Consider the following 72,089-nt stretch of genomic DNA (forward strand, 5'->3'; position numbering starts at 1 on the left):
TCAATATCCTGTTCCTGCCTTATCTCCCTAACCCTTGATTCCACTATCTTTAAGAGCTCTATCCAACTCTTTCTTAAATGAATCCAGAGACTAGGCCTCCACTGCCCTCTGGGGCAGAGCATTCCACACAGTCACCACTCTCTGGGTGAAGAAGTTTCTCTTCATCTCTGTCTTAAATGGTCTACCCCGTATTTTTAAGCTGTATCTTCTTGTTCGGGACTCTCCCATCAGCGGAAATATGTTTCCTGCTGCCAGCGTGTCCAATCCTTTCATAATCTTATGTGTCTCAATCAGATCCCCTCTCAGTCTTCTGAACTCAAGGGTATACAAGCCCAGTCGCTTCAGTCTTTCAGTGTAAGGTAATCCCGCCATTCCAGGAATTGACCTCGTGAACCTACGCTGCACTCCCTCAATAGCCAGAATGTCTTTCCTCAAATTTGGAGACCAGAACTGCACATAGTACTCCAGGTGTGGTCTCACCAGAGCCCTGTACAGCTGCAGAAGCTCCTCTTTGTTTCTCTACTCAATTCCTCTTGTTATAAAGGCCAGCATGCTATTAGCCTTCCTCACTACCTGCTGTACCTGCATGCTTGCCTTCATTGACTGGTGTAGAAGAATACCCAGATCTCTCTGTAATGCCCCTTTACCTAAATTGATTCCATTGAGGTAGTCATCTGCCTTCCTGTTCTTGCCACCAAAATGGATAACCATGCATTTATTCGCATTAAACTGCATCGACCATGCATCTGCCCACTCACCTAACTTGTCCAGGACACCCTGTAATCTCCTAACATCCTCATCACAGTTTACCATGCCACCCAGCTGAGTATCATCAGCAAATTTGCTAATGTTATTGCTGATACCATCTTCTATATCATTAACATATATTGTGAAAAGCTCCGGTCCCAGCACGGATCCCTGCGGTATCCCACTGGTCACTGCCTGCCATTCCGAAATGGAGCCATTTATCACTACCCTTTGTTTCCTATCAGCCAACCAAATTTCAATCCAGTCTAGTACTTTGCCCCCAATACCATGCGCCCTAATTTTACTCACTAACCTCCTGTGTGGGACCTTATCAAAAGCTTTCTGAAAGTCCAGATACATTGCATCTACTGGATCTCCCTCGTCCATCTTCAGAGTTACATCCTCAAAAAATTCAAGAAGATTAGTCAAGCATGATTTCCCCTTCATAAACCCATGCTGACTTTGTCCTATCCTGTTACTACTATCCAGTTGTGCCGTAATTTCATCCTTTATAATAGACTCCAGCATATTTGCCACCACTGAGTTCAGACTAACTGGTCTATAATTTCCTGCTTTCTCTCACCCACCTTTCTTAAAAAGTGATATAACATTAGCCACCCTCCAATCCTCAGGAACTGACCCCGAATCTCTCGAACTCTGGAAAATAATCACCAATGCATCCACGATTTCCGGAGCCACCTCCTTCAGTACCCTGGGATGCAGACCATCAGGCCCCGGAGACTTATCAACCTTCAGAAGTAACAGTCTCTTCCACACCAAATCCTGTCAAATATAAATTCCTTTAAGTTCAGGTCCTTCAGCCACTGTTACCTAAGGGAGATTGCTTGTGTCTTCCCCAGTGAACACAGATCTGAAGTACCCATTTAATTCCTCTGCCATTTCTTTGTTCCCCGTAATATATTCCCTTGTTTCTGTCTTCAAGGGCCCAATTTTAGTCCTAACAAATTTTTTTGCCTTGCACATACCTAAAAAACCTTTTGCTATCCTCCTTTATATTATTTGCCAGTTTACCTTCGTACCTCATTTTTCCTCTGCGTATTTCCTTCTTCGTAATCCTCTGTTGCTCTTTAAAGGCTTCCCAGTCCTCAGTTTTCCCACTCATCTTTCCTATGTTATAATTTTTCTCTTTTGACTTTATTTGTTTCTTAACTTCCCTCGTCAGCCACGGGCGCCCATGCCTCCTCCTGGGATCTTTCTTCCTTTTTGAAATGAACTGATCCTGCAACTTCTGCATTATACACAGAAATGTCCGCCATTGTTCCTCCAAGGTCATCCCTGCTAAGGTATTTAGATCAGTACATGGATAAGACAACAGTTTGGATGGTGCTGTGAGCAGCTGCCCTCTCCCTCCCCATCTCTGAATGAATGTTTTTCACCTTCTGCCAATGCCTGTGCAGTGGCGTATGGAGGCCAGCAGAGGGTGGCATTGCATCACTTTAAGCACCACAGAAACTGCCAGACCTGCCCTACACAGAGACACACAGATACACCCACGGGAATGGTTAGGGAACGGCGTGAAGCTCATCTGGTAACTTAAATGAAACATAAAGAAATGCTCAATTCGCCTCGTAAACTGCTAAAATATGAGGGACAGATCTACCAAATTCCACTGTTTAAATGAAAACATTAATTTATTTTTTGACTCTGAAAGTGAACATTTTACATTAACTATTCACAATTCTGGGATCCTCTTTCTCTTAACTGCTTATTACCCGACACCAGCTCTACAGCACTATACTGTTTCTGGGTCTGCCCCCCTCTCATATCACAGGTGCTTGTAAGCTGTCAGTTCAGGACAGCATTCATCCTCTCTTAAAGGTACAGTACACACTTTCAACTTCATCACATTATACCATGATGAATATAGATAAGTGGAACCTATCCAGATTTCTCTTGCTCTGTGGTTTGTCAATATTTCATCTACTCCATCTCGTATGTGTCAGGATTTTTGTTGCTCCATTGACAGCATGTCATTATTCGACTCTGTCCGTGGGAATATAGCAGTATTTCACTTGCTCACAATTGTGTAAGCGGGGCAGGATTTCAGTTGTTTCATGGGGACTGTGGCGCTATGACAATCTCAATGTTTGTAGATGGCACCGAACCTGGAAGAATTGTAAAGTCTGTGGGGGACAGTGTGGAACTCTGACAGGACAATAACACTTGGGTGTAGTGTTCAGGTTTATGGCAGATGGGGATCACTTCACAGCTGTGTGATGTGATGCACTTTGGTAGGAAAGACAATGAAAGACAGTTTAAAACAGGCTGTGCCATTATAAAGGGGCTGCAGGAACAGAGGGCTCTGGTTGAATATGAGCACGATTGTTGAAACTGTCAGGACAAGTGGGGAGAGCAGTAACTATCACATATTAGTTTCAGTATCTGAGCTGTTTGCAGGGGGATGTGTAGGAGAGAGTATCGGTGGTGGTGACGATGTGTTGTGAGTCCACACTCCTGTCCACCGAGACCGTGGGGATTCCATTTGGACCAGCTCGACACAAAATGGAGATGGCATCAGGGCCAGGGCTAAAGTTGTGCCGGGGGGAAACGGAGCTGCCAGTGGGTTTAAAGTGAGAATTGCCCTTCACTGAACATTGCTCCTTACTCGGTCGGTGGGACGTGGATGTTTCAGAATCTCCACACGACGTGTCCCTGTCCTCTCCGGCTCCTACCAGGGTCCTCCAGGCATGGCGGGGGCAGGGGGTGAGGGAATGGATATCGGGCACTCCACCACCAGGCTTGGCCATTTCTGTCTTATTCCAGGCTGTTTCTCCTGGAATGGGAGAAGGGGAGGGAGTGAGTGTGGGTGGGAATGGTGGTCCTGCTGTTAGTGTTAGTGTAAGTGGGGAGGGGGTCATGGTGAGGGGTCCGGAGGGGGTCAGTCCACAGTGTTGTATCCGTGCAGTTTTATTAGTGTGGAGGTGAAGTGGAGGGAGGAGGGGGACAGAGAGGGAGAGAGAGAGAGAGAGAGAGAGAGAGACAGAGACAGAGAGAGAAGGTGCTGCATGCGGCAGTGAGAGTGGTGGACCATGAGCCTTGTTCGGGGGTCGGTGGAAAATCAGATATACAGTGAGTGTGAGGGAGCAGAGAGAATACAGTGAACCTTATCCTGACAGCACGGGGAAGATTATTGATGTTTGTCCTGTTTTGCTGGATATTTCTTCAGACCACAGATACTGCACTGATCTGGCTTGTGAGCTCAGACCAAGCTCGGGGGTTCTGGTGGTGTCGCCCCCTCTGGGAAGAGAATGGTCCCGCTCTGTACTAGCCCATCCACCAGGACCTCCGTGCGCCTGTCGGCAAATTGTGGTTTAATTGCCCCTTATCTGCCATGCTCGGGGTAAACTGTGCAGGGCAGCTCCTAACGGAGAAAGCTCAAACATGTGCCCATTGGCCTTTTAAAGATGGCAACAGGGATCAGGGAATATCCAGGGACACTCGGGCGATGGTGAATTACTCCAGTCAAGACGGGTGGGAGAATCGGGCTGGTATTGAATGAGGGGGACACCATGGGGTGGGGTGTGTAGTTAATAAGGTGATTCCGATACGATAGCACCAGGAAACTAGCTCAACCTCGTGAGGACAATCGCTCTGTCACACTCAAGGAAAATCCAACAAAGATAAATTATTGTTGGAATCTGCCCAATGAGACGTAGGTTCTGTTGAAACTAATTCCAGTTACAATGATGCAGAACAAATGATCATCTGACTTCACATCGATATTCCTTTTTCCCATCTTTCCTGGGAAGACAGGCTCATGTAACAGGATGTATTCGAAGTATCTATGTTTCAGCATTCTGAAACCTGGGAACACATCCTTTCATGACACGGTCTCTCAGTCTCCCCCTCTCTGTCTATATGCCTAACCCCTCCCATGTGGTGGTATTTAAACTGATTCCCGCGCTATCTCTCTCTGGCAGTGATGTTCCAGCACAATGGAGATATGGAGCTGTAAATGGGTGGGAGCTGCACATCCTGACACTTCCAGCATGTGCTGCAAGTTTCCCCACGCTGGGCAGGGATCTTACACAGTGTTACTGAGCAATGCACTGGGGTGGAGTACACAGTCCTGCATGCAGGGAGGATAACTGCTCCTGGTTTACAGATCAATGCACTGGGTTGGTGTCCCTGGAACGTTCTGACCCCGACATTCTATAACTAACATTCGCCAGAATGTTCTGTCCCCAACATCTATAACTGGCATTCCCCGGAACATTCTACCCCCAACATTCTATAACTGCCATTCTCCGGAACATTCTGTCTCTGACTTTCTATAACTGCCATTCCCCGGAACGTTCTGTCCCCGACATTCTATAACTGACATTCCCCGGAACGTTCTGTCCCCAACATTCTATAACTGACATTTCCCGGAATGATCTGTCCCTGACATTCTATAACTGCCATTCCCCGGAACGTTCTGTCCCCAACATTCTATAACTGACATTCCCCGGAACGTTCTGTCCCCAACATTCTATAACTGACATTTCCCAGAATGATCTGTCCCTGACATTCTATAACTGCCATTCCCCGGAACGTTCTGTCCCCAACATTCTATAACTGACATTCCCCGGAACGTTCTGTCCCCAACATTGTATAACTGCCATTCCCCGGAACGTTCTGTCCCCAACATTGTATAACTGACATTCCCCGGAACGTTCTGTCCCCAACATTCTATAACTGACATTCCCTGGAACATTCTGTCCCCGACATTGTATAACTGACACTCACCGGAATGTTCTGTTCCCAACATTCTATAACTGACATTCCCCGGAACGTTCTGTCCCCAACATTCTATAACTGACATTCCCCGGAACGTTCTGTCCCCAACATTCTATAACTGACATTCCCCGGAACGTTCTGTCCCCAACATTCTATAACTGACATTCCCTGGAACATTCTGTCCCCGACATTGTATAACTGACACTCACCGGAATGTTCTGTTCCCAACATTCTATAACTGACATTCCCCGGAACGTTCTCTCCCCAACATTCTATAATCAATATTCCCCGGTACATTCTATCCCCAATGTTCTATAACTGCCATTCCCCGGAACGTTCTGTCGCTGACATTGCCTGCGAACGGACGGACGTCAGTGAATTGAACAAACGATAAGATCCCGAGGGAAGAGATCCCGTTGCAGGGAGAAGGAGACTCTGTTCCGAAGGCTCCTCAGGCAGTTAAAGGGGTGAATACATTTTCCCTGTGTTTACATTTCTTCACGACACAGGATCGACCACAAGTTAGACCAAAGTACAGGAATTCCCAAACTCTGTTTGTCTTCAGGAAACTGGGAGAGATTCCTTCAGTACAGCAACGTTTCCACCCTCCGTATTAGGAACTGGGAAGGAGTGAATATTGACACATTTTTCTCAGTAATTCCGACCTTTCCATTTGTTATTCCAGCTCCAATTATTTTATTAAATCCCTGAATACAGGGACACATTTGAAAATCTCACTGGGTCCCCAATCAAACGGGGCCCTTTGCCTCCAGGCTGATGGATAATGGGTTTGTTTTCCTTCCTCACAGTTAACGTAGTGACCATCTACGTCCTGCTTTATAAAGATTGTGGATTGTCTCCATGTGTCAGACGTTACCTGGGGGCCATGGCAGCAGCGGATCTCCTGGTCATTATCCTCGACCTGATACTGAGGCACATTCCCATTGTTTTTCGGAGACAGTTTTTTTTCCTGAAGGACTCCGTCCACGTGTGTAATATCCACGCCGTCCTGCTTTATGCAGCCACTGACTGCTCTGTCTGGTTCACCGTCACTTTCACCTTTGATCGGTTTGTGGCCATTTGTTGCCAGAAGCTGAAAAGTAAATATTGCAATGAGAAAACGGCGGCTGTGGTTCTGGGAGCAGTGACTGTGCTGAGCTGTTTAAAGAACATTTCCTGGTATTTTATGCTCACGGCTCGGTATTGGCTGGTGAACCGCCCCTGGTTTTGTGATGTACCAGGCTCTGTTCGAACCTCCAGGATCTGGGGCACAATCGAGCTCCTCCACCACATTCTAAACCCGTGTGTCCCATTTCTCCTGATTATGCTGCTCAATGTTCTCACCGTCAGACACATTTTAGTGACCAGCAGAGCCCGCAGGAGACTCCGCGCTCACACCAATGGGGACGCTCAGTCTGACACTGAAATGAGAATCCGAAAAAAATCCATCATTTTCCTGTTTGTGATCTCGGCCAATTTCATCTTGTCATGGTCAACGTTAATGCTGTATTCTATATGGACCCGGATTTGGTATATTGGGTATCGGTCTGTGTATCTCGATTGGTTTGTGATGGAATTGGGCTTCATGCTGCAGCTCCTCAGTTGCTGCACCAACACCGCGATTTATGCCGTGACCCAGACTAAGTTCAGGCAGCAGCTGAAGAATGTGCTGAAATATCCCTTCACCCAAATGCATCCATCAATCATATTCCCTCATTAATCAATCAATCCGGGAATTTCTCATTTCAGTTCAGTGTTTCAGCGATGGAGCAGCCTGTCGCTATGGTAACGGGCTGAGTGTAGCGCTGCTTTGTCCATCCTTATCCCACAGGGGGGTTACAGGGAAACATTTAAATTTTTCTCACAACTCAGGGGCCAGTGAGAAAAGGCACCATCTCACTAACTGTATCCATCACTTCCATTTGTAGACAATAAAAATGTTCATTAAAGCGTGCCAAGCAGCAGAGTGACCGATGTTGTTGTGTGTCTTTTGTGTTGGAGAAGCTGAGCTGGAGAGAGACAGACTCAGCACCAAGTCCTGGTACTCAGGGACGGGGAGGGCACCGCGCCCTGAGCTCAAGAGCTGGGTTTAACTCCCTCTATCCGAACTTTCACCTCTGGGTCTCTCACTCCAACTTGGCTCTCAGCAGAATGCACCTTGCTCCCTTTGTCCCTCTCCCTCCGTATATCCCGATAACTCTCATATTGCGGCACTGTTCCTCTCCCCTTTTCCCATTTACACACTCAATTCCACTGTCCTTGCATTCCCCAATCTCATTAATTCTCTCTCCATCTTGCGATCATAACCTCCCAATGTCACTGTCATCCTCAAATCCTTCGGTGCTGGGGGAACAGAAGAGGGTTGTCGATCTTCAGACCGATGTTAGGGAACAGAGATTGGGACGACATGTCAGGCCATTGCCCGGGCAACTGTATGGAGCTTGGGCCAAACGCCATTGCTCGGGGACATAGTGTGAGAACAGCAGCCGTTACTCGGGTGTAACAGGTAGAGTGGCACCGTAGGCTGTGGCTGAGACAGGTACAAAAGGATATCACAAACAGAACACATTGTGTGGGACCCACTGTCTGTTACTCAGGGAATAGAATGGGGATGGGTTTCAAAGGCCATTTAGAGGGGATCAACTGGGCCGGTGTTCACAGGCAGGAGCTGAGTTTAAGATGTGTGAGGGCTGTGATGGTGGGAGACTGCGTGGGCGTGTGAGCGTGATGCTGGGGGTGTGTGCGAGGGAGAGAACGTGATGGTGGGGGAGAGTGTGGGTAAGTGTGTGCGATGGTGGGGGAGTGCGCAGGGTAGTGAGCCTGATGGTAGGGAAGTGTACGGGGAGAGAGAGTGACGAAGTGGGAGAGTGTGGGGAAGTGAGAGTGACGGTGGGGGCGTGTGCAGGGAAGTGAACGGGACAATGGGACCGGGCGGGAGAGTGAGCGTGATGGTAGTGGAGTGTGCGAGGGAGTGAGCCTGATGGTAGGGAAATGTATGGGAGAGAGAGTGACAGTGGGGGCGTGTACAGGGGAGTGAACGGGACAATGGAAGTGTGCGAGAGAGTGAGCATGATGGTGGGGAAGTGTGTGGGTGAATGTGTGGGATGGTAGGAGAGTGCAAGGGGTCTGAGAGTCAGGGTGGGGCTGTGTGTGGGGGAGTGAACGATACAGTGGGGGGAAAGTGTGTTTGAGTGAGTCCTATGGTGAGGCTTTGTGCAGGGTGAGTGAGCATGACAGCAGGGCATTGTGTGGTGGAGTGAGTTTGATTGTGGGCGACTATGCGGGAGAGTCACATGACGGTAGGGGAGAGTGTGGGAGAATGGTGGAGTGTGTGCGGGTGAGCGTGTCAGTGAGGGTGGTGTGGGGCATTGTGTGTAATGGTGGTGAAGTGTGTATGGGTGAGCGTGACGGTGGGGATGGTGTGGGGCAGTGTGTGTGAGGGTAGTGGAGAATGTGGGGGTGAACGTGACGGTGGGGGATGGTGTGGGGTAGTGTGTGTGATGGTGGTGGAGTGTATGTGGGTGAGCGTGATGGTGGGGGTGGTGTGGGGCAGTGTGTGTAATGGTGGTGGAGTGTGTGCGGGTGAGCGTGACGGTGGGGATGGTGTGGGGCAGTGTGTGTGAGGGTGGTGGAGAATGTGGGGGTGAACGTGACGGTGGGGGATGGTGTGGGGTAGTGTGTGTGATGGTGGTGGAGTCTGTGGGAGTGAGCATGATGGTGGGGATGGTGTGGGGCAGTGTGTGTGTGAACATAGAACATAGAACATAGAAAAATACAGCGCAGTACAAGCCCTTTGGCCCTGGATGTTGCGCCGATCCAAGCCCACCTAACCTACACGAGTCCAATATCTTCCATATGCCTATCCAATGCCCCTTAAATGCCCGTAACGAGGGAGAGTCCACCACTGCTACTGGCAGGGTTGCTGAGTAAAGAATCTACCCCTAACATCTGTCCTATACATACCACCCCTTAATTTAAAGCTATGCCGCCACGTAATAGCTGACTGCATTCGTGGAAAAAGGTTCTCATGGTCATGCTCTAAACCCCTAATCATCTTGTACACCTCTATCAAGTCACCCATAAACTTTCTTTTCTCCAATGAAAACAGCCCCAAAAGCCTCAGCCTTTCCTCATACGATCTTCCTACCATAACAGCCAACATCCTGGTAAACCTCCTCTGCAGCCGTTCCAGTGCCTCCACATCCTTCCTAAAGTATGGTGACCAAAACTGCACACAATACTCCAGATGTGAGGGTGGTAGAGTGTGTGGGGGTGAGCGTGACGATGGGGGTGTTGTGGGGGAGTGTGTGTGATGGTGGTGGAGTGTGTGGGGGTGAGCGTGACGGTGTGGGTGGTGTGGGGCAGTGTGTGTGATGGTGGTGGAGTGTGTGGGTGTGAGCGTGATGGGGAGGGTAGTGTCGGGGAGTGTGTGTGAGGGTGGTGGAGTGTGTGGGTGTGAGCGTGACAGTAGGGATGGTCTGGGGGAGTGTGTGTGATGGTGGTGGAGTGTGTGAGGATGAGCGTGACGGTGGAAATGTGTGGGGCAGTGTGTGTGATGGTGGTGAAGTGCGTGGGGGTGGGTGTGACGGTGAGGGTCGTGTGGGGCAGTGTGTGTGATGGTGGTGGAGTGTGTGGGTGTGAGCATGACGGTGAGGGTAATGTGGGGCACTGTGTGTGAGGGTGGGGGAGTGTGTGGGGGTGAGCGTGACAGTGAGGGTGGTGTGAGGCAGTTTGTATGATGGTGGTGGAGTGTTTGTGGGTGAGCGCGACGGTGAGTGTGGTGTGGGGTAGTGTGTGTGATGGTGCTGGAAGGTTTGTGTGTGAGCGTGACGGTGGGGGTGGTCTCGGGCAGTGTGTGTGATGATGGTGGAGTGGGTGGGGGTGAGTGTGACAGTGTGTTGGTTGTGTGGGGCAGTGTGTGTGAGGGTGTTGGAGTGTGTGGGTGTGAGCGTGACAGTGGGGTTGGTGAGGGGCAGTGTGTGTGAGGGTGGTGGAGTGTGTGGGGCTGAGTGTGACGGTGAGGGTGATGTGGGGCAGTGTGTGTGATGGAGGTGGAGTGTGTGGGGGTGTGGGTGACGGTGGGAGTGGTCTGGGGCAGTGTGTGTGAGGGTGGTGGAGTGTGTGGGGTGAGCGTGTCGGTGGGGGGTTGTCTGGGGCAGTGTGTGTGAGGGTGGTGGAGTGTGTGGGGGTGTGGGTGACGGTGGGAGTGGTCTGGGGCAGTGTGTGTGAGGGTGGTGGAGTGTGTGGGGATGAGCGTGATGGTGGGGGTGGTGTGGGGCAGTGTGTGTGAGGGTGGTGGAGTGTGTGGGGATGAGCGTGATGGTGGGGGTGGTGTGGGGCAGTGTGTGTGAAGGTGGTGGAATGTGTGGTATGGGGCAGTGTGTGTGATGGTGGTGGAATGTGTGGTGTGGGGCAGTGTGTGTGAGGGTGGTGGAGTGTGTGGGGATGAGCGTGATGGTGGGGGTGGTGTGGGGCAGTGTGTGTGAAGGTGGTGGAATGTGTGGTGTGGGGCAGTGTGTGTGATGGTGGTGGAATGTGTGGTGTGGGGCAGTGTGTGTGAGGGTGGTGGAGTGTGTGGGGATGAGCGTGACGGTGGGGGTGGTGTGGGGCAGTGCGTTTGAGCGTGATGGAGTATGTGGTGGTGAGTGTGATGGTGGGGATGGTGTGGGGCAGTGTTTGTGATAATGGTGGAGTGTGTGGCGGTGAGCGTGATGGTGACGGTGGTGTGGAGCAAAATGTGTGAGGTTGGTGGACTGTGTGGGGGTGAGCGTGATGGTGGGGGTGGTGTGGTGCAGTGTGTGTGATGGAGGTGGAGTGTGTGGGGGTGAGCGGGACAGTGGGGGTGGTGTTGGACAGTGTGTGTGATGGTGGTGGAGTGTGTGGGGGTGAGCGTTATAGTGGGGATTTTGTGGGGCAGTGTGTGTGAGGATGGTGGAGTGTGTGGGTGTGAGCGTCACAGTTGGGGTGGTGTGGGGGAGTGTGTGTGAGGGTGGTGGAGTGTGTGGTGGTGAGCGTGACGGTAGGGGTGATGTGGGGCAGTGTGTGTGATGGTGGTGGAGTGTGTGTGGGTGGGTGTGACGGAAGGGTAGAGTGGGGCACTGTGTGTGAGGGTGGGGGAGTGTGTGGTGTGAGCGTGATCGTGAGAGTGGGTGTGAGTGTGACTTTGGGGATGGTGAGGGGCAGTGTGTGTGAGGGTGGTGGAGTGTGTGGGTGTGAGCGTGATGGTGAGAGTAGTGTGGGGTGTGTGTGTGAGGGTGGTGGAGTGTGTGGAAGGTGAGCGTGATGGTGGGGGTGGTGTGGGGCAGTGTCTGTGATGGTGGAGGATTGTGTGGGGTGTGAGTGTGACGGTGAGGGTGATGTGGGGCAGTCTGTATGATGGTGTTGGATTGTATGGGGGTGAGCGTGACGGTGTGGGCTGGTGTGGGGCAGTCTGTGTGATGGTGGTGGAATGTGTGGGGTGTCTGGGGGTGAGAGTGGTGTGAGGCAGTCTGTGTGATGGTTGTGGATTGTGTGGGGGTGGGCATGACGGTGGGGTTAGTGTGGACCAGTCTGTGTGATGTTAGTGGAGTGTGAGGGTGTGCGCGTTACTGTGGGGATGGTATTGGGCAGTGTGTGTGAGGGTGGTGGAGTGTGTGGGGATGAGTGTGACGGTGAGGGTGGTGTTGGGCAGTGAGTGTGATGGTGATGGAGTGTGTGGGGATGAGCGTGATGGTGTGGGTGGTGTGGGGCAGTGTGTGTGATGGTGGTGCAGTTTGTGGGGTTGAGCGTGAAGGTGGAGGTGGAGTGGTGCAGTGTGTTTGAGGGTGGTGGAGTGTGTGGGGATGAGTGTGATGTTGGGGGTGGTGTCGGGCAGTGTTTGTGATGATGGTGGAGTGTGTGGGGTTGAGCATGACGGTGACGGTGGTGTGGGGCAGTGTGTGTGATGGTAATGGAGTGTGTGGGGGTGAGCGTGGCGATGGGGGTGATGTGGAGCAGTGTGTTTGATGGAGGTTTAGTGTGTGGGGGTGGGGTTGGGGGTGACGGTGGGAGTGGTATGGGGCAGTGTGTGTGATGGTGGTGGAGTATGAAGGGGTGAGCGTGGCGGTGGGGGTGATGTGGGGCAGTGTGTTTGAGGGTGGTGGAGTGTGTGGGGATGAGCGTGACGGTGGGGGTGGTGTGGGGCAGTGCGTGTGAGCGTGGTTGTGTATGTGGTGATGAGTGTGATGGTGGGGATGATGTGAGGCAGTGTTTGTGATAGTTGTGGAGTGTGTGGGCGTGAGCGTGATGGTGACGGTGGTGTGGGGCAATGTGTGTGAGGTTGGTGAACTGTGTGGGGGTGAGCGTGATGGTGGGGGTGGTGTGGTGCAGTGTGTGTGATGGAGGTGGAGTGCGTGGGGGTGAGCGGGACGGTGGGGGTGGTGTTGGGCAGTGTGTGGGATGTTGGTGGAGTGTGTGGGGGTGAGCGTGGTAGTGGGGATTTTTTGGGGCAGTGTGTGTGAGGATGGTCGAGTGTGTGGGGGTGAGTGTGACGGTGGGAGTGGTGTGGGGCGGTCTGTGTGATGGTGATGGTGTGAGCGTGAGAGGGTCAGGGTGAAAGTGACAGAGTGAGTGTGACGGGTTCAGGATGACTGTGATGGAGTGAGTGTGAGGGAATCAGGGTAACGGAAATGGAGTGAGTGTGAAGGGCCAGTGTGACGATGATGGAGTGAGTGAGGGGGGTCAGGGTAACGGAAATGGAGTGAGTGTGAGGGGCCAGTGTGACGGTGATGGAGTGAGTGTGAGGGGACAAGGTGACGGTGATGGAGTGAGTCTGAGGGGGTCAGGGTGACAGTGACTGAGGGGGTGTGAGAGGATCAGCGTGACGGTGATGGAATGAGTGTGAGTGAGCAAGCGTGACGGTGATGTAGTGAGTGTGAGGAGGTCAGGGTGACAGTGTTGGAGTGAATGTAAGGGGTCAGGGTGACCTGTGATGGAGTCAGTGTGAGGGGGTCAGGGTGACAGTCACGGAGGGAGTGTGAGAAGATGAATGTGACGGTGATGGAGTGAGTGTGGGGGGTTCAGGGTGACGGTGATGGAATGAGTGTAAGGGGGTAAGGATGACAGTGATGGAGTGAGTGTCATGGGGTCAGTGCGACGGAAATTGAGTGAGTCTGAGGGGATCAGTGTGACGTGATGGCGTGATGCTCAGCGTGTCAGGGCGACTGTGTTGGAGGGAGTGTGAGGGGGTCAGGGTGACACTGACCGAGAGAGTGTGAGGGGGTCAGTGTGATGGTGGTTGAGTGAGTGTGAGGGGTGTTAGGTGACGGGGATAGAGTGAATGTGAGGGGATCAGGATCACGGTGATGGAGTGAGTGTGAGGGGATCAGGGTGACAGTGATGTAGTGAGTGTGAGGGGGTCAGGGTGACAGTGATATCGTGAGTGTGAGGGGGTCAGGGTAACAGTGAGGGGATGAGGGTAATGTTGACAGTGTACATGTAAGGGGGTCCGGGTGACTGTGACGGAGTGAGTGTGAAAGGATCAGTGTGACCGTGAGGGAGTGAGTGTGAGGGGGTCACTGTGACAGTGATTTGTGAGTGTGAGGGGGTCAGGGTGACAGTGATGGAGTGAGTGTGAGGGTGTCTGGGTGACAGTGATGCATTGAGTGTGAGGGGGTCAGGGTGACAGTGATGGAGTGAGTGTGAGGGGATCAGGGTGACAGTGATGTAGTGAGTGTGAGGGGGTCAGGGTGACAGTGATATCGTGAGTGTGAGGGGGTCAGGGTAACAGTGATTTGTGAGTGTGAGGGTGTCAGGGTGACAGTGATGAAGTGAGTGTGAGGGGGTCCTTGTGACGGTGACAGGGTGAGTGTGATGGGATCAGTGTGCTGGTGCTGGCATGATTGTGAGGGTAGGAGAAAGTGAGGACTGCAGATGCTGGAGATCCGATGTGTTGCTGGAAAAACGCAGCAGGTCAGGAAGCATCCTAGGAGAAGGAGAATCGACGTTTCGGGCTTAAGCCCTTCTTCAGGAATGAATTCATTCTCCTTCTCCTTGGATGGTGATTGTGAGGGTGTCAGGGTTACGGTGATGGAGTGAGAGTGATGGGATCAGTGTGACGGTGATGGAGTGAGTGTGAGAGGATTGTTGTGACGGTGATGGAGTGAGTTTGAGAGGCTCGGGGTGAGGGTGATGGAGTGAGTGTGAGGGGGCCAGAGTGACAGTGATGGAGTGAGTGTGAGGGGTCAGGATGACGGTGATTGAGTGAGTGTGAGGGAGACAGGGTGAGGGTGATGGAGTGAGTGTGAGTTGGTCAAGGTGAGGGTGATGGAGTGAGTGTGACGGGGTCAGGGTGAGGGTGTTGGAGTGAGTGTGAGGGTGTCAGGGTTACAGTGATGGCGCAAGTGTGAGGGCGTCAGGGTGATAGAGATGGAATGAGTGTGGGGGGTTAGGATAAATGTGATGGAGTGAGTGTGAGGGGGTCGGAGTGACAGTGATGCAGTGAGTGTGAGGTGGTCAGGGTGACGATAATGTTGTGAGTGTGAGGTGGTCAGGATGATTGTGATGGAGTGAGTGTACGGGGGTCAGTGTGACGGTGATGGAGTGAGTGTGAGGGGGTCAGAGTGACATTGATGGAGTGAGTGTGAATGGGTCAGGGTGACGGTGTTGGAGTGAGAGTGAGGGTTTCAGGGTCACGGTGATGGCGTGAATGTGAGTGTGTCAGGGTGACGGTGATGGAATGAGTGTGATGGGGTGAGGGTGACGGTAATGTAGTGAGTGAGTGTGAGGGGGTCAGTGTGATGGTGATTGAGTAAGTGTGAGGGGGTTAGGGTGATGGTGATTGAGTGAGTGTGAGGGGGTCTGTGTGACATTGATGGTGTGAGTGTAAGGGGTCAGGGTGACAGGGATGTAGTGAGTGTGAGTGCGTCAGGGTGACGGTGATAGAGTGAGTATGATGGGATCAGTGTGACTGTGATGGCGTGAGTGTGAGGGGAATAGGGCGTCTTTGATAGAGCGAGTGTGAGGGGGTCAGTGTGACGGTGATGGAGTGAGTGTGAGGGGGTCAGGGTGACAGTGAAGTAGTGAGTGTGAGGGAGTCAGTGTGACGGTGATGGAGTGAGTGTGAGAGGATCAGGGTGAGTCTGATAGATTGAGAGTGAGGTGATCAGGGTGACTGTGATGGAATGAATGTGAGGGGGTCAGGGCTATTGTGATGGCGCGAGTGTGAGGGGTTCAATGTGACAGTGATGGAATAAGTGTTAGTTGGTCATGGTGACAATGATGGAGTGAGTGTGAGTGGTCTGGGTGACAGTGATGGAGTGAGTGTGAGGGAGTCAGGGTGAGAGTGATGGAATGAGTGTGAGGGGGTCAGGGTGACATGTTGGAATGAGTGTGAGGGGGACCTGGTGACGGTGACGGGGTGAGTGTGAGTGTTTCAGGGTGACGGTGATGGAGCGAGTGTGAGGGGGTCAGACAGCGTGTGATGGAGTGAGTGTGTTGGGGTTAGGGTGACTGTGACGGAATAAGTGTGAGCGGGTCATTGTGATGGTGATGGAATGAGTGTGCGGGGGTCAGGGTGAGGATGATGGAGTGATTGTGAATGTGTCAGGGTGACGGTGATGGAGTGAGAGAGAGAGGGTCAGGGTAACGGTGATGGTGTGAGTGTGAGTGGGTCATGGCGACGGTGATGGAGTGAGTGTGCGGGGGTTAAGGTGAGGGTGATGGAGTGAGTGTAAGGGTGTAAGGGAGACTGTGATGGATTGAGTTTGAGAGGGTCAGGGTGACGCTGATGGAGTGAGTGTGAGGGGGTCTGAGTGACATTGATGGTGTGAGTGTAAGGGGTCAGGGTGACGGTGATGTAGTGAGTGTGAGTGCGTCACGGTGACATTGATAGAGTGAGTGTGATGGGATCAGTGGGTGACTGTGATGTCATGAGTATGAGGGGAATAGGGCGTCTTTGATGGAGCGAGTGTGAGGGGATCAGTGTGATGGTGATGGAGTGAGTGTTAGGGGGCAGGGTGACTGTAATGGAGTGAGTGTGAGAGGGTCAGTGTGACGGTGATGGAGTGAGTGTGAGGGGGTCAGGGTGACAGTGATGGAGTGAGTGTGAGGGAGTCAGTGTGACGGTGAAGGAGTGAGTGTGAGGGGGTCAGGGCGACGGTGATGGCCCGTGTGTGAGGGGTTCAATGTGACAGTGATGGAATGAGTGTGAGGGGGTCAGGGATGCAGTGATGGAGTGAGTGTGGGGGTCAGGGTGACGGTGATGGAGTGAGTGTGAGGGGGTCGGGATGATTGTGATGGAGTGAGTGTGAGGGGGTCAGTGCGACGGTGATGGAGTGAGTGTGAGTTTGTCTGGTTGATGGTGATAGAGTGAGTGTGAGGGAGTCAGTGCGACGGTGATGGAGTGAGTTTGATAGGATCAATGTGACAGTGATGGCGTGAGGCTGAGGGCTTCAGGGCGATGGTGATGGAGTGAGTGTGAGGGGGTCAGTGCGACGGTGATGGAGTGAGTGTGAGTTTGTCTGGTTGATGGTGATAGAGTGAGTGTGAGGGAGTCAGTGCGACGGTGATGGAGTGAGTTTGATAGGATCAATGTGACAGTGATGGCGTGAGGCTGAGGGCTTCAGGGCGATGGTGATGGAGTGAGTGTGAGGGGGTCAGGGTGATAGTGACGGAGGGAGAGTGAGAGGATGAATGTGACGGTGATGGAGTGTGTGTGAGGGATCAGGATGACGATGATGGAGTGATTGTGAGGGGATGAGGGTAACGGTGAAGGTGCAAGTATGAGGGGGTCAGTCTGACAGTGACGGAGGGAGTGTGAGAGGATCAGTGTGACGGTGAGGGAGTGAGTGTGAGGGGGTCAGTGTGATAGTGATGGACTGAGTGAGAGGGAGTCAGGGTGAGGGTGATGGAGTGAGTGTTAGGGTTTCAGAGTGACTGTGATGGAGTGAGTGTAAGCGGTCAGGGTGACGGTGATGGAGTGAGTGTGAGGTTGTCCGGGTGACGGTGATGGAGTGTGTGTGATGGGATCAGTGTGACGGTGATGGAGTGAGTGTGAGGGGGTCAGGGTAACAGTGACGGAGAGAGTGTGAGGGGTCAGGTTGACGGTGATGGAGTGAGTGTGTGGTGGTCAGGACGATAGTAATGGAGGGAATGTGAGTGGATGAATGTGAGGTGATGGAGTGAGTGTGAGGGTGTCAGGGTGACAGTGATGCAGTGAGTGTAATGGGTTCAGTCTGACGGTGATGGCGTGAGTGTGAGTGTGTCAGGGTGACGATGATGGAGCGAGTGTGAGAGGGTCATGGTGGCGTTGGTGGAGTGATTGTGAGGGGGTCAGATTGAGGATGATGGATTGAGTGTGAGGGGGTCAGGGTGACGGTAATTTAGCGAGTGTGAGGGTGTCAGGGTGATCAAGGTGGAGTGAATGTGTGGGCGTCAGGTTGATGGTTATGGAGTGGGTGTGAGGGGTGTCAGGGTGAATGTGACGGAGTGCGTATGGAAGGGTCAGGGAGACAATGATGGAGTGAGTGTGAGGGGTCAGGGTGATGGTGATGGAGTGAGTGTGAGGAATTCAGGGTGATGGTGAAGGACTGATTGTGAGGGCTTCGGAGTGATGGTGATGGAGCGACTGTGGGGGGGTGTCTGTGTGATGGTGATTGGGTGATTGTGAGAGGATCAGGGTGACAGTGACGCAGTAAGTGTGAGGTGGTCTGTGTGAGGGTGATGGAGTGAGTGTGAGGAGTTCAGGGTGAGGGTGATGGAGTGATTGTGAGGGCATCGGAGTGATGGTGATGGAGCGACTGTGGGGGGGCCTGTGTGATGGTGATTGGGTGATTGTGAGAGGATCAGGGTGGCAGTGACGAGGTTAATGTGAGGGGGTCAGAGCGATAGTGACGTGGAAATTGTGAGGGGTCAGAGTGATAGTGCCACAGTGAGTGTGAGGGGTCCAAGGTGATCATGACGAGGTTAGTCTGAGGGTGTCAGAGAGAGAGTGACGTGGAAATTGTGAGGGGTCAGACTGAGAATGATGCAGTAAGTGTAAGGATGATCAGGGTGATAGTGACGCAGTCAGTGTGAGGGGGTCAGGGCGATAGTGACGCAGTAAGCGTGAGATGTCAGGGTGATAGTGACACAGTAAGTGTGAGGAGGTCAGGGTGATAGTGATGAGGATAGTGTGAGGGGGTCAGTGAAATAGTGATGTGGTAACTGTGAGGGGTCAGGGTGATAGTGATGAGGTTAGTGTGAGGGGGTCAGTGAGGTAGTGATGTGGTAACTGTGAGGGGTCAGGGCGATAGAGACGCAATAAGTGTGAGGGTGGTCAGGGTGATAGTGACGCAATCAACGTGAGGGGTCAGGATGATAGTGACACAGTAAGTGTGAGTGAGTCAGGGTGACAGTGACGCAGTAAGTGTGAGGAGGTCAGGGTGATAGTGATGAGGTTAGTGTGAGGGGGTCATTGAGATAGTGATGTTGTCAATTATGAGGGGTCAGGATGATAGTGACGCAGTAAGTGTGAGGGTGATCAGGGTGATAGTGACGCAGTCAGTGTGAGGGGGTCGGGGAGATAGCGACACAGTAAGTGTGAGGGGTTCAGGGTGACAGTGATGCAGTAAGTGTGAGGGGGTCAGGGTGATAGTGACGCAGTAAGTGTGAGGAGTTAGGATGACAAAGATGCATTAAGTGTGAGGGGGTCAGGGCGACAGTGACGCAGTAAGTGTGAGGGGGCCAGGGTGACAGTGACAGAGTAAGTGTGTGGGGTCAGGGTGGCAAGGATGCAGTAAGTGTGAGGGGGCAGGGCAATAGTGACGCAGTAAGTGTGAGGGGGTCAGAGTGACAGTGACGCAGTAAGTGTGTGGGGGTCAGGGCGATACAGAAGCAGTAAGTGTGAGGGGTCAGGGTGATAGTGATGCAGTAAGCGTGTGGGGTCAGGGTGGCAAGGATGCAGTAAGTGTGAGGGGGTCAGGGCGATAGTGACGCAGTAAGTGTGTGGGGATCAGGATGATAATGACACAGTCTGTGTAGGGGCGCACAGTGATAGTGACACAGTAAGTGTGAGGGGGTCATGGAGTCGGTCATGCAGTAAGTGTGAGGGTGTCAGTGTCATAGTGACGCAGTGAGTGTGAGGGTGTCAGGTTGATAATAACGCAGAAAGTGTGAGGGGGTCAGAGTGATAGTGATGCAGTAAGTGTGATGGGGTCAGAGAGATAGTGACGGAGTAAGTGTGAGGGGGTCAGTGTGATAGTGACGCAGCAAGAGTGAGGTGGTCAGAGACATAATGAGGTAATTGTGGGGGGTTAGGGTGAGAGTGAGACAGTAAGTGTGTGGGGGTCAGAATAGTAGTGACACAGTAAGCGTGTGCGGTCCCGCTGATAGTGATGCAGTCAGTGTGAGGTGTCAGGGTGACAGTGACACAGTAAGTGTGTCGGGGTCAGGATGATAGTGACACAGTCAGTGTGGGGGCGCACAGTGATAGTGACACAGTAAGTGTGACGGGGTCAGGGTGTCAATGACGCAGTAAGTGTGAGGGGGTCAGGGTGATAGTGACGCAGTGAGTGTGAGGGTGTCAAGGTGATAGTGAAGCATTAAATGTGAGGTGTCAGAGTGACTGTGACACAGTAATTGTGAGGGGGCTCAGGGTGATAGTGACGCAGTAAGTGTGATGGGGTCAGGGTGACAGTGACACATTAAGTGTGAGGGGGCTCAGCGTGATAGTGACGCAGGAAGTGGGAGGGTTCAGGCTGATAGTGACGCAGTAAGTGTGAGGGGTCAGGGTGACAGTGACACAGTAAGTTTGAGGGGGCTCAGGGTGAGAGTGACGCAGTCAGTGTGAGCGGGTCAGGGTGATAGTGACACAGTAAGTGTAAGAGGGTCAGAGTGATAGTTACACAGTAAACGTGTGGCGGTCAGCGTGATAGTGACACAGTGAGTGTAAGAGGGTCAGGGTGATAGTGACGCATTAAGTGTGAGGTGTCAGCGTGATAGTGGCACAGTAAGTGTGAGTGGGGTCAGTGTGACCGTGAAGCAGTAATTGTGAGGGTATCAGGCTGATAGTGACACAGTAGGTGTGAGGGTGGTCAGGCTGGTATTGACACAGTAAGTGTGAGGGGGTCAGGATGACAGTGATGCAGTAATTGTGAGGGGGCCAGGGTGATAGCAACGCATTAAGTGTCACTGGTCAGTCTGATAGTGACGCAGTAAGTGTGAGGCGATAAGATTGATCGTGATGCAGTGTGTTGGGGCAGTCTGATAGTGACGCAGTAAGTCTGATTGTTCAGTCTATAGTGATGCAGTAAGAGTGACGGTGTCAGGGTAACAGTGACACAGTAAGTCTAGAGAGAGAGGCTGGCAGTAATGCAGTACGTGTGAGGGGGTCTGGCTGATAGTAACACAGTCAGTGTGGTGGTGTTAAGGTGATAGTGTCGCAGTAAGTCTGAGGTGTCAGGGTGATAATGTGGCAGTAAGTGGGGGGTCAGGATCATAGTGTCGCAGTAATTGTGAGGGGGTCAGGCTGATAGTAACACAGTAAGTGTGAGGGGTCAGGGAGATAGTGACGCAGTAAGTGTGAGCGGGTCAGGGTGACAGTGACGCAGCAAGTGTGAGGGGTCAGGGTGACAATGATGCAGTAAGTGTGAGGGGGTCAGGGCGATAGTGATGCAGTAACTGTCAGGGGGTCAGGCTGATTGTGACACGTAAGAGTGAGGGTGTCAGGGTGACAGTGACGCAGTCAGTGTGAGGGGTTCAGGGTGATAGTGACACACTCAGACTGAGGGGGGTCAGAGAGATAGTGCCACGGTAATTGAGAGGGGACAGTGTGACAGTGAGACAGTAAGCGTGTGGGGGTCATAATAGTAGTGACGCAGTAAGTGTGAGGGGAACAGGGTGTTAGTGACACGATAAATATGAGGTGTCAAGGTGATAGTAACACAGTAAGTGTGTGGGTGTCAGGGTGATAGTGACGCAGTAAGTGTGAGGTGTCACGGTGACAGTGACACAGTAAGTGTGAGGGGGGTCAGAGAGATAGTGCCACGGTAATTGTGAGGTGTCAGTGTGAGAGTTACACAGTTAGTGCGAGGGGTTCAGGGTGATAGTGACGCAGTGTGTGGTGGTCAGGGTGATAGTGCCGCAGTAAGTGTGAGGGGGTCATGGTGATAATGATGCTGTCAGCGTGCGGGGGTCCGGGTGATAGTGATGCAGGAAGTATGAGGGACAGGGTATTAGTGACACAGTAAGTGTGATGGGGTCAGGGTGATAGTGATATAGTAAGCGTGTGGGGGTCTGGGTGATAGTGACGCAGTACGTGTGATGGGGTCAGGGTAACAGTGATGCTGTAGTTTGAGGGGTCAGGGTGACAATGACAGAGTAAGTGTGAGGGGGTCAGTGTGACAGTGACGCAGTCAGTGCGAGGGGTTCAGGGTAATAGTGACGCAGTGTGTGGTGGTCAGGGTGATAGTGACGCATTGTGAGGGGGTCAGGGTGATAGTGACACAGTACGTGTGAGGCGATAAGGTTGATCATGATGCACTAAGTATGTGGGGTCAGCCTGATATAGACGCAGTAAGTGTGAGTGGTCAGTCTATAGTGATGCAGTATGTGTGAGGGGATCATGGTGATAGTGACGCAGTAATTGTGAGTGGTCAGTCTAGAGTGATGCACTAAGAGTGAGGGGGCAGGGTGACAGTGAACCAAAAAGTCTGAGAGAAAGAGGCTGGCAGTGAGGCAGTACATGTGAGGGGGTCAGGCTGACAGTGACACAGTCAGTGTGGGGGTGTTAGGGTGATAGCGTCGCAGTAAGTGTGAGGTGTCAGGGTGATAGTGACACAGTAAGTGTGAGGGGGCTCAGGGTGATAGTGACGCAGTAAGTGTGAGGGGTCAGGGTGACAGTGACACAGTAAGTGTGCGGGGGCTCAGGGTGATAGGGACGCAGTAAGTGTGAGGTGTCAGGCGTGTAGTGTTGAGGTAAGTGTGTGGGGGTCGGAATGATAGTGACACAGTCAGTGTGGGGGGCGCATGGTGATAGTGACGCAGTATGTGTGATGGGGTCAGAGAGATAGTGTCAGAGTAAGTGTGAGGGGGTCAGGGCGATAGTGACGCAGCAAGTGTGAGGTGGTCAGATAGATAGTGATGCGGTAATTGTGAAGGGTCAGGGTGAGAGTGAGACAGTAAGCGTGTGGGGGTCAGAATAGTAGTGATGCAGTTAGTGCGTGGGGATCAGGGTGATAGTGACACAGTAAGTGTGTGGGGTCAGGGTGACAGTGATGCGGTAAGTTTGAGGTGTCAGGGTGACAGTGACACAGTAAGTGTGTGGGGGTCAGGATGATAGTGACACAGTCAGTGTCGGGGGCGCATGGTGATAGTGACACAGTAAGTGTGAGGGGGTCAGGGTGTCGGTGACGCAGTGAGTGTGAGGGTGTCAGGGTGATAGTGACGCATTGAGTGTGAGGGTGTCAGGGTGATAATGATGCAGTAAGTGTGGGGAGTGCAGGGTGATAGCGAAGCAGTAAGTGTGAGGGTGTCAGAGTGATAGTGACGCAGTAAGTGTGATGGGGTCAGAGAGATAGTGACGCAGTAAGTGTGATGGGGTCAGCGAGATCGTGACGCAATAAGTGTGAAGGAGTCAGGGTGATAGTGATGCAGTAAGTGGGAGGGGGCAGGGTGAAAGTGACGCAGGCAGCTTGCGGGCGCCCATATGATAGTGATGCAGTAAGATTGAGGGGTGCAGGTTGAACATGACACAGTAAGTGTGACGGGTTCAGGATGATAGTGACGCAGTCGGTGTGACGGGTTCAGGATGACAGTGACACTGTGTGAGGGGACGCACGGTGATAATGATATAGTAAGGGTGACGGGGTCGGGTGTCAGTGACACAGTAAGTGTGAGGGGGTCAGGGCTATAGTGACACAGCAAGGGTGAGGTGGTCAGAGAGATAGTGACGCGGTAATTGTGAGTGGTCAAGGTGAGAGTGAGACAGTAAGCATGTGGGGGTCAGAATAGTAGTTACGCAGTAATTACATGGGGATCATGGTGATAGGGACACAGTAAGTGTGTGGGGTCAGGGTGATAGTGATGTGGTAAGTGTGAGGTGTCAGGGTGACAGTGACACAGTAAGTGTGTGGGCGTCAGGATGATAGTGACACAGTCACTGTGGGAGGCGCACGGTGATAATGACACAGTAAGTGTGTCGGTGTAAGGGTGTCGGTGACGCAGTAAGTGTGAGGCGTCAGGCTGACAGTGACACAGTAAGTGTGAGGGTGTCATGGTGATAGTGAAACAGTAAGTGTGTGGAGTCAGAGTGATAGTGTCAGAGTAAGTGTTAGGTTTCAGGGAGATAGTTACACAATAAGTGTGAGGGGGCTCAGGGTGATAGTGTCGCAGCAAATGTGTGGGGGTCAAGATGATAGTGACACAGTCAGTGTGGGGGGCACACGGTGATAGTGACACAGTAAGTGTGAGGGGGTCAGGATGATAGTGACGCAGTGACTGGGAGGGCGTCAGGGTGATAGTGACGCAGTGAGTGTGGGGTTGCAGTGTGGTAGTGACGCAGTAAGTGTGAGGGTGTCAGAGTCATAGTGATGCAGTAAGTGTGATGAGTCAGAGCGATAGCGATGCAGTAAGTGTGATGGGGTGAGAGAGATTGTGATGGAGTAAGTGTGATGGTGTCAGGGTTATAGCAACGCAGTCAGCGTGCGGGGCTCCGTGTGATAGTGACCCAGTAAGTATGAGGGGGGCAGAGTGATAGTGACACAGTAAGTGTGACGGGTTCAGGGTGATAGTGACGCAGTAAGCGTGTGGGGGTCCGGGTGATAGTGACGCAGTCAGTGTGACGGGGTCAGGGTGATAATTACATAGTAAGTGTGAGGGGGTCAGGGTGTCAGTGACATGGTAAGTGTGAGGGGGCTCAGGGTGACAGTGACGCAGTAAGTGTGAGGGGGCTCAGGCTGATAGTGAGCAGTAAGTGTGGGGTGTAAGGTTGATCGTGCAGTAGTAAATGTGTAGGGGGTCAGGTTGGTAGTGACAAAGTAAGTTTGAGGGAGTCAGAGTGACAGTGACGTATTTAGTGTGAAGGGGTCAGGCTGATAGTGACGCAGTAAGTGTTAGGGGTCAGGCTGGTAGTTACGCAGTGTGTGTGGGTGGTCAGTCTATAGTGATGCAGTAAGAGAGAGGGGGTCAGGGTGACGATGACACAGTAAGTGTGTGAGAGAGGGACTGGTTGTGATGCAGTAAGTGTGAGTGGGTCAGGGTGACAGTGATAGTAAGTCGAGAGAGAGAGGCTGGCAGTGATGCAGTACGTGTGAGGGGGTCTGGCTGATAGTAACACAGTCAGTGTGGTGGTGTTAAGGTGATAGTGTTGCAGTAAGTCTGAGGTGTCAGGGTAATAGTGTAGCAGAAAGTGGGGGGTCAGGGTCATAGTGTCGCAGTTAGTGTGGGGGGGTCAGGATGATAGTGACACAGTAAGTGTGACGGGGATCAGGGTGACAGTGATGCAGTCAGTGTAAGAGTGACGCAGTAAGTGTGAGAGTTGTCAAGGTGACAGTGACACAGTAAGTGTGAAAGGGTCAGGGTGATAATAACGCATTAAGTGTGAGGGGGTCAGCGTGTCGGTGACGCTCTAAGTGTGAGGGGGCTCAGGGTGATAGTGATGCAGTAAATATGAGAGGGTCCAGGTGATAGTGACACAGTAAGTGTGAGCGGGTCAGGGTGATAGTGCCGCAGTAGGTGTGAGGGGGTCATGGTGATAATGATGCTTTCAGCGTGCGGGGATCCGGGTGATAGTGATGCAGTAAGTATGCGGAACAGGGTATTAGTGACACAGTAAGGGTGATGGGGTCAGGGTGATAGTGATGTAGTAAGCGTGTGGAAGTCTGGGTGATAGTGACGCAGTACGTGTGCTGGGGTCAGGGTAACAGTGATGCAGTAGTTTGAGGGGTCAGGGTGACAATGACAGAGTAAGTGTGAGGGGGTCAGGGTGTCAGTGATGCAGTCTGTATGAGGGGGTCAGGGGATAGTGACACACTCAGAGTGAGGGTGGTCAGAGAGATAGTGCCGCGGTAATTGTGAGGGGACAGGGTGCTAGTGAGACAGTAAGCGTGTGGGGGTCAGAATAGTAGTGACGCAGTATGTGTGAGGGTGTCAGGGCGATACTGACGCAGTATGTGTGAGGGGTTCAGGGTAACAGTGACGCAGTAATTGTGAGGGTGCCAGGGTAATAGTGACGCAGTAATTGTGAGGGGGTCATGCTGATAGTGACACAGTAAGTGTGAGGGGGTCAGGGTGACACTGACGCAGCAATTGTGAGGGGTCAGAGTGACAATGATGCAGTAAGTGTGAGGGGGTCAGGGCGATAGTGATGCAGTAACTGTCAGGGGTTCAAGGTGATAGTGACACACTCAGACTGAGTGGCGTCATGGAGATAGTGCCGCGGTAATTGTGAGGGGACAGTGTGATAGTGAGACAGTAAGCGTGTGGGGGTCATAATAGTAGTGACGCAGTAAGTGTGAGGGGATCAGGGTGTTAGTGACACGGTAAATGTGAGGTGTCAGGGTGATAGTAACACAGTTAGTGTGTTGGGGTCAGGGTGATAGTGACGCAGTAAGTGTGAGGTGTCACGGTGACAGTGACACAGTAAGTGTGAGGGGGATCAGAGAGATAGTGCCAAGGTAATTGTGAGGGGTCAGGGTGATATTAACGCAGTAACTGTCAGTGGGTCAGGCTGATTGTGACACGGTAAGAGTGAAAGTGTCAGTGTGACAGTGATGCAGTCAGTGTGAGGGGTCCAGGGTGATAGTGACGCAGTGTGTGGTGGTCAGGGTGATAGTGACGCATTGTGAGGAGGTCAGGTGATAGTGACACGGTACGTGTGAGGCGGTAAGGTTGATAATGATGCACTAAGTATTGGTGTCAGCTTGATATAGACACAGTAAGTGTGACTTGTCAGTCTATAGTGATGCAGTAAGTGTGAGGGGATCATGGTGATAGTGATGCAGTAATTGTGAGTGGTCAGTTGATAGTGATGCACTAAGAGTGAGGGTGTAGGGTGACAGTGACATAATAAGTGTGAGGGGGTCAGGGTGTCAGTGACGCAGTCTGTATGAGGGGGTCAGGGAGATAGTGACACACTCAGAGTGAGGGTGGTCAGAGAGGTAGTGCCGTTGTAATTATGAGGGGACAGGGTGCTAGTGAGACAGTCAGCGTGTGGGGGTCAGAATAGTCGTGACGCAGTATGTGTGAGGGTGTCAGGGTGAAGTGACGCAGTATGTGTGAGGGGGTCAGGGTAACAGTGACGCAGTAATTGTGAGGGGGCCAGGGTAATAGTGACGCAGTAATTTTGAGGGGGTCAGGCTGATAGTGACACAGTAAGTGTGAGGGGGTCAGGGTGACAGTGACGCAGCAAGTGTGAGGGGTCAGGGTGACAATGATGTAGTAAGTGTGAGGGGGTCAGGGCGATAGTGATGCAGTAACTGTCAGGGGGTCAGGCTGATTTTGACACGTAAGAGTGAGTGTGTCAGGGTGACAGTGACGCAGTCAGTGTGAGGGGTTCAGGGTGATAGTGACACAATCAGACTGAGGGGGGTCACAGAGATAGTGCCGCGGTAATTGTGAGGGGACAGTGTGATAGTGAGACAGTAAGCGTGTGGGGGTCATAATAGTAGTGACGCAGTAAGTGTGAGGGGATCAGGGTGTTAGTGACACGGTAAATGTGAGGTGTCAGGGTGATAGTAACACAGTAAGTGAGTTGGGGTCAGGGTGATAGTGACACAGTAAGTGTGAGGTGTCACGGTGACAGTGACACAGGAAGTGTGAGGGGATCAGAGAGATAGTGCCAAGGTAATTGTGAGGGGTCAGGGTGATAGTGACGCAGTAACTGTCAGGGGGTCAGGCTGATTGTGACACGGTAAGAGTGAAGGTGTCAGTGTGACGGTGACGCAGTCAGTGTGAGGGGTCCAGGGTGATAGTGACGCAGTGTGTGGTGGTCAGGGTGATAGTGACGCATTGTGAGGAGGTCAGGTGATAGTGACACAAACCGTGTTACTGGTCAGTCTATAGTGATGCAGTAAGTGTGTGGAGATCATGGTGATAGTGATGCAGTAATTGTGAGTGGTCAATCGATAGTGATGCACTAAGAGTGATGGGGCAAGGTGACAGTGACCCAAAAAGTCTGAGAGAAAGAGGCTGGCAGTGAGGCAGTACATGTGAGGGGGTCAGGCTGACAGTGACACAGTCAGTGTGGGTGTGTTCGAGTGATAGTGTTGCAGTAAGTGTGAGGTGTCAGGGTGATAGTGTCGTAGTAAGTGTGAGGGAGCTCAGGGTGATAGTGACGCAGTAAGTGTGAGGTGTCAGGCTGATAGTGTTGAGGTAAGTTTGTGGGGGTCAGAATAATAGTGACACAGTCAGTGTGGGGGGGCGCATGGTGATAGTGACACAGTAAGTGTGAGGGGGTCAAGATGTCGGTGACGCAGTAAGTGTGAGGGTGTCAGGTGATAATGACGCAGTGAGCGTGAGGGTGTCAGGATGATAATGACACAGTAAGTGTTTAGGGTGCAGGGTGATAGTGACGCAGTAAGTGTGAGGGAGTCAGAGTGATAGTGATGCAGTAAGTGTGATGGGGTCAGAGAGATAATGACGCAATAAGTGTGAAGGAGTCAGGGTGATAGTGATGCAGTAAGTGCGAGGGGGCAGGGTGAAAGTGACGCAGTCAGCTTGCGGGGGTCTGAATGATAGTGACGCAGTAAGATTGAGGGGTGCAGGTTGAACATGACACAGTAAGTGTGATGGTTCAGGATGATAGTGACACAGTCGGTGTGACGGGTTCAGGATGACAGTGACACAGTGTGAGGGGACGCACGGTGGTAATGATATAGTAAGTGTGAGAGGGTCGGGTGTCAGTGACACAGTAAGTGTGAGGGGTCAGGGCGATAGTGACACAGCAAGGGTGAGGTGGTCAGAGAGACAGTGACGCGGTAATTGTGAGTAGTCAGGGTGAGAGTGAGACAGTAAGCATGTGGGGGTCAGAATAGTAGTGACGCAGTAAGTACGTGGGGATCAAAGTGATAGTGAAACAGTAAGTGGGAGGTGTCAAGTTGACAGTGACACAGTAGGTGTGTGGGCGTCAGAGTGACAGTGACACAGTAAGTGTGTTGGCGTCAGGATGATCGTGACACAGTCAGTGTGGGAGGCGCATGGTGATAGTGACACAGTAAGTGTGACGGAGTCAGGGTGTCGGTGACGCAGTAAGTGTGAGGGGGGGTCAGGGTGATAGTGACGCAGTGACTGGGAGGGCGTCAGGGTGATAGTGACGCAGTAAGTGTGGGGTTGCAGTGTGGTAGTGACGCAGTAAGTGTGAGGGTGTCAGAGTGACAGTGATGCAGTAAGTGTGATGGGTCAGAGCGATAGCGATGCAGTAAGTGTGATGGGTATCAGAGAGATAGTGATGGAGTAAGTGTGACGGTGTCAGGATGATAGCAACGCAGTCAGCGTGCGGGGGTCCGTGTGATAGTGACCCAGTAAGTATGAGGGGGGCAGAGTGATAGTAACACAGTAAGTGTGACGGGTTCAGGGTGATAGTGACGCAGTAAGCGTGTGGGGGTCCGGGTGATAGTGACGCAGTAAGTGTGACGGGGTCAGGGTGATAATGACATAGTAAGTGTGAGGGGGTCAGGGTGATAATTACATAGTAAGTGTGAGGGGGTCAGGGTGTCAGTGACACAGTAAGTGTGAGGGGGCTCAGGGTGACAGTGACGTATTTAGTGTGAGGGATCAGGCTGGGAGTGACGCAGTATGTGTGGGTGGTCAGTCTATAGTGATGCAGTAAGAGAGAGGGGTTCAGGGTGACGATGACACAGTAAGTGTGAAAGAGAGGGACTGGTTGTGATGCAGTAAGTGTTAGGGGGTCAAGCTGATAGCGTCACAGTAAGTGTGAGGGTGTCAGGGTGATAGTGACGCAGTAAGAGTGAGGTGTCAGGCGGACAGTGATACAGTAAGTGTGATGGGGTTCAGGGTGATAGGGACACAGAAGGTGTGAGCGGTCAGGCTGATAGTGATGCAGTAAGTGTGAGGGGGTCAGGCTGATAGTGACACAGTTAGTGTGGGAATGTTAGGGTGATAGTGTCACAATAAGTGTGAGGGTGTCAGGCACAATAAATGTTGGGGGGCAGGGTGATAGTGACGCAGTCAGTGTGAGGGGCATTAGGGTCATAGTGACGCAGTAAGTGTGATGGGGTCAGAGAGATAGTGACGCAATAATTTGAAGGAGTCAGGGTGATAGTGACGCAGTAAGTTTGAGGGGGCAGGGTGAGAGTGACACAGTCAGCGTGTGGGGATCCGTGTGATATTGACACAGTATGAGGTGGGAAGGGTGATAGTGACACAGTAAGTGTGATGGGTTCAGGGCGATAGTGATGCAGGAAGCATGTGCCGGTCCGGGTGAGAGTGATGCAGTAGGTGTGACAGTGTCAGGGTGTCAGTGACGCTGGGTGAGGGGGTCAGGGTGACAATGACATAGTAATTGTGAGGGGTCAGGCTGAAAGTGAGACAGGAAGCGTGCGGGGTTCAGAATAGTAGTGACCCAGTGCCTGTGAGGCTATCAGTGTGATAGTGACGCAGTAAGTGTGAGGTGTCAGGGTGATAGTGACACAGTAAGTGTGAGGTGTCAGGCTTACAATGACACAGTAAGTGTGAGGGGGCTCAGGGTGATAGTGACACAGTAAGTGTGAGGTGTCAGGCTGATCGTGTCGCAGTGAGAATGAGGTGTCAGGGAGATAGTGACACAGTAAGTGTGAGGTGTCAGAGTGACAGTGTCGCAGTAAGTTTGTGGGGGTCAGGATGATAGTGACACAGTCAGTGTGGGGGGCGCACGGTGATAGTGACACAGTAAGTGTGAGGGGGTCAGGGTGTCAGACGCAGTGAGTGTGAGGGTGTCAGAGTGATAGTGATGCAGTAAGTGTGATGGGTCAGAGAGATAGTGACGCACTGGGAGTGATGGTATCAGAGACATAGTGACGTAATAAGTGTGAAGGATTTAGGGTGATAGTGACGCAGGGAGCAGAAGGGGGCAGGCTGATCGTGACACTGTAAGTGTGACGTGTTCAGAGTGATAGTGACGCAAAAAGTGTGACGGGGTCAGGGTGACTGTGCTGAAAATGTGTTGCTGGAAAAGCGCAGCAGGTCAGGCAGCATCCAGGGAACAGGAGAATCGACGTTTCGGGCATAAGCCCTTCTTCAGCGATTCCTGAAGATGGTCTTATGCCCGAAACGTCGATTCTCCTGTTCCCTGGATGCTGCCTGACCTGCTGCGCTTTTCCAGCAATACATTTTCAGCTATGATCTCCAGCATCTGCAGTCCTCACTTTCTTAGTTTGACAGTGACACAGTTTGATGGGGGTCAGGGTGTCAGTGACACAGTAAGTGTGAGGAGTCTCAGGGTGATAGTGACACAGTAAGTGTGAGGTGTCAGGGTGACAGTGACACAGTAAGTGTGAGGGGGCTCAGGGTGATAGTGACGCAGTAAGTGTGAGGTGGTCAGAGAGATAGCGACACAGCAAGGATGAGGTGTCAGGGTGATCATGTCACAGTAAGTGTGTGGGTGTCAGGGTGATAGTGACACAGTTAGTGTGAGTGTGTGAGGGTGTCGGTAACGCAGTACATGTGAGGGGTACAGGGTCATAGTGACCCAGTGAGTGTGAACGTGTCAGGGTGCCTGTAACGCAATAAGTGGGGGGGGGGGGGGTCAGGGTGATAGTGACCAGGGTGATAGTGACGCAATAAGTGTGAAGGTGTCAGGGTGATAGTGATGTCATAAGTGTGATGGTGTCAGAGAGATAGTGATGCAGTAAGTGTGATGGAATCAGAGACATAGTGACGCTACAAGTGTGAAGGAGTCAGGATGACAGTGACACAGTAAGTGTGAGGACGGCTCTGGGTGATACTGACGCAGTAAGTGTGAGGTGGTCAGAGATCGTGACATGGCAATTGTGAGGGGTTTGGGTGATAGTGAGACAGAAAGTCAGAACTGAGTGACGCAGCAAGTGTGTGGAGGTCAGGGTGATAGTGACGCAGTAAGTGAGAGGTGTCAGGGTGACAGTGACACAGTATGTGCGTGGGGGTCAGTGTGACAGTGACTTAGTAAGTGTGAGGTTTCAGGATGACAGTGACTCAGTAAGTGTGAGGGGGCTCAGGATGATAGTGACGCAGGATGTGTGAGTTGTCAGGGTGATAGTGACACAGTAATTGTGAGATGTCAGGGTGACAGTGACTCAGTAAGTGTGAGGGGGCTCATGGTGATAGTGACGCAGGATGTGTGAGGTGTCAGGGTGATAATGACACAGTAAGTGCGTGCGGGTCAGAGTGATAGTGACTCAGAAAGTGTGAGGTGTCAGGGTGACAATGACTCAACAAGTGCCAGGGTGATAGTGCTGCAGTAAGTGTGAGGGAGTTAGGGTGATAGTGAAGCAGTACGTGTGAGGGGTCAGGGTGACAAGGATGCAGTAAGTGTGAGGGGGTCAGCGCGATAGTGACACAGTAAGTGTCAGGTGTCAGGGAAGATTTTGATGCAGTAACTGTGAAGGGGTCAGGGTGACAGTGACGCAGTGTGAGGTGTCAGGGTGATAGTGATGCAGTAAACGTGTGTGGGTCAACGTGATAGTGACACAGTAAGTGTGAGGGGGTCAGGATGACAGTGATGCAGTCAGTGTGATAGTGGCGCAGTAATTGTGAGGAGTTCAGGGTGACAGTGACACAGTAAGTGTGAGGGGGTCAGGGTGATAGTGATGCAGTAAGTGTGAGGAGGCCATGGTGATAGTGATACATTAAGTGTGAGGGGACCAGGGCGATAGTGACGCAGCAAGTGTGAGGTGGTCAGAGACATAGTGACGCAGTAATTGTGAGGAGTCAGGGTGAGAGTGAGAGAGTAAGTGTGTGGGGGTCAGAATAGTAGTGACGCAGTAAGTGTGTGGGGGTCAGGGTGATAGTTTCACAATAAGTGTGTGGGTGTCAGAGCGATAGCGATGCAGTATGTGTGATGGGATCAGAGAGATAGTGATGGAGTAATTGTGACGGTGTCAGGGTGATCGCGACGCAGTCAGCGTGCGGGGGTCCGTGTGATAGTGACCCAGTAAGTATGAAGGGGGCAGAGTGATAGTGACACAGTAAGTGTGACGGGTTCAGGGTGATGATGACGCATTAAGCGTGTGGGGGTCCGGGTGATAGTGACGCAGTCAGTGTGACAGGGTCAGGGTGAAAATGATATAGTAAGTGTGAGGGGGTCAGGGTGTCAGTGACGCAGTAATTGTGAGGGGGCTCAGGCTGATAGTGAGCAGTAAGTGTGGGGAGTAAGGTTGATCGTGAAGTAGTAAATGTGTAGGGGGTCAGGGTGATAGCGACACAGTAAATTTGATGGAGTCAGAGTGACAGTGACGCATTCAGTGTGAAGGGGTCAGGCTGGTAGTGACGCAGTAAGTGTGAGGAGTCAGGCTGGTAGTGACGCAGTATGTGTGGGTGCTCAGTCTATAGTGATGAAGTAAGAGAGAGGGGGTCAGGGTGACGATGACACAGTAAGTGTGAGAGAGAGGGACTGGTTGTGATGTAGTAAGTGTGAGGGGGTCAGGCTGATAGTGACACAGTTAGTGTGGGAGTGTTAGGGTGATAGTGTCACAGTAAGTGTGAGGGGATGGGGGTGTCAGTGACACATAAGTGTGGGGGAGCTCTGGGTGATAGTGACGCAGTAGGTGTGACAGGGTCAGGGTGACAGTGACGCTGTGTGAGGGGGTCAGGGTGATAATGACACAGTAAGTGTGAGGCGATGGGGGTGTCAGTGACACATAAGTGTGAGGGAGCTCTGGGTGATAGTGACGCAGTAAGTGTGAGGTGTCAGGATGATAGTGAGACAGTGTAGCGTGTGGGTGTCAGAATAGTAGTGACGCAGTAAGTGTGAGGGGGTCAGGGCGATAGTGACGCAGTAAGTGTGAGGTGGTCAGAGACATAGTGACGCGGTAATTGTGAGGGGTCAGGGTGATAGTGAGACAGTAACGTGTGGGGTTCAGAATAGTAGTGACACAGTACCTGTGAGGCTATCAGCGTGATAGTGACGCAGTAAGTGTGAGGGTGTCAGCGTGTTGGTAATGCAGTAAGTGTGAGGGGGACGGGTGATAGTGACGCAGTAAGTGTGGGGGTTGCACTATCCCTCTGACACCCTCACACTTACTGCGTCACTACCACCCTGCAACCCCCACACTTACTGCATCATTATCACTCTGACACCCTCACAATCACTGCATCACTATCACCCGTCCCCCTCACACTTACTGCATTACCAACACGCTGACACCCTCACACTTCCTGTGTCACTATCACGGTGCGCCCCCCACATTGATTGTGTTACTATCATCCTGACCCCATCACACTTACTGCGTCATAATCACTCTGACATCCTCACACTCACTGCATCACTATCACCCGGACCCCCTCACACTTACTGCATCACCAACACACTGACATCCTCACACTCACTGCGTCACTACCACCCTGCAACCCCCACACTTACTGCATCACTATCACTCTGACACCCTCACACTCACTGCATCACTATCACCCGGACCCCCTCACACTTACTGCATCACCAACACACTGACACCCTCACACTTACTGCGTCACTATCACCCTGACCTCCACACACTTACTGTGTCACGATCACCGTAACACCTCGCACTTACTGCGTCACTATCACGCTGATAGCCTCACAGGTACTGTGTCACTACTATTCTGAACCCCACACGTTACTGTCTCACTATCACCCTGACCCCTCACAATTACCGCGTCACTATGTCTCTGACCACCTCACACTTACTGCGTCACTATCGCCCTGACCCCCTCACACTTACTGCGTCACTACTATTCTGACACCCACACGCTACACTGTCTCACTATCATCCTGACACCTCACACTTACTGCGTCACTATCACCCAGAGCTCCCTCACACTTATGTGTCACTGACACCCCCATCGCCTCACACTTACTGTGTCATTATCACCCTGACCCCCTCACACAGCGTCACTGTCACCCTGACCCTGTCACACCTACTGCGTCACTATCACCCAGAGCTCCCCCACACTTATGTGTCACTGACACCCCCATCCCCTCACACTTACTGTGACACTATCACCCTAACACTCCCACACTAACTGTGTCACTATCAGCCTGACCCCCTCACACTTACTACATCACAACCAGTCCCTCTCTCTCACACTTACTGTGTCATCGTCACCCTGACCCCCTCTCTCTTACTTCATCACTATAGACTGAGCACCCACACATACTGCGTCACTACCAGCCTGACTCCTCACACTTACTGCGTCACTACCAGCCTGACCCCTTCACACTGAATGCGTCACTGTCACTCTGACTCCATCAAATTTACTGTGTCGCTATCACCCTGACCCCCTACACATTTACTACTTCACGATCAACCTTACTCCCCACACTTACTGCTCACTATCAGCCTGAGCCCCCTCACAATTACTGCGTCACTGACACCCTGACCCCCTCACACTTACTATATCATTTTCACCCTGACCCTGTCACACTGACTGCGTCACTATCACCCGGACCCCCACACGCTTAATGCGTCACTATCACCCTGAACCCGTCACACTTACTGTGTCACTATCACTCTGCCCCCTTCATACTTACTGGGTCACTATCACACGGACCCCCGCACGCTGACTGCGTCGCGATCACCCTGACACCGTCACAATTACTCCATCACTATCTCTCTGATCCCATCACACATACTGCATCGCTATCGCTCTGACACCCACACACTTATTGTGAACTATCACCCTGACCCCCACACACTTACTGCGTCACTACTATTCTGACCCCCACACACTTACTCTCTCACTCTCACCCTGACTCCTCACAATTACTGCGTCACTATGTCTCTGACCACCTCACACTTGCTGCGTCACTATCGCCCTGGTCCCCTCACACTTAATGCATCACTATCACCATGGCCTCCTCACACTTACTGCGTCACTATCACCCTGACCCCCTCACACTTACTGTGTCACTGTCACCCTGAACTCCTCACAATTACTGCGCCACTATCACACTGACTGCATCACTGTCATCCTGACCCCCTCACACTTACTGTGTCACTATCACGTTGACCCACACACGTTTACTGCATCACTATCACCCTGACACCTCACACTGCGTCACTGTCACCCTGACCCCTTCACAGCGATTCCTGAAGAAGGGCTTATGCTGGAAACGTCGATTCTCCTGTTCCCTGGATGCTGTCTGACCTGCTGCGCTTTTCCAGCAACACATTTTCAGCATTCCTGAAGAAGGGCTTATGCCCGAAACGTCGATTCTCCTGTTCCCTGGATGCTGCCTGATCTGCTGCGCATTTCCAGCAATACATTTTCAGCTCTGATCTCCAGCATCTGCGGTGCTCACTATCTCAGTGTGACAGTGACACAGTGTGAGGGGGTACAGGGTGACACAGTAAGTGTGAGGAGTCTCAGGGTGATAGTGACGCAATAAGTGTGAGGTATCAGGGTGACAGTGACACAGTAAGTGTGAGGGGGCTCAGGTTGATAGTGACACTGTAAGTGTGAGGTGGTTCAGGGTGATAGTGACGAAGTAAGTGTAAGATGTCAGGCTGATAGTGTCGCAGTAATTGTGAGGTATCAGGCTGATAGAGATGCAATAAGTGTGACGGAGGCTGGGTGAGAGTGACGCAGTCAGTGTGCGGGGCTCCGTGTGATAGTAACACAGTACGTATTAGGGGGCAGGGAGACAGTGACACAGTAAGTGTGAGGGGTTCAGGGGATAGTGACGCACTAAGTGTGTGGGGGTCCGGGTGAATAGTGACACCGTAAGTGGGACGGTGTCAGCGTGACAGTGACGCAGTGTCAGGGGCTCAGGGTGATCATGAGGGACGAACCTGGAGAATGTCCATTGCACTTCCTCTGTGGTCAGTATATTTTTTCTCAGATTAGGTCACCAAAACTGTACACAATACTCCAGGTACAGGTTCACCAACTCTGTACACAGTAGTCCAGGTACAGTCTCACCAATACACTTTGAAACTAATTCAACATTTTGTTGCATCGATATTCTGACTCCTTTAATTGAAGGTGAACCCAACTTTAACTTTCCACTTACATAATTCCGAAGCTATTAAGTATGATTTCCTTTCAAAAATGCACACTGATTCTCTTCAATGTTGCTGTTAATTTCTAAATATCCAATAACACATCCTGTCTCATAGATTCCAAAAGAGTCTCTACAGATGTCAAGTTAATTGGTCTGCATTTCTCCAGTCTATCACTTTTTTCCTTTCTAGATATCTGAATCCATTCCATTCATCTACCTACCATGCTTGGATCACGTTTATTACCTTCCATTTATCTATAATGGCTTTCCAGCCTCTTTGGAATGGAGAGTAAAATAAAACATAGTCATCGACAGTGCAATTAATATTTCTGTTGGTGATTTATTTCCGCCATTTTGATAGGAAGTACATCTGTTTCGTCAGACTTAGCAATGCTCAATCCATCTACATGTTCAAGTACGACCTTGTTACTGATATGAATTAACTTTATGCCTTTAGCTCCTGAAGGCCCATATGATCACTTGGTATTTCTGGGTGATTTTCAGGCTCTTCCTCCATGAAGACAGATGCAAAGTAACTGGTTATTTCTCGGCCATTTCCCTGTTCTCCACAATAATATCTCATCTCCAGATTACAAATTTCCATATTTGACCATGCTTTAATTTTGTTTCCTTTGAACTATAGATCGCAGATTGATGCAATCTTTGTGTTCCTGTTTGTGAGCGTGCATGCTTGCTTTTTGATTTCCCTACCAGTTTCATGACCCTCCTTTTCTGCATTGAAAATGTCTGACATTTCTCAAGTTTTCACAATGTCTGGACTTCCTCTGAAGTCACTTCTTATGATTTATATAATCTTTAATTTGTTATGTTAACCATCATTAAGCCACTTTCTCATTCTTGGGTGTTTGTATCTTAAAGAAATTGACTTTTGTTTCAGACTTTGCAGTATTTCTATAAACCAGATATGTCCAAGAACATTGTAAGAGGATAGAGAAGAAATTGTGAGGGCCTGGCAGATATTTTTACATCATCGCTGGCCATGGGTGGGGTCCCAAATGACTGGAGGAGAGAGAATGCTGTGCACTTATTCATGAAGGGCTACAAAGAAAAACCTGGGAACTATAGACCAGTCAACCGGACATGTGTAGTGAGCAAGGAACTTGAGAAGATTCTGAGAGATAAGATAAGCATATATTTTGAAAGGCAGGGTGTGATTAGAAGCGGTCAGCACGGCTTGTGGGAGATCATGGCTGACAAATTTATTAGCCTTCTTTGATGAATGACCAGCAATGTTGACGAAGGCAAGGTGGGAAACATAGTAAAATTGATTTTAGTAAGGCCTTCAACAAGTGTTCACGTGGTACGCTGCTCTGGAAGGGTAGATTGCATGGAATAGAGTGGGAACATAGCAAATTAGATACAAAATTGTCTTGATGGCAGGGAGCAGACAGTAATAGTGGAAAGGATTCTTGTCGGACTGGAGGCCTGTCACTAGTGGTGTGCCTCAGTGGTCGGTGCTGGGACCATTACTGCTTGTTATATGTATAATGATTTAGTTTAGAATATACAAGGCATGATTAGTTAGATTGCAGATGACAAGAAATAATGTGGTCTCGTGGACAGTGAGGAAGGTTACCAGAAATTGCAGCAAGACCTTGATCAGTTGGGACCTGCGCCAAGAAATGACAAATTGAATTGAATATGTATAAATGTGGGATCTTGCATTTAACAAAGTCAATTCAAGGTCGGAGTTTCATGGTGAATGGTTGGGCCTTAAGGGTTGTAGTGGAACAGACGGACCCTAGAATTCAGTTGCACGGTTCTCTGAAAGTTGATTCAGAGAATAGAGCAGTGAAGAAGGCTTTTGTCACACAGACCTTCATCAGTCTGGGCATTGAATATCGAAGTTGGGGAGTTATTTTGCGGTTATACAGGATGGTGGTGAGGCCATAATTGTAGCGTTATGTTCCGTTTTGTCCACTTTGCTCTAGGAAGGATGTTATTATACTGGAAAGAGTGCACAAGAAATTTACACGGATGTTGCCAAGGACTCTATGGTCTGGATTTTAAGGAGAGGTTGGACAAGCTAGAATTTTTTAAACTTTAGGGTGTATGAGACTGATGTGGTTCTGATAGAGTGGATAAGATCATGGGAGGCATGAACAGAGTGAATGCACTCAGTCTTTTTTCGCCAGGGTTGGGCAATCCCGGACTAGAGGGCATCAGCTTAAGGTCAGAGGAGAAAGAATAAAAGGGAAATTGAGGAGCATTTTTTTTACACCAAGAGTAGTACACATATGGAATGAGCTGCCAGTGGAAGTGGTTGAGGTGCGTACATTAACAACATTTAACAAGAATTTGGACAAATACTTGGGTAGGAAAGGATTGGAAGAATACCGGCAATATCATGGAAATGGAATTAGTGTGAATGAACATTTTGTTCGGAATGGACAACTATGAGCCGAAGAGAATATCTTTGTTCTGTAGGACTCTATGACTCAAACAACCATTGCTCGTCTCTCACTGAATGTTATATTTTACTTTTCCAATTCACTGGAACTAACTTGAACCTCTCGCCTCCAGGCTTCCTCGATGTTTGACTATAATGTTCAAAATTTCTATATTGCGCCACAATTCCTCAATGCTGCTTCAGCGCACGGTTAGTAATTAGTTCTCCTGACCATACAATACCAAATCCGAAATAACCTGTTCTCTAGTTTGGTTCACAACATACTCTCCAACTTATGGAATTTATTTTTCACAACACGAGCAGTCACTTAGTTATCGCAGTTTCGATGCAACATGACACCATCCAGTATTACTGCAGCACCCACGATTATTTGTTACTCATTCACAGGATGAAGGTGTCCCATTTATAACCAGCATTTATTGCCCATGGCAGAGGGCAGTTAAGAGTCAACAGCGTTGCCTTGGGTCTGGAGTCACATGTGGGCCAGACCAGGGAAGGATAGCAGATTACTTCCCGAAAGGACAGCAGCTTCCTTCCCGAAAGGACATTAGTGAACCAAATGAGTTTTTCCAACAATCGACAATGAATTCCTGGTCATCATAAACCCTTGATCCAAGATACTTATTGAATTCACATTCCACCATCTGACATGGCAGGACTCGGACCCGTGTCCCCACAACATTACCTAGATTTCTGGGTTAAGAGTTCAGTGATAATATCACTATGTCATTGCTTCCCCTTGCATATACTCGCATATCCAATTTCCAGACCATATGATGCAAAGTATTTGCGCGACAGTTTTGGTCTCGATATATAACACGCCAACGTTTGCTTCCCTTGCTATTTGTAAGACCCACCCAAACTGGTTCTGTGGAATCTGAGGGACAGGGTCTGAGAAGTTTGTGGTAGACTTGGACAAGACGTTTGGGGAGGCTCACCTCGACGCTTAGATGTTCTGAAGAATTGGTAAGCAATACAGGAGAAGCATCAATATCCTCCCCGCTCTGCCAGGATAAGAGTCATCGTATTTTCTATGCTCCCTCACACTCACTGTATATCTGTAACAGCACCTACACCCGAACAAGGCTCACACTCTATCTCCAAATAAGGCTCAGGCACAACAACTCTCACTATTTCATTCAGCACCTTCTCTCCCCCACTTTTTCTGTCACTGACACAATAGCCCCGCACACTAATAACACTGCACGGATACAACACTGTGGTCAGACTCCCGTCGTACACCTCACCCTTATCCTCTAGCACTAACAGCAGGGGCACCCACTCCCATCCTCATTGCTTCCATCCTCTTCTCCCATTCCAGAAGAAACAGCTGGAATTGGACAGCAAGGGCCAAGCCGGGTGGTGGAATGCCCGATATCCATTCACCCAGCACCCTACCCTGACATGTGGGGAACATCCTGGAAAGAGCTCGAGAGCTCTTCAATATATTCAATATATCTTCAAAGGGGGGTAGTGAATCTGCATTGTGATATAGACAGGGAAGGTTCGTGAGCAAACCTTCAGCAGAAATAATATAACGTGAGTTGTCTTGTGGTAGGAAGGATAGAACAATAGGAAACAATTTAAATAGAGAGAGATCGCAGAACTCTGTGATGCAGTTGTTTTTCATATTCCTGGTACATGAATCATATGAAGCCTGTCTGCACATGTAGCAAGTGATTTGGATGGTAAGTGGAATGATGCTCTTTGTGGCAACGGGTATTGGGTTTAATCAGGAATGTTTTACTGCATCTGTACAGGGCATTGCTGAGACCACATCAGATACACTGGGTGCAGTTTTGATCCTCTAATCTAAAAAAAAGGATGCAATTCCTTTCGAAGGTGTTCAAAGATGCTTCCCTTTACTCATTCCTGAAGTGAAGGCCTTTTGTTATCGCGGATTATCTGCAAAGGTCTTAGATGAGAAATCTTTTTGAAGCATGATTTTCAGAAAAGTGTTTCAGCTGGATACATATTTTCTCTTCTTAAAGAGACTAAAATGAGAGAATTTTTAATGAATGTGATTTGCTGATATAAACACAAATATTATGAAGATGTCAACCCATTTATAAAAATTACGCAGACACATATAAAGACTTCATCAAATTATAAAGCGGGCACTTTCTTTTGCTAATTAAAGACACAGTGCACAACAGCAAAGATGCACCGGCATACAGCATACAGCCTATTATTATCCATTCCAGAGAATGTTCATGTAGATCGCACATGGTCCAGGTTGTTGTTCAGTTGACATTATAATATTTTTTCACACAGAAAGGGAGAAAAATATTACCAGCCTCAGAAGCAGCAGCCAATTGGTCTCTCTCTCTTACATTTTTCTGCCTGAAAACAAGGTGGAAGAGCAGAAAATCCCTGAGTCATCTTTACCTCTCATGGAGGATTCCTGATGAGGATTCATAGGAATCTCCCCACTGCCCGAAGGAGAGGGAGTTCAGCCAAATCCAACTATTCCGGGACGAAATCCGCATTTCCAGACATTTGTGTGAGCAGAATAACTTCAAAGGAGAGAAACATTTATGACACTCGATCATTTTACGACTCGTTCAAAGTTTAACTTTCTGTGTCTCACATTTTTCTAGAAAATTACCCAGTCTGATACCTATTTCATTGGCCGCAGCACTCAACTGGTTGCATTTAAAATTTGCTTTCACCAGTACAGGCGTGGGAAAAGACATTAGTGACCCTCGAACATTGGTCAGAACACGATGAAGAGATTCTCAAAGGGCTGTTAAAGTTTGTGATAACTGGATATTTCCATTTATTCAAAATTGTGTATGTTAAACGTTTGATAGATAAATGAGAGTAGGAAAATGGTACACAGACAGAAAAGTGCTGCTGAGACCATAATCAGATCATAGTGCGTGGTGGAGCAGTGACACAGTGTCGGAAAACCCACTCTTGATCCACAGTCCCATGTTACCATGTTGCATTCAGCCCCTCACAGCTCCTCCACAGGAGCAGATGGAGGTCACTTGCTCCAAATACCTGGTCCACAGTAACACAGGATCTCATTCAATCCCTCCAGACTGTCATACACGGTTTGGTGAGTGTTGTAAAATGTTATTTGGAAATCCAGTCTGGCTTCGAAAGGCGCCTCTGGTCTCTTCACAAAGTGGCTCCTCTCTGCAACTTGTGCTTCATTTGTTGGTCATGGTCTAGACCAAGATCTATTATGAATAATGCCCCATACCTCACCCAGAGATGACTCAAAAGTGCTTTGGTCTCTCTGATTGCAACATTCACCAACAGAACGTTACAACCATTAACTTTGTAATTACAGAAAATATGAGCATAAGGAACAGGATCAGGTAATTCGGACGGTCAAGTCATTGTATACGATCATGGCTGATCTACTGTTAACACTAACTCTTCTTTAATACCCAATCCTTCACACCCGCCATCTCTCTGACAGGTCAAAAATACACCTACCTCTTCTTTAAATACTTTCGTGATTAAGCTCCCTTAACTCTCTAGCCCAGATAATTTCAGACAATGATTTCCCTCTGTGAGAGGAAAAGACTGCCAACACAGACACTGTCACCTATTGATATGAACAAGAGGTGAACACAGGGGCTCAGGAAAGAGTGAATGGCCTTGATATCAAGGCAGTATTTGACTGAGGTTGTCAACGGGACCATCTACTTATTTGAGTTTAGTGGGAATCAGGTGTTCCCTTCCTACTGGTTGGGGTCTTCAGAGCACAAAGGAAGATGTTTGTGGGCGGTGGCTGACAATCCTCTCAGTCCCTGGACATCTGTTCAGGAGATCCTCAAGTTAACTTCCTCAGCACAAACATCTTCGGCTCCTTCGTCAACATCTACGCGCCCAAACCCTGGCAAAACTGCCCCCCATCCATCATAAGATCAGAAGCGGGGTGATCACTGAAGATCACACAATGTTCAAAACATTTTGTCCCTCCTCAGGTCCTGAATCAGTCTCTGAATCCATGTGCAGCAAGACCTGGACAGAAGGAGGGTCTGTGCTGTTAAAGTGTCGGTAATATGCATGTAACAGCACGGCCAGACACTGCACATTTCCACCGTTAAAAGAGGAGCTTATTCAGCACCTCAAGCTGGTGACATGGATATGTGGAATCCATTCAGCCCAACGAAACGACTGAACAAGAAGAGGGACAGTCCATTCAATCGTGCTGCCTGCTCCCCAGGAAGAGGAGCGCTCTGGGCAGTACATTGAGAAGTTAAACAGGAACAGGCAGAGCCCAGTCAGACCCTTGATACCGTTCCAGGAGCCGGAGGAGGCCATTCAGCCCCTTAAGACATTTATACAGGAACATGTGGGCGTCGTTGATGCTCCAACCTGAAAAACCAATGGAGCAGAGACTGCACTCATAGACGGCTCAACAATGTTCCTCGTGGCTCCATTGCCTGTGGAACACACGATACGTTAACATGTTTCGCCTGCAGCGAGGAAGGAAGCCAAATGTTTTGTACCAAGTCTCAAAGAGGCATCTTCTATCTCTGAAGTCAGACCCATGTTCTCATTGGAGGTCGGAAGCGGATGGGAATTATTAACTGTTTTAGCATGAAGGTATTGAAGCTCATGTCGGGATTGTGGATTACTTGACGTTCATAATATGGGGAGAGGTTAATCAAAGACTTATCCTCTCTCTCTCTCTCTCAATCGAAATGGGGAGTGGCGTGGGATGAAAGGGACGATCCCAGAGGCTTTTAAACTATCGACAATCATGTAATCCTAGTAATAAAGAAATCATGGAATTTATCACGGTGTCACTGTCTATTTGGAATATAACGAGTGACTGTCCATCCCCTTAATGTTCAATGCATTCACCTCTTATCCCCTCAAAGCGCTACAGATTAATTCTCATGCACTCCCGATGGTACAATCATCCCAACAATTAGTCTGGTGAAACTCCTTTACACTCTTTCTGCCAAGAGGACTATTCCTTATAAAAAAGAGAAACTCTGCCCACAATATCCCAAATACTATCTCAACAACACTCTCAGGGTTAACGCAATAATTCTGTTCCCTTACTTAGCGGTCTCAGCTTGTTTCCTGTGCTATAAAAAGCCATTACTGCTCTCTACACTGCGAATGATGTGGAATTTAGAAGTTCCTTCCATCTGTACGTCAGTATCAATAAAGTCATCACCAGAGGTGCTGATGGAGATGAATATCACTCTCGGAGGGAGACTCAATAAGAAAGAATTCACTCGAAACAGGGAATGGTCACCTACCTGAATGGAAATGACTTGCAGGAACATGGATATCAGGCAGAGGAAGGGAGCGATCTTTTCTTTTGTTCTGCCCTCACCGGATGTGTGCAGCCCTGGTCAGACCAGTATGTTATGCTGATCCTGAACTGAGTAGTTAGTTCAGCTGTTCCACAGGACAATACAGAGTAAAACACACCACAGTGGGTTTGCATTCACACAGAGACCTGACCAGGGAAGGATGACCCATGGACTTCTCTACAGGACATGAGGCAAACAGATAGGCTTTGTTTAAAACAATTAGCGATGATTTAATTTGCAGTCTATCAACTTCTTTCATGAGACACCAAACGATTATTATTCTGTGCCGCTTGATTATGAGTCAATGACTTGACCACCATGCACTCTGTCCCTCTGACAGATTCTGTGGAGAGAACAAATTAACCATCTCAAGTGCAAATATTTTGTGACGTAAGATTACTTAGAAGAGACTTGAAACAGTTATATCTGGATTTACTAAAGGCACAAATGATGAATTATTCAGCAGTTGCACTGAGGCTGAGAAGGAGACTGAAATATCCCGATAGTGGCCTTGAGCAGGATTAGTGAGTGGGGAGAATACGTAGAAATGTAAGTCTGAATGGAGAAAAAAGATTATTGAGTTTAAGAACAGTCTGGTTTCTCCTCGCATATTGTCGAGTAAGTTGTGAATAGTAATTTGCTAGTTATAATTTGTAAGGAATAACATTTTTGACTGTATCGGAAAATGACGAGTTCCAAATTCTAAAATTTGAATGTGAACAGCAATTCAGTACAACTCAGTTTAATGGTCAGATAGAATGATTTACCAGGAACACCAACAATAGCGAGGATGGGATAGTAACCACCTTGAATAATCCAAAGGATACCTTCGATCCGTGATGCTAATGATATCCAAGACTGAGAAAGGTAGTAAAGACCCGAGGATAAACTCCTGTCTGTTGGAACATTCCAGTCTAATGTTCTCAGATTCTGATCCATTATTGGAACATTCAAGTCTAATGATCTCAGATTCTGATCTCTCCTCCCCCGTTTCTCGACCTGCTGATCCCTGTTAGTCCAGTCGGTGATGCTCCCGCCCATACTGGGATAACACATTGAACCGAGTCCTTAATTAATAGAAGAGGCAAACCCTCCAGTGACACATCTCGGATCGACGGAGACTGACATCAATCACAGTCACAGAACGAATAGCTCCAGCCAACGCCTTTCAATTCAATATTGTTTTATTCAAATTCAAAACAATGATTCAAACTTTAGCATTCTGGATGGGATTTGTGTGGTGACTGATGGAACAAATCTTGAGGCTGGTAGATCAATTGAGTGTAACCATCAATCTGCCTTGGATGCAGGAGTAATGCCATAAGTTTATTAGAACGTAAACATGCTTTTCTGTTTATAAATGGAAACATACATCCTGCAACTACTGACCAAGCATTATAATTTCAATAAAACTTTGAGACAATTTTTATAGTTCGTGATCTGAGGGGAATGTTTGTCTGAGAAACATGGGGTTACAACAGACAAATGGCATGGGCATGTTAACAGAGAATTGTACGTGACAAATGCAATTCAGATTGTTATTCCAGTTTCGGAGAGAGGCAGATGAAGCCTGTGCTATTGATGCTATCGATGTTAGTGAACTGTGATGAAGTGTCATTTACTGGACTTCAATTACAGTGTGATTATGATATTTTGGAGGAGACAGAAAACAGAGAGAATTGGAGGACATGGCAGTTCAGACTGGAGGGAGAGACAATAATATTCCCCAGTCATCAGTATTGGAATGTTACCCTTTATAACTCATATGAAGTACAGATTCAAGGATACATTTAAAGTGGGGAATGAGGAGTAAAATCTGATTATTGAACACAAAATACAGGTCAACATGATTTTCTGTCCATACTAAACTATGGAAAGTACAAAGAGATAAGATACACTCATGATATTGGGCTACATAAATTGAAATGTGTATCACAAAACCATGAAAGTGGTGTGCAATCTTTCTCAATCATTATTTGGCCCACAGCTGAGATGCTGATTTCCCCTCTGTCAGTGATCCACCTCATTGGCATTCTCTGGCGCAGTATCTCAGTATGGAGCAGGATTCCCAGTTCCTGCTGCTGTTCACCCAGTCTGTTTAAATTAAGTCACCTTCTCTCTGTAAAAAAAAAATCACTTGGCCTTTTGGACTCTGTTTAACTGCCAGCAACTCAGCTCTGTGATATTATTGAACATAAATGTTCTGGAAGCACAGCCAGTTTCCGCACAGTGCTCACAGGAAATGGCACTAGATAAAGGCCTTGCAGTCCGTAAGAATTTCGAAATAAAACTTCCATTTTCTGTCTGTTCCCCTCATGCTGTCTTCTGATCTATCCAACTCACCCTCGTTTAACATCCCTCCAATCACTCCCTGTTTCCAAATTGTGCAATTGTACAGCTTGATGTTCGAATTGGACAACACAACTATTATAGGACAAGCCAAACAGGGAACAGCCAGGGAATTCCTAGAGGCATGGCACTCATCCACAGATTCTATCAACAAATACATCGACCTGGACGCAATATACCGGCCACTGCAGCGGACAGCTGCAACTGACAACCGGAAGTGGCAGAGACAAACCACTACAAATGCCGTAGGAAACATCACAGAAGCGCTTCACCGGAGGCTCCCAAGCACTGAGGATATCACATAGACAGGAGATGAATCGTCTGCAATACAAATTCCCAGCTCGGCGAACAGAACCACAACACCCAAGCTACAAATCTTTTCACAAATGTGGTGGCCATTTTGGAGAAATTGATAGAGCAGGGAAAGGGCTGCTCGTTGCATGTTCCCTTCTTCAGGAATGAGGGCTTATGTCCGAAACGTCGATTCTCCTGTTCCCTGCTGCGCTTTTCCAGCAACACATTTTCAGCTCTGATCTCCAGCATCTGCAGACCTCACTTTCTCCATAAAGAATGTTTGATAAGGACTCGTCTACTGAGTTAGTATGAGAAGAGATTAGAAACAAAAACGGAGAGGTCACCCTGTTGTCAGTTCTTTATAGCCCTCTGAAAAGTTCCAGAGATGTAGAGTAAGGATTACAAAGATGATACTGAATAGGAGCGAAAATAACAGTAGTTGTTATGGAGGACTTTACCTTTCCAAATGTTGACTGGAAATGCTACAGCTCAATTAAATTGTATTGGTCAGTTTTTATCCAATGTGTGCGGAATGGTTTCCTGACACAGTATGTACATGGGCCAACAAGGTACAAGGCCAAATTGAATTTGCTACTGGGTAATGAACCAGACCAGGTATTAGATTTGGAGGTAGGTGAACACTTGGCTGATAGTGACCACAATCCAGTTATCTTTACCTTAGAGATGGAAAGGGACAGGTCTATACTACAGGGCAAGTGTTATAGCTGGGGGAAAGGTAATTATGATGCGATTAGGAAAGGTTTTATGATACATAGGATGGGGAAGGAAACTGCAGGGGATGGGCACAATTTAAATGTGGAGCTTTTTCAAACAACAACTACTGGGTGTTTTGATAAGTTAATGCATGACAGGAAAGAAGAAATTGGTCGAGTGAGGCTGCTGTGGTTTACTGAAGAAGTTGAATCTCTTGTCAAGAGGAAGAAGGAGGCTTATGTAAAGATGAAACGTGAAGGCTCAGTTCGGATTCTTGAGAGTTACAAATTAGCCTGGAAGAACTTAAAGAAAGAGATAAGAATAGCCAAGAGAGAGCATGAGAAATCTTTGGCAAGTAGGATCAAGGAAAACCCTCAAGCTTTCTATCAGTATGTCACGAATAAAAGAATGACCAAATTAAGATTAGGGCCAATCAAGGACAGTAGTGTGAAGTTGTGTGTGTAGTCCAAGGAGGTAGCACAGGCACTAAATAAATAATTGAATCAATATTCACAATGGAAAGACAATGCTGTCGAGGCCCCGATATGGAGTAAAGACTATTAGTCTAGATGGGATTGAGGTTCGTAAGGTGGCGATGTTAGCAATTCTGGTGAGTGTGAAAATAGATAAGTCCCCTTGGCCAGATGGTATTTATCCTAGGATTCTCTGAGAAGATAGGGAGGATGTTACACAACCGATGGTTCGAATCTTTACATCGCCATTGTCTACAGGAATTGTGCTAGAAGACTGGAGGACAGCAAATGTCCCCATGTTCAAGAAATGGAGAAGAGACAACCTTGGTAATTATATACCAGGATTACTTTGGTTATAGGAAAATTGTTGGAAAGGATTATAAGAGATAGGATTTATTATCAACTAGAGAAGAATCATTTGATTTGGAATACTCAACAAGGTTTTGTGAAGGGTATATCATGCTTCACAAATCTTACAGAGTTCATTGACAAAGTTACCAAACAGGTGGATGAGGGTAAAGTGGAGTGTAAGGATTTCAGTAAAATCTTTGATAAATCCACCATGTTAGGCTATTGCAGAACATATAGAGCGTGTGGGGTTGGAAAAGCAGAACAGATGAGGCAGCGTCCAAAGAGTAGGAGAGTCGATGTTTCATTTGTAAGCCCTTCATCAGGAATCAGTGTTCTGGTCTCCAGCATCTGCAGTCTTCACTTTCTCCTAGCTCCTCGGATGCTGCCAGAACTGCTGTGCTTCTCCAGTACCACACTTTCGACTCTGATCTCAAACATCTGTAGTCCTTACTTTCTCCCAGAAAATACGGAGACGTGGAATTGAGGGTGATTTAGTGGTTTGGATCAGAAATTGGCTAGCTGAAAGAAGACAGAGGGTGGTAGTTAATGAAGAATGTCCATCCTCGAGTTCAGTCGCTAGTGGTATACTGTAAAAGTCTGTTTGGAGGCGACTATTGTTTGTCTTTTTGTAAATTACCTTAATGAGGAAATTGTAGGATGAGTTAGTAAATTTACGGTTCTCAGTAAGGTCAGTGGAGCTGTGGGCAGTGCTGAAGGATGTTACAGGTACTGAGCTGTAATGCTCTATGTTCACAGACCTCCAATGGGCTGAATAGCTTCCTTCTGTGATGTAACAATCCTGAGGTACTCTGACCCACAATAAAAGCTTTAGGTGCCTGGAGAGACAAGCTGGTCCAGTAAAGAACACACACTTTACAAACATCCATCATCTCTTCCTGTTCTCTGATCTGCAGCGGCCTCAAAATATCTGCCCAAACAAAATAGATTGACTCAAATTCAAGCAGACAGGAGGACATTCACCGGAGGGGATTGCCATCAGAAGATTTAATGAATAATGAGATTTCAGAATAACACAAATAATAAAATAATATCACAGCAGCATAACCATTGGCAGCAGAGTAAAACTTACAGTTGCAAATAGTTCCAAGTTCAACATTGTGTTCAATTTTGGACACCTTGCTATAGGAAGGATGGTATTAAACTTGAACTATACAAGGATGTTGCCAGGACTCAAGGGTCTGAGTCACGGGGAGAGGTTGGATAAGCTGGGACATTTCTCTTTAGAGTGCAGGAGACTGAGGGGCTGAATGAAGTGCTTCGAGAGGCTAGTTACGGCCCACATCAGTTCCAGTCTCCCAGCCTGCCTCGATCTCCTATGGAATGGGTCCATAGCGGCTGTCATATCCCTGGAACATCTGGACAACAAGGTCACCGACGTCAGATTCCTGCTCATTGACTATAGATTCACGTTCAACACCATTATTCCCTTCAGACTGATCACAAAACTCCCTGACCTTAGTCTCGGCTCCGCCCTCTGAAATTGGATCCTCAGCTTTCTGACCCACAGTACACAATCAGTGAAAGTAGGTACGTGTGTCTCTTCCATGATAACATTCAACACTGAAATCCAAAAGAATGTGTCCCCACTATACTCCCTGTACACCCACGATTGTATTGCCAAATTTTGAACGAACGTCATCTACATGTTCACTGATGACACCATCATATTAGGACAGATATGTAATGATGGCAAGTCAAAATACAGAACGGAAATAGAAGACTTTGTGATGTGCTGCACTGAGACCAACCTTTCTTGCAACATCAACAGAACTAACCAACTGATCAATGACTTCAGAAAGAAAGGAGGAGAACATGCCCCATCCACATCAATGGAATTGACGTTGACATGGTGGACAGCATTAAGTTCCTCGGAGTGACGATAACTGACATCCTGTCCTGGACTTCCCAGTTAGATGTGACAATCGAGATGGCACAACAACACATCTTCGTTCTCCGGAAGCTCAGGAGATTTGGCATGCCCACAAGGATCCTCACCAATTTCTACAAATACACCACTGAGAGCTAACCATCCGGGTGCATAATAGCCAGGTGTAGCAACAGCCCAGCCCAGGACAGTAAGAGAAATGACAGAAGGTTGTGTGCACAGCCCATGCCATAAAGGAAGCCAACCTCCCATCCATTGACTCCATTTACACGGCTCGCTGCTGCGGAAAGACTGGCAACCAAAGACCCATCGCACACTGGATCACTGCCAATCTCTTCCATCAGGCAGACAGTACAGAAGTTTAAACTCAGAAACCAGCGGCTCATGAACAGAATCTTCCCAACCATTAGTAAACTGAGGAATGGAATCTCTGACTTCAAATAGTGCTGATCTTAATCACGTTGATCTTGCCTATTGCATGCCATTAGTGGTGTAGCCTGTGTGCCTCAGTCTGTTTTTAGTTTACCCTCTGACCTGTATGTTCCTTCCTTATTGTAGGAGCGAAATTTCCCCAGCTCGGGACAAAGACTCTGGAGGCAGACAGACACAGGCAGGGAGTCGACTTTAATTCAAGCATAAAACTGTTTATTGCAGGGACAGTACCAAAGGATCTTCCTCAAATCTGGCCTTGACATGAGAAGACAATAGTTTCCTTAATGCTGAAAATGTGTTGCTGGAAGAGCGCAGAAGGTCAGGCAGCATCCAGGAAACAGGAGAATCGACGTTTCGGGCATAAGCCCTTCTTCAGGAATGAGGAAAGTTTGTCCAGCAGGCTAAGATAAAAGGAGGGACTTGGGGGAGGGGCGTCGGAAATGTGATAGGTGGAAAGAGGTCAAGGTGAGGGTGATAGGTCAGACTGGGGTGGGGGCGGAGATGTCAGGAAGAAGATTGCAGGTTAGGAAGGCGGTGCAGAATTCGATGGATTTGACTGAAACAAGGTGGGGGGAGGGGAAATGAGGAAACTGGTGAAATCCGAGTTCATCCCTTGTGGTTAGAGGGTTCCTAGGCGGAAGATGAGGCGCTCTTCCTCCAACCGGCGTGTTGTTGTGGTCTGGCGATGGAGGAGTCCAAAGACCTGCATATCCTTGGTGGAGTGGGAGGGGGAGTTAAAGTGTTGAGCCACAGGTGGTTGGGTTGGTTCGTCCGGGTGTCCCAGAGGCGTTCTCGGAAACGCTCCGCAAGTAGGCGGCCTGTCTCCCCAATATAGAGGAGGCCACATCGGGTGCAGAGGATGCAATAGATGATGTGTGTGGAGGTGCAGGTGAATCTGTGGCGGATATGGAAGTTTCCTTTGGGGCCTTGGAGGGAGGTGAGGGGGGAGGTGTGGGCGCAAGTCTTGCACCTCCTGCAGTTGCAGGGGAAGGTACCGGGAGTGGAGGTTGGGTTGGTGGGGGGTGTGGATCTGACGAGGAAGTCCTTAATCCTCAGCTCAGATCAGAAGAGGGTCGCTGCTCCCAGTTACTTGTAGCTTTGGGTACCTCCTGTTTTCATCTGGTAGTGGGTGGCCTTCACCAGTCACCTCAGAGGTTTCATCGTTTCCTGTTTGGGAGGTTCTGCCCTCCTTTCTCCTCACAGCGCTCTGTCTCTTCTTCTTGTGATGACCCTCCTTGAGCCAATCTTCGATTAGCTTAGATTACTTACAGTGTGGAAACAGGCCCTTCAGCCGAACAAGTCCAACAAGTAGTATTGTCCCAGTCAAATTCATGGATTTGACTGGGACAACACTACAATTATAGGGCAAGCCAAACAAAGAAGAGCCAGGGAATTCCTAGAAGCTTGGCACTCATCCACAAACTCCATAAACAAACACATAGACCTGGACCCAATATACCGGCCACGACAGTGGACAGCTGAAACTGACAACTGGAAGCGGCAAGGACAGGCCACTATAAATGCCGGAGGAAACACCACAGAAGCGCTTCACAGGAGGCTCCCAAGCACTGAGGATGTGACCTAGACAGGGAACGAAGCGTTTGCAACAAAGACTTGCAGCTCGGCGAACAGAACCACAGCTGTACATACAAATCATAACAACCCGACTGCTCTGTGCAGGACGCGCACACAACAGCTGACAAGATGGAGAACAGAGGCTCTCCTTCCTTCTCCTTGAACACCTTCAGGAGCTGCTCGTCCTGCTTCACGCTCCTGAAGGTCACAACGAAATAGCCTGCCCCAGGAAAATCCTACATACAGCACACATCGGCTGCTTCAAACCCACAGCACTCAAGCAAAATCTTCTTCACGAATACCATCCGATTGACAGGTGTACTTTACTCCACCTTCTTCACAGGCACCCTGACTGTGTTGAGAATGCCCTGGCCTGGGCTGCGGGCTGCTGCTGAGGCCATCACTCCTAGCTTGGCTGGTCCTTAAATTAGCGTTAGTCCGAAGCCAGCATGAAGATCCACCAAGAGCAGGACAGCACAACCAAACGATCCTCCAACGTCCAATCACGATCCAACGATGATCTCGACTAGCTCTGATGACTCGCAACTCGACAACCGTCCTGATATGAACAGATACTTGATTTTAGCCAAAAGGGACTCTATTAAAAATCTTGCTGAAATTCCAAGTTTATTTCCTCTCTTGCTTTTCTGTAATTAATCTACTCGTCGGTTTCTCAAATATGTTTCCCATTTCGTCAATGTGAGTTGATTTTTTTCTATGCCCATTTTTTCAGTTCCAATAATTTTCCCAAATTAGTTTATTTACTGATTTCATACTATTCTACTTTTCTACTCAGTCTCAGGTTTTCTCCTATTGCTGGGAAGGCTTTGATTATGCCCTTTGTTGTGAAGACAGAAGTGAAGTAGTTGATTTATGTTTCTCTGTTCTTCATTCTCCATTCCTTGGTTTCAGACTGGAAGGAAGCTGACACTTTGACTGAAAAGGACAGCTGTTGTCTATTCACTCTGTCCATGCCCCTTGTAATCTTACCCACTCAACTTTCTCTGCTCAAACGGAAACAACGCGAGCTTATCCAGCTTTTCTCCACAGCTCATATGTTTCATCCCAGGGAACATCTCAGTGAATCTCCTCTGCACCTCATCCAATGCAATCACATCCTTCATATAATGTGGCTGCCAGAACTGCACACAGTAATTAATTTGGCCTTACCAAAGTGCTATATACCTCTTATAATCTTTGGGTCAACGAACAAAGGCTATATCTACGGTCCTGCTTAACTCATCTATGATCATATCCAGTCACGTTCAAGGATGTGTGGAGAAGTACCCGCTAAATTTCCTAGTCTGCAGCCATTCATTGAATTCTCCCCTATCTGGCTCCATCTTCCAAAGTGCATCACCTCATATTTATCAGGGTTACATTCCATCTGCCATTGATCATTTTCATCTGACCAATCCATCAGTATCTTCCTGTAATATAAGGCCTTCCTCCTCATTGCCAACCACACTGTCAATCTTTGTTTCCAATACGGATTGCTTATCACACTCCCCCTACCCACTTCATATTCACATCACTTATAATAAGGGATACAGCACTGATCTCTGTGGTACACCAGGGGACATTGGTCTCCAGTCACACAAACAGCCTCCTACCACGAAGTTGAGTTTGGATGCAACTTGGCAAGTCACTAATAGGTCCTACCTGTTCCCTGGTTATTCTGTTCAAGATGATATACCTGTAGAATATCTGGGGATTCTCCCTAATCTTGCCCTGCCAGCAGGTTTCCATGGCCCTGCAAATGTCAGTCCCCTCTGAGTGAAGAATTTCCTCCTTATTGCGGTCTTAAACGCCCTGTCTCTTATCCTGCGATTATTTTCGTTAAATGTAGAGTAGACAGCCAGAGAAACATTCTGTTTATTTCCACCTTGTCTCATGTTTCGTAGATTTTCTAAATTTCATTGTGATCACCTCTCGTTCTTTGAAACTGGGGAGGTCACAAGACAAGGCCCCCCATCAGAAAATCTTGTCATCTGAGGGATTAATCTGGAGAATGTCCATCGCACGTCCTCTGTGATCAGTATACTCTTTCTTACATTGGGTCACCAACACTGTACACAATTCTCCAAGTATACTCTCACCAACACTCTATGCAACTGCTTAATGATGTCTTTACATCTATATTCAGATTCCCTTAAACGAAGGCCAACCTAAATTTAACTTTCTAATTACATGTATTCTTCCAAATATTGTTCACGTCAATTGTATTTACGAACTCACTGTGTGAGTTCCGACAGAAAGACTTCTGAAAATCCAAATGCACCACTTCCACTGATTGTCCATTGTCTATGCTGCAAGAAACAACTTCAAACAATTCTAAAGTTTGTAAGGTATGATTTCTCTGTCAGAAATAAAAAGTGATTCGTCACAATGTTGTTGTTCATTTCTAAATGCCCAATATCACATCTTATATAGTAGATTCCAACTCTTTCACTACAGATGTAAAATTAATAGGTTTGCAGTCATCTGCATTATCTCGTCTTGCCTGTGTATATAGTTGGATCATGTTTACTACCTTCCAGTTATCTGCAATGATCTTTGCAGGATCTACAGGAAAATAAAACACAGTCACCGACAGTTCAATTAATATGCTGTTTTATTTCTGACATTTTGATATGAAGTACATCTGGTCCATCAGATTTAGCAATGATCAATCTAGCTACACTTGCAAGTACTACCTTGTTGCTGATGCGCATTGACTTTATGTCTTTATTTCAACAAGTCCCATGTGACCACTTGCTATACCTCGGAGATTTCCTGGAGTATTCTCTATGAAGACAGATGTGAAGTAACTGGTTAGTTTCCCTGCCCTTTTCCTTTTTCCCCACAATAAATTCTCCTATACCTTACAAATTTCCACATTTGACCTTGCTTTTGTTTTCTTTAGTATAAAGATCGCAGATGTAAGCAGTCTGTGTTTTCTGTTTGTTGGTATTCATGTTCTTTTTGATTTCCTTAACAGTTCCTCCTCCCTTATTTTCAGAAAAGTAAATCTCTCAGAATGTTCAGGTTTCCACAAGATCTGGAAATTTCCCATGAAACTGCTTTCTTTGATTTAACACAATCTGTAAATTCTTACATTAACCATCATTGAGTTATCTTCCCTTTCTTTGATGTTTGTAACTTAATGATATGTATGTATTTTTCAGACATTGCAGTATTTCTATCAATAACAACCATTATTTGGCTCACACTAAATTGTAGTGAATTACACTTCCCCGCTCGGCCAGGGCAAGTGTCTCTGTATTCTCTCTACTCCCTCACACTCACTGTATATCTGTTATATTCCTGATGAAGGGCTTTTGCCCGAAACGTCGATTTTCACCTCACCTCATAATCTATTATAATATGAGTGACAGAGAATTTCCAGATTTCACGATTTAAACAAAATAAAGTGAATTTATCTTTTTAACTCTAAAAGTGAACATTACACAACAACTATTCATATTGTATTTTTGTATTGTCATATTGTATTTTTCCAATTCAATTGAACCTCTCGTTTCCGGGCTTCCATGATATTTGAGTGTAATGTTCAAAAATTGTATATTGCGTGCAGACGCCGTGTAAAATGCAACTTATTAATGTCATGATTCCTCAAAAGCTGCTTAAGAGCAAGATTAGTAATTAGCCCTTGTGACTACACACCACGCCCGAAATTACCTGCTCTGTAGTTTGATTCACAACATACTCTTCAACCTACCTCATATACATTTATGAAATTTATTTTTCACAGCATTAGCAATCATTTAGTTAACGCAGTTAAGATGCAATTTTAGATCATCCCGTACTACTGCAACACTATTGCATATCTAATTTCCAGAGTATAGGTTGCTCAAAATTTGCACAACTGTTTTGGTTTAGGTATGTAAGACACCAATGTGTGTTCCTCCTTGTTGTTTGCAAGATCCACGCAAACTGATTCTGAAGAAGCTGAGAGATGTGGTCTGTGGTGTTATTAGTGATAGACGTGGACAAGACATTGGGGAGGCTCACCCTGATGCTGAGATGATCCGAAGAAATGCCCATTAATACAGGACAAGCATCAATACACTTCCCCGCTCGGCCAGGGCAAGTGTCTCTGTATTCTCTCTACTCCCTCACACTCACTGTATATCTGTTATATTCCTGATGAAGGGCTTTTGCCCGAAACGTCGATTTTCACCTCACCTCATAATCTATTATAATATGAGTGACAGAGAATTTCCAGATTTCACGATTTAAACAAAATAAAGTGAATTTATCTTTTTAACTCTAAAAGTGAACATTACACAACAACTATTCACAAATCTAACGCCCCACAAAACTGATTATTATCTTCCTCCAACTCAATACCTATATGCTGTTTCATTCCTCGGATGCTGCCTGACCTGCTGTGCTTTTCCAGCACTACACTAATGTAAATCTTTTTTTCAGCATCTACAGTCCTCACTTTTACCACATCTGTTATACCACCTAGCCCCGAATAAGGCACTTGCTCCAGCACTCACTATTGCTGAAACACTCTCTTTCCTTCACTCTCTCTGTCACTGAAAGCAAATTGAGTTTGAATTTATTGTTTTGCCAACATCGAACCAGTTAGACAATATAAAAATGTGGACATTTTGTAAATTGGAGAGAGAGCAGATGCCATCGAGACGGAAGAAGCCTGTGGATCAACCATATTGCTATGCAAGACATTAGGAAATACTCACTATCAAAGGTATTTTTTCATATGAAACATATTCAGAGTAAACAGAAATATGACGACCCAGGGAATTCAACAGCCAGAAGAGTGACGTCACAGAGGAAGGCAGTGGCTGTGTGGTTTTGAAATTAAGTTGATGTAATCTTCGTAAGTGTCTTATTGAAACAGCATATAGTTATTGAGTTGGAGGAAGATAATAATCAGTTTTGTGGGGCGTTAGATTTGTGAATAGTTGTTGTGTAATGTTCACTTTTAGAGTTAAAAAGATAAATTCACTTTATTTTGTTTAAATCCTGAAATCTGGAAATTCTCTGTCACTCATATTATAATAGATTATGAGGTGAGGTGAGCTTTCCTGGGTGTTTGGAATAATTAACAGAGGCGTCCACTACCATGTCTTAGCAGTTGCAAAGACCAACAGAGAGCAAAGAAAAAAGAAAGAAGGAGTGAGATATTAAATATGAGAGTATGTAAGCCAGTCATGTGAAGAAAGACTGTAAGAGGTTCTTTCGATACATAAAAGGCAAACGAGAGGCAAAAATGGGCATTTGATCGCTAGAAATTGACACAAGAGAGATAGTAGTGTGGAACAAGGAAATGGATGAGGAGCTGAATAATTACTTCTTGTCAGTCTTCACGGTGGACCACACAAGTAATATCCCCAAAATTGAAAAGAATGAGTGGACAGAGGTAGGTATGGTGGCCATCACCAAGGAGAAAGAGTGGTAAAAACTGAATGGCCTGAGGGTAATTAAATCACCTGGATCAGATGGACTCCAATCCAGAGTTCGAAGGCAGACAGCTGATAACACAGTGAAGGCATTGGTAGTGATCTTTCAGGAATCATGCAAATCATGGATATTCGCAGAGGACTGGAAAATCGCTAACCCCTGCTGAAAAAGGGAGTAAAGCAAAAGACGGAAATTACAGACTGGCTAATCTAAACTTGGTTGTGGGTAAGATCCTGGAATCCATTGTGAAGGATGAGATTTCTGAATACTTGGATGTGGATGGTAAAGTAGGACAAAGTTAGCATGGTTTCATCAAGGGGAGGACATGCCTGGAAAATCTGCTAGAACCCCTGGAGGACGTTACGAGCAGCTTCGAACAAGGAGAGCCAATGGATGTAATTGACCAGGACTTCCAGAAGGTATTTGACTATGTGCCGAAAGGAGGCTACTGATAAGGCAAGGGCCCATTGTGTTAAAGGCAAGGTGCTAGTATGGGTAGAAGTTTGCCTGTCTTGCAGGAAGCAAAGAGTGTCGATAAAAGTGTCCTTCTCAAGTTGATAGTTGGTGACAAGCGGTGTTCCATAAAGCTCAATGTTGGGACCACAAGTTTTCTTTTTATACATTAACGATCCAGATGAAGGAACTGAAGGCATTCTGGCTACATTTCAAAATGATGCAATGATAAGTATAGGGACAGATAAGGTCGAAGAGACAGAAAGGCTCAAGAAGGATTTCGACAGATTAGGATAATGTGCAAAGAAGTGGTAGATGGAGAACAAAGTGGGAAATTGTGGGAACATGCACTTTGGTAGAAAGAATACAAACATGGGCAACTTTCTAAAGGGGGAGAAAATTCAGATGCCTGGAGTGCAAAGGGACTTGGGAGTTCTACTCCTGGATTCTCTTAACGTAGAATTGCAGGTTGAGTCAGTAGTTAGGAAGACAAATGTTTTGATGACATTTGTTATGAAATGATTTGAATGTAAAAGCAGGGACGTACTTCTGAGGCTCTATAAGGCTCTTGTCAGACCATATTTGGACTCTTGTGCGCTGTTCTGAGCCCCATATCTCAGGAAGGATGTGCTGACATTGGAATGGGTTCAGAGGAGGTTCACGAGAATGTGCCCATGAATGAAAAGCTTAACATATGAGTACGTTTGAGGACTCTGGGTCTGTTCTGGATGGAGTCCAGAGGGATGGGGGTGATCTAATTGAAACATGCAGGATACTGAATGGCCTGGATAGTGTGCATGTTGAGAAGACTTCCATTGGTAAGAAGAAGGAAAGGAAATTCTGCCAAACCAACTGTTCCAGAAAGAAGTCTCATAACAGCAGTTTGTTTCAGTAGAATAACGTGGGATACAGAATAGCGTTGGGACACATTATCACATTTTCATTTTATATGAGTTCATCTACTATGAAAATCTAGAAACCTTTGTTGTGGTTCTGTTCGCCGAGCTGGAAGTTTTTGTTGCAAACGTTTCGTCCCCGGGCTAGGCGACATCATCAGTGCTTGGGGGCCTCCTGCGAAGCGCTTCTTTGATGTTTCCTCCGGTGTTTATAGTGGTCTGTCCCTGCCGCTTCCGGTTGTCAGTTTCAGCTGTCCGCTGTAGTGGTTGGTATATTGGGTCCAGGTCGATGTGTTTGTTGGTGCAGTTTGTGGATGAATGCCATGCCTCTAGGAATTCCCTGGCTGTTCTCTGTCTGGCTTGCCCTATGACAGTAGTGTTGCCCCAGTCGAATTCATGTTGCTTGTTGTCTGTGTGTGTGGCTACTCAGGAAAGCTGGTCGTGTCGTTTCGTGGCTAGTTGATGTTCATGTATGCCGATTGTTAGCTGTCTTCCTGTTTGACCTATATAGTGTTGAGTGCAGCCCTTGCATGGTATTTTGTACACTACATTCGTCTTGCTCATGTTGGGTATCGGGTCCTTCGTTCTGGTGAGTTGTTGTCTGAGCGTGGCTGTTGGTTTGTGTGCCGTTATGAGTCCTAGGGGTCGCAGTAGTCTGGCTGTCAATTCCGAGATGCTCCTGATGTATGGTAGTGTGGCTAGTCCTTTTGGTTGTGGTATGTCCTCGTTCCGTGGTCATTCTCTTAGGCATCTGTTGATGAAGTTGCGCGGGCATCCATTTTTGGCGAATACCTTGAATAGGTGTTCCTCTTCTTCTTTTTGCAGTTCTGGTGTACTGCAGTGTGTTGTGGCCCTTTTGAATAGTGTCCTGATGCAGCTTCGTTTGTGTGTGTTGGGGTGGTTACTTCCATAGTTTAGGACTTGGTCTGTGTGTGTGGCTTTCCTGTATACCCTTGTAGTGAATTCTCCTTTCGGTGTTCTCTGTACCATCACGTCCAGGAATGGAAGTTGGCTATCCTTTTCTTCTTCTTTCGTGAATCGGATTCCTGTGAGTGTGGCGTTGATGACCCGGTGTGGTTTTTTCTATTTCCGCGTTTTTAATGATTTCAAACGTGTCATCGACATATCTGACCCAGAGTTTGGGTTGAATTTTTGGTAGGACTGTTTGTTCTAACCTTTGCATAACCGCCTCTGCTATGAGTCCCGAGATGGGTGATCCCATGGGTGTTCCGTTGATTTGTTCGTATATCTGGTTGTTGAATGTAAAGTGTGTTGTGAGGCACAAGTCCAGTCCACAAGAATGCCGTATTTGTTGATAGGTTCAGCGTCCTGTTTTCTGTTCTGTATGTCCAGTAGGTTGGCTATTATTTCTCTGGCTAGGGTTTTGTCAATCGAAGTGAACAGTGCTGTCACGTCGAATGATATCATGGTTTCTTCTTTGTCTATGTGTATATTTCTGATGATGTCCAAGAATTCCTGTGTTGATTGTATATAGTGTTTGGATCCGCTGACCAGGTGTTTCAATTTCTGTTGTAGTTCTTTGGCTAGCTTGCATGATGGTGTCCCTGGCAGTGATACTATGGGTCTGAGTGGGATGTCTGGTTTGTGTACTTTAGGTAATCCATAGAATCTGGGGGTGTTGTTGCTTTCCGGTTTCATTCTTTGTAGGTCAGCTCTGGTTATGTGTCCTTTGTTTTGTAGATTGCTTAGTGTGTTGTTTATCCTATTGGTGAGTTGTGGTGTGGGGTCAAATTCCTTCATTTGGTAGGTGTTGATATCTGCAAGTAGTTGTTGTGCTTATTGGGGATGTAATCAGATTTATCTAGGATGACCGTCATTCTGCCTTTATCTGCTGGTAGTATGATTATGTTCTTATCGTTTCTTAGTGATTTCAGTGCTTCCCTCTCCTTGGTGTTGACATTATGTGTTTGTCTTTTCCTTATTATCATAGGTACGACAGTTTGTCTCACTGTTTGTTGTCTCTTCTGTCAGTCCATTGTTCCTGTGTGTGCCTTCTAGTGCTGCTAGGAAGTCTGCTGTCTTGGCGTCCCTGTGGTTGTAGTTGAGTCCCTTGGCCAGTATTGTTCTTTCCGTGTCTGTGAGCTGTCTGTGGGAGAGGTTTTTAACCCAGGTATGTGTTGTAGTGTCCTCTTTGTTGTGTGTTAGTTTGGCCATTTTTTCTTTCAGGGCCGTTTTTTTGCGGTGTGTTGTCCTGTTCTGTCCTATGGTGACAGCCTGTTCTATGGTCCGGGTCCATTCACGATTCGTGGTTTTTGAAATTAACGACTTTTGGCGCGCAATTTCATGTCTGTATCTGTGAAGTCGGTTGTGAGCGTCTGTGATCATTACCTGGATCATCCTGAATCCATTCTGTCTGGCTGTGTCTCTGGCTTGTGGGTTGTTGACTGGTGGTCTGTATCTGACACATTGTGGAAGGATTCGATTCTTTCGGCATTCGTGTTGGAACCGGAGTTGTTCGTATATGGTGCTTAGTCGGTTAGCGCAGGATTCCCATTTCCTGGCTTGTCTCAGCGTCTCTCGCCCGTAAGTGTTCAAAATTTGTGCGAAGATTTGTAGCTCGGTTGCTCGTTGTTGTGGTTCTGTTCGCCGAGCTGGAAGTTTTTGTTGCAAACGTTTCGTCCCCTGGCTAGGCGACATCATCAGTGCTTGGGAGCCTCCTGCGAAGCGCTTCTTTGATGTTTCCTCTGGTGTTTATAGTGGTCTGTCCCTGCCGCTTCCGGTTGTCAGTTTCAGCTGTCCGGAGGACGGATTCACGATGATCCAGGTAATGATCACAGACGCTCACAACCGACTTCACAGATACAGACATGAAATTGCGCGCCAAAAGTCGTTACTTTCAAAAACCACGAATCATGAATGGAACCGGACCATAGAACAGGCTGTCACCATAGGACAGAACAGGACCACACACCGCAAAAAAACGGCACTAAAAGAAAAAATGGCCAAACTAACACACAACAAAGAGGACACTACAACACACAGACAGCTCACAGACACGGAAAGAACATACTGGCCAAGGGACTCAACTACAACCACAGGGACGCCAAGACAGCAGACTTCCTCGGAGCACTAGAAGGCACACTCAGGAACAATGGACTGACAGAAGAGACACAACAAACAGTGAGACAAACTGTCGTACCTATGATAATAAGGAAAAGACAGACACATAACGTCAACACCAAGGAGAGGGAAGCACTGAAATCACTAAGAAACGATAAGAACATAATCATACTACCAGTAGATAAAGGCAGAATGACGGTCATCCTAGATAAATCTGATTACATCCCCAATAAGCACAACAACTACTTGCAGATATCAACACCTACCAAATGAAGGAATTTGACCCCACACCACAACTCACCAATAGGATAAACAACACACTAAGGAATCTACAGAAAAAAAACGGACAGATAACCAGAGCTGGCCTACAAAGAATGAAACCGGAAAGCAACAACACCCCCAGATTCTATGGATTACCTAAAGTACACAAACCCCAGACATCCCACTCAGAGCCATTGTATCACTGCCAGGGACACCATCATACAAACTTGCCAAAGAACTACAACAGAAACTGAAACACCTGGTCAGCGGATCCAAACACTCTATACAATCAACACAGGAATTTTTGGACATCACCAGAAATTTACACATAGACAAAGAAAAAACCATGATATCATTCGACGTGACGGCACTGTTCACTTCGATTGACAAAACCCTAGCCAGAGAAATAATAGCCAACCTACTGGACATACAGAACAGAAAACAGGACGCTGAACCTATCAACAAATACGGCATACTTGTGGACTGGACTTGTGCCTCACAACACACTTTACATTCAACAACCAGATATACGAACAAATCAACGGAACACCCATGGGATCACCCATCTCGGGACTCATAGCAGAGGCGGTTATGCAAAGGTTAGAACAAACAGTCCTACCACAAATTCAACCCAAACTCTGGGTCAGATATGTCGATGACACGTTTGTAATTATTAAAAACACGGAAATAGAAAAACCACACCGGGTCATCAACGCCACACTCACAGGAATCCGATTCACGAAAGAAGGAGAAAAGGATAGCCAACTCCCATTCCGAGACGTGATGGTACAGAGAACACCGAATGGAGAATTCACTACAAGGGTATACAGGAAAGCCACACACACAGACCAAGTCCTAAACTATGAAAGTAACCACGCCAACACACACAAACGAAGCTGCATCAGGACACTATTCAAAAGGGCCACAACACACTGCAGTACACCAGAACTGCAAAAAGAAGAAGAGGAACACCTATACATGGTATTCACCAAAAACGGATACCCGCGCATCTTCATCAACAGATGCCTAAGAGAATGACCACGGAACGAGGACATACCACAACCAAAAAGACTAGCCACACTACCATACATCAGGAGCATCTCGGAATTGACAGCCAGACTACTGCGACCCCTAGGACTCATAACGGCACACAAACCAACAGCCACGCTCAGACAACAACTCACCAGAACGAAGGACCCGATACCCAACATGAGCAAGACGAATGTAGTGTACAAAATACCATGCAAGTACTGCACTCAACACTATATAGGACAAACAGGAAGACAGCTAACAATCCGCATACATGAACATCAACTAGCCACGAAACGACACGACCAGCTATCCTTAGTAGCCACACACTCAGATAACAAGCAACATGAATTCGACTGGGACAACACCACTATCATAGGGCAAGCCAGACAGAGAACAGCCAGGGAATTCCTAGAGGCATGGCATTCATCCACAAACTGCACCAACAAACACGTCGACCTGGACCCAATATACCAACCACTACAGCGGACAGCTGAAACTGACAACCGGAAGCGGCAGGGACAGACCACTATAAACACCGGAGGAAACATCAAAGAAGCGCTTCGCAGGAGGCTCCCAAGCACTGATGATGTCGCCTAGCCAGGGGATGAAACGTTTGCAACAAAAACTTCCAGCTCGGCGAGCAGAACCACAACAACGAGCACCCGAGCTACAAATCTTCGCACAAACTTTGAACTAGAAACCTTTTCTTATCCTTTTTCGTCTTAAGACATATGCGTTTGTGTGTGTGTCTGTACGTGTGTGACCCTGTGTCTCACATTTTTCGAGAAAGTGACCGAGGTTACACTTCAAACCTGTTGTAACCATTGGGAAGTGGGGCTGGAAAAGGACACAGTGACCCTCCAACATTGGTCGGAGCAAGAATGAGAAATTCTCACGGGGCCGTTCAAATGGGAATTCTTTTCCCTAGAGGTCTCATCCCAAGATGGCAGCTCAATACCACCACTTCCAGCGTAATTAGATATGGTTCATAAATGTTGACCTGTCAACAACACCCACATTCCATGAACAAATCTAAAATGATAAACTGCAGCAGAATTAATTGAATGAGAAAAAGACAGATAGTTAAAAGTCTGTGCCTTCCAGAAGTGTGCTGCCGGTGTACTTTGTCTTCGTGCAGTTCCCTAGTATTATACCGAGGTGTTTGCATTTATTCCAAGTTGTGTTTTGCAACATCTGACAGACATGTGAATGGAGGAACATTGTGGACAGACAGAAAAGTGCTGCGGAGACCACACTCAGATCAGCCATGATCTTACTGTCTGGCCGAGCAATGACACAGTGTCTAATGACCCACTCCTGCTCTTAAGTCCTTGTTCCATTCAGTCCTGAGAACCACCTGTACAGGAGCAGATAGAGACCACTTGCTCCAAATACCTGGTCCGCAGAAACACAGGATATCATTCAGTCCCTCAACACTGTGTAGTTTGGTGTGGGTTCGAAAATGTGATGGGAAATCCGGGCTGGGTACACAAGAGTCCTCCCACCTCTTTAAAGAGTGTCTCCTCTCTGCAACTGGTGTTTCATTTGTTGGTCATGTTGTAGACCCAGATTCACTGTGAATTTCGGGCTCATATCTCGCCCAGAGACTCACAAAATACTTTTCTCTCACTGCCCTCAACAGTTAATAACAGCACTTCTCGGTTAATTGCAACCATTCATTTCCAAAGACAGAATATGAGAAGATAAGAAACAGGAGTAGGAAATTCAGATGCTCACGCTATTGTATGTGATCATAGCTGACCTACTGTTGACATTAACTCCTCTTTAATACTCAATTCTTCCCTCCCCTCAGCTCTCTGACAGGGATATCTGTCTCCTCTTTAAATACTTGCAGTGATCTAGCTCCCCTAATTTTCTCAACCTGAGAATTTATGACATTGTCTACCCTCTGTGATATGAAAACACTCTCCAAACAGACACCATCACCTATTAACATTTACAAAAGTGGTCAACTGACATGTTCAGTTAAGATGGATTGACCCTGATATCAAGGCAGGATTTGACTGAAGATTTTATCCTCAGAAGCACTTAAATTTCTAGAATCATACACCCCGAGTAAAATAACAAATGCAAGCCATGGGGATTATCATCTTCTTAGTGTCTGTGTAGAACATAACGAGTGATTGTCCATCACAATCAAGTTTCAATGCAATGACATCTTATTCTCTGACAGTGCTACTGATTAACCTTCAGTCACTCCTCTTTACCATCAGCTCAGCGTTTAGTCTGGTAAAATTTCTTCACACTGTCTCTTTTGCAATTAAATCATTCCTTTAAAGGAAAAAAATCTGTCCATAATACCCCAAATACTGCCACAACCACACTCTCAGTGATGATCACAATAATTCCTTTCCCTCACTTACCGGTACCCGTATCTTTATTATGACATAACAACCCATTCCTTCTCAATGCACTGCCACTGCTGTGGAATTTAAAAATTCCTTACATCTGCATGTCAGCATCAGTAAAGCCAGCACCAGAGGTGCCCATGGAGATGTACACCATGGGGAGAAAGTGGGTCAGAAATAGGAAAAAAGGGAATGGTCACCTACCTGAATGGAAATGAAGTGGAGGAATAATGAAAACAGGCACAGGAAGGGAGCTAACTTTACTTTTGTTCTTCCCTCATGGGATGTGTGCAGCCATGGCGAGGCCAGCATGTTATATGGATCTTGAACTGAGAGGCTCCTTCAGCTGTTTCACAGGACAATATAAAGCAAAACACATTGATGTGGGTTTGCACAAACGTAACTGGGGAAGGATAACCCATCGACTTCTCTGAAGGACTTGAAGCATGCAGATTTTTTTTTCTCACAAATGATGATAGTTTTATTTCAATTACATCAATTTCCTTCATGAGATATCAACAGATTATTATTCTGTGCCTCTAGATTATGTGTCAATGACTGAAGCAGGATGCAGCGTCTGCCTGTCTGACAGTTACTGTGCAGTCAACATGTTCAACATGTTCAAGCCCAATTATTCTGTACTTGCCATGTGGTTAGAAGGGACTTGAAAAGTTGTATCCATATTTCACAAAGACACAAGCCATGGTTTATCCAGAAGTTGCATTGAGGCTGAGGAAGAGACTGGGATTTTATGATGATATTGGACAGGATTAGTGAGTTGGGAGGATATAGAAATGTCGGACTGTGCAGGGCTGGAAGGATTATGGAGTTTGAGAACAGTCTGATTCCTCCTCGCATATTGGTGAGTAATTTGCTCATTATAAGTTGTGAGAAATGTAATATTTGATTGGAATTGAAAATGTTGACATCCACCTTTCTAAATTTTAAATTATATGAGCAGCAATTCAGTTTAACCTGGCTTAATGAACAGATAGAATGACTTACCAGGAACACCAACTATAGCGAGGATGGGATAGGAACCACCTTGAATAACCATCAGCATATCTTAGATCCGAAATGCTAATGACATCCAAGGCTGAGAAAGCCAGTAAAGACTATCAGATATATTCCAGTCCATTGTTGGAACATTCCAGTCTAATGTTCTCAGATTCTGATCCATTGTTAGAACATTCTAGACGAATGTTCTCAGATTCTGATCTATTGTTGGAACATTCCAGTCTAATGTTCTCAGATTCTGATCTATTGTTAGAACATTTCAGTCTAATATTCTCAGATTCTGATTTTTTCTTCTCCCCCTCTCTCTGGAGCTGATGATCCCTGTTAGTGCTGTCGGTGATGCTCCCGCTGATACTATGGCATAGCAATTTGAACCGAGTCCCTAATTAATAGAATAGGAAACGCTCCAGTGACACCTTTAGGATCCACGGAGATTGACAACAAACACAGTTGCTGAACAAATATCTCCAGTTAAGCCCTTTTAATGCAATACGTCTTATTAAAATTCAAAATAATGATTAAAATTTCCACATTCTGATAGGATATGTGGGGTTGACTAAGGGAACAAATGTTGGGGCTGGTAGATCAATCGTGTGTAACTATTCAATCTGCTTTGCATATGAGAGCAATGCGAGAGATTTATCAGAACATAAAGATGTTTCTCTGTTTATAACTTGAAACATACGTTCTGTGACGACTGATCAAGCATTACAATATGAGTAATGAGAAACGTCCCCTATATAATTTGGTTATGTTAACCAGAATTTAATAAATCCATATTAAATTAAAATAAGACCCAAAATCTGTGTATGATTTAAGTCTTGTGTAGTGGGTTGTGCCCACGTTTCTAATCCGGAACTCTGGATTCGATTTCAGTCTAGGGAAGTATGGTAGTGCCCCTATCTCTGGAGAAGGTTGTGTGTATTCATGTCCTGTTGAAGTGTGTCACAGCCTGTTAGAACAGGCTGAGGAAGAAACACACAGGAGCATCATGTTGCAGTTTTAGGGACGAATGATAAATTATGGTAGTGTCCCTATCACTGTGCCGAAAATTCTAGTTTCAAATCCCACAGAGCTGTGTCATAATATGTCTGAACAAGTTGATTAAACTTTTTTGCAATCGTGCCGTGATGGAGAAGGAAAATGTACGACGACTGAATTTGAGACTATAGACCCAGGATGACTGAAAGCGCAGCCAATCGTCTTGATTGGAGTCACATTTACACTTACGAGAGGTTTATAAAATTATGAAGGGCATGGATAGGGTGAGCGGTCAATGTTCCTTCCCCCCAGGGTAGGAGATTATAACACGAGAAGGCATAGGTTTAAGGTTGGGGGAAGAAAAAGATTTGAAAGGCAATGAAGAGCAACATTTTTTTCCTGCAGCGGGTGGTGCTTCTATGGAATAAGCTGCCAGAGGAACTGGTCGGGGCTGGAGCAATTACAGCATTTAAAAGGCAACTGGGTGGCTACATGAATAGTGGGATATGGGCCAAACGCTGAACAATGGCACTAGATTAATTTAGAATATTTGGATAGCATGAACGAGTTGAAGCGTCTGTTTCCCTGTTGTACATCTCTATGAATCATTGATTTAATTAAGGATGATCACATTGTAATATTCAATTGTTCAACGTTATACAAACACAGTCCACTATACAGCCAAACTTGATGTCATCCACAAAGTTGCTAAATATACCTTATATAATTCTCACCTAAATCCCTTATATAAATGACAAACAAAAGTCGACCCAACAATTTTGCCTGTGAATAATCGCTGCTCACAGGCTTCCAGTTCGAAAAGAAACCATCCACGACTATCCTGTCTTCTGCCATTAAACAGTATACACAGACATACACACACAATCAAACAAACATACATATAGAGACACAGACGCTCGTCTTTAAGACAAAGTTTAGATCAAAACAACGAACAAGAGTTACAGTGAGAAGGCGGGAAAATTGTGTTGAGAAATACACCCGACAGGATCAAACAGCAAAGCAGACTTTATGGGCCAAATGGCCTAATTCGAATTTACTATGCCGTGTGGCCTTCATGGGGCCGGGATTATTTTCCCAGGGGTGCAGTAGAAGCTTCGGTTGATAAATACATGACTGAACAGTCAATGGGGCTGTGGGATACGTTTGAGGGGCTGAATGGTCAATGTTTGTTCCTATTTTCTGTGCCCTTGTTGCTGAAAAGAGGAGGTGACTTGCTGTGAGGTTAACACGCTTTAATATGAAAGGGGTCTCCCATTTCCATTTGAGATAACGTTGTTCCTTTCTCCTTTGGATTGTGCGATTTGTAGCATTCTCATCCCCCGGGAACAGTGAAGTCTGGATCATTGAGGATATTCAAGGCTGACCTTGACTGACCTTTGATGGACAGGGGAGTCAATGTCTATTGGGAACAGACAGGAAAGGGGTGTTCAGCTACAATCAGACCAGCCATGATGTTTCTAAATCGAGTAGCAGGCTAGAGGGGTCGAATTCCCAACTGCTGTTCCTATCTCACATGTTGTTCTGTAAATTCACCCCTCGAGGTTGATACAGAGGGAGAGAAGGATCCCATTCAGCCAGTCAGCATCGTGACAATACTGCAGGGGAAGGACATAATGCACCTCCATGGGGTTAGACTGGAATAGAATGAAGTATTCAAGTCATTTCAGTAAATTACACAGCACAGGAAGAAGCCATATATCCATCCTAGGCTGTTACGCAGGAGTAGGGGCGCCCTGGCTAGCGTCAGGAAATACAGAGTAGAGATTATTACTCATTTTGTGTTTGGAAAGCTGTAACTAGTTGAATTCTTCAGGGATCTGTGTGAGGTCATCAACAAATTACAATCCATACCAATGAATTGAATGAAGGGGATGGAGCTCAGTTTGCTCATGCATCAGGATAGTCATTCATTAAGATGTCAAATGGAGATAGAGCGTCTGCAATGGGATACAGACAGGGGAGGGCAGAGCGTTTGCAATGGGATATAGACAGGGGAAGGGCAGAGCGTCTGCAGTGGGATACAGACAGTGGGAGGCAGAGCGTCTGCAAAGGTATACAGACATTAGAGCGCAGAGCGTCTGCAATGGGATACAGCTAGAGGGGGTGGGCAGAGAGTCTGCAATGGGATACAGACAGTGGTAGTGCAGAACGTCTGCAATGGGACACAGACTTGGGGAGCTCAGAGCATTAATCAATGGCATGCAGGCAGAGGACAGTTGCGTTCAAGCCTTCAGCAGAAAATAAAATAACAGTACAATATATATGTGATTGGCATTTTCTGATTTCGGGAAAAGACAAAACAGCAGAAAATTATTTAAGTGCGAGGAGAATGCACTTAAATAATTTTTAAGAGGTACAGAGGGATCTGTGTGTCTTAGTACATGAATCACATCAAATTACTCCGAAGATGCAGCAAGTGATTTGGAAGGTAAATGGAATGATTCTGATTCGTGCAAGGCGTGTTGGGTATGATCTTAGCGATGTTTTTCTGCATCAGTACAGGGCATTGCTGAGATTACAGCTGATGTATTATGTGTAGTTATAATTGCCTAAACTGAAAAATAAAACAAAATTGTTTTCGAAACGTTTCAAAGATTTTTCTCTTTACTCATTCTTGGGATGAAGGCATTACGTTGTGAAGAATTAACAGTTCGGCCTGAGAATGAGGGATATTTTATTGACCATATAAGATCTTGAGAAGAGTGTAGTTGGTAAATACCGGATGTATCCTTCTTCTTGTGTGGGAGAATAAAAGTGGGGAAATAATTTAAGAATAAGTTAGTTCAAAGGAAAGGTCATTGGACAGAAAAATACGAACTCTGATTTCTCTTCATACATGCACCAAGACAGGCTGAGCTTTTACACCAATTTCTGTATTTGTTTAAGAATAAAACATATTTATCTTAACACAGATATTGGGAAGGCATGAAACGTTTAATTTTACATTATGAAGACACATCTTCAAAACAAGTAGGGTCATTTATTGTTAATGAATTGATTCGGTGTACGACAACAGCAATAATGCACTGACCTGGAGTAGAGAATGTGATGAAATCATATAGTTCGGACAATGTTCAAGGAGAGCTCACATGGTCCAGTTTGGGCTCTGATAACTTAACTGATTTAACTTACAGATAGAAAAGTGTAGTCTATCTGTGAAGGGACAGTCTATTGCTCCTTGTCTGTTTCCCTGTCGCTCATCACAGCAATGTTTGGGAGTGATTAAAAAAAAAGCCCAGGCGTCTTTCGCACTCATGGAGGATTCCTGATGAGGATTCATTGGAATTTCCCCACTGCCTGAAGCAAAGCAATTCAGCTAAACCAAATGTTTCAGGAAGAAATCCCATTGTCAGAAGTTTGAGCGAGCAGAATATCTTCAGAAGTAATTATTCAATCTCGATAGTGAGAGGAACAGAAAGGAGATTCTGTGCCTGCAAATGGGAATCCGGGATGGTGTGTAGCCTCCCACGTGCCAGGATGTCGCAGAGCGACTGCAGAACGTTCTCACCGGGGCAGGGGAAGCAACCAGAAGTCATTGTGCATATTGGTATAAATGACACAGGCAGAAATAGTGATGAGGTCCTATAGAGTGATTATAGAGAGCTAGGAAAAACGATAAAAGACAGAACTATGACAGTGGCAATATACGGTTTACTTCCATTGCGAGTGAGGGTAAGAACAGAAGGATATGGCAGATGAATGTTTGGCTAAAGAATTGGTGCAGAGGGCAGAGTTTTGGATCACTGGGATCTTTTGAGGGGCACGGTGACCTGTTTAGGAATGACGGGTTATACCTGAACTGGAAGGGGACCAATATGCTGGCAGGCAGGTTTGCTCGTTCTTCAAGGGAGGATTTCAACTGGATTGGCTGTGGTTCGGGAGGGGTGGGATCCTCAATAGCAGGGAGGCAAGTGCGAGGCTGGAAGGAGATACAGTAATCAGAAACAGCAAAGTGAAGAGACAGGTTAGGCTGGAACACAACAGAGAGCAAGGAATGGATTAAATTGCAACTGTTTCAATGCAAGATGGCTGACGACCTCAGGGCGTAGATAGGTACTTGGGACTGGGATTAGATTAAATTGCAGTGTGGAAGCAGGCCCTTCGGCCCAACAAGTCCACACCGACCTGCAACCC

This window comes from Chiloscyllium plagiosum, unplaced genomic scaffold, assembly GCF_037043375.1.
Source record: "Chiloscyllium plagiosum isolate Xiang-an unplaced genomic scaffold, Cpla_swu_hap1 HiC_scaffold_33, whole genome shotgun sequence".
Classification (NCBI taxonomy): Eukaryota; Metazoa; Chordata; class Chondrichthyes; order Orectolobiformes; family Hemiscylliidae; genus Chiloscyllium; species Chiloscyllium plagiosum.